We start from the raw sequence: 72,089 nt of genomic DNA on the forward strand, positions 1-72,089 counted from the left end.
AGAAAGGCTGAAAAAGCTGGGCAAACGGTCAAGTACTACAAATACAAGCATTACCAACAGAATACAAGAGATGGAAGAGAGAATCTCAGGTGTTGAAGATACACCTAGGAGAAATGGATTCATCAACCAAAGAAAATCTTAAATCCAAAAAATCCCTAACACAAAACATCCAGGAAATATGGGACACCATGAAAAGACCAAACCAAAGAGTAATAGTTATAGAAGAAGTTGAAGAAAACCACCTCAAAGAGGCAGAAAACATATTCAACAAAACCATAGAAGAAAACCTTCCCAACCTTAAGAAAGACATGCCAATGAAGGTACAAGAAGCTTACAGAACATCAAATAGAGTGGATCACAAAAAAACTCCCCTCGCCACATAATAATCAAGACCCCAAATACACAGAATAAAGAAAGAATATTAAGAGCAGCTAAGGAAAAATGCCAAGTAACATATAAAGGCAAACCTATCAGAATTATACCTGACTTCTCCATGGAAACTCTGAAAGCCAGAAGGTCCTGGATAGATATTCTACCAACACTAAGAGACCATGGATGCCAGCCCAAACTGCTATACCCAGCAAAGCTCTCAATCACTACAGATGGAGAAAGCAAGATATCCCATGACAAAACTAGATTCAAGCAATATGTATCCACTAACCCAGCCCTACAGAAAGTTCTGGAAGGAAAACTCCAACCCAAGGAAGTTAACTATAACCAGAAAAACATAGGCAATAGATAATCCCACTCTACCAACAGCCAAAAGAACAAAGGGGTGGAATTCCACACATAATTCCACCAACAACAACCATTCCAAATCAAGAAGAATGAGCAATCAATGGTCATTAATATCCCTCAATATTAATGGCCTTAACTCACCCATAAAAAGACACAGTCTACTTCTCTTCCACCAACGAGACCAGGAAAATAGTGGGTCCAGGTAAAGAAGGCCCCGCATCCCGACATGCCTTCCAGTGACTGGGGAAGGCCACAGAGCGTCTCATCCCGGTGGAGGCCAAACACACCTGATCCCAGGTCTTCTCTTCCACCAAGGAGACCAGGAGACCAGCTGGTCTGGTGGGACCAGGTAAAACAGGCCCTGCATCAGGGCCTGCATTCTAGTGGCTGGGGATTGCCTGGGAACTGCACAGAGCTTCCAATCCCAGCAGGAGCCAAGCACCCCAGATTCTGGGTCTTCTCTTCCAATAACGAGACCAGGAAACCAGCACATATAGGTAAACTAGGCCCTGCATCCCGGGCATGTCTTCCAGTGACTGGGGATAGCCACAGAGCTTCCCATCCCGGCGGGAGCACCCCAGATCCCAAGTCTTCTCTTCCAGCAAAGGGACCAAGGAACCAGGTGGGAGGCTAAGCACCCCAGATTCCTGGGCTTTTCTCTACCCACAGGACCAGAACTAGGACAAGAAATAGAAGAAATACTAGATTATTGGACTTACTAGCACCCACCTAAGGGAAACTCTGGTCCCCTAACCACCAGACCAGTAAGGGGCTCATTCTGCAACCACTAGAAGAAGAGATGGGAAAGAGACAGTACAAAAACACACTCAGCAACAGAAAAACAAATACGACACCGCCAGATTCTAGAGACTCCACACCAGCAAGACTCCAACATTCAAATGCAAATGAAGCAGAAGAGAATGACCTTAAAAACATCTTCATGAATATGATACAGGCCCTAAAAAGGATATAGGAAAATCCCTAAAAGAAATAGACTAAAAAAACAAACAAAAAATGCAAGAAATGGAAGAAAAAACAAACCAAAAAAGGCAGGAACTGGAAGAAAAAACAAACCAAAAAATACAAGAACTGTAAGAAAAAGCAAACCAAAAAATGCAAGAAATGGAAGAAAAAGAAAACCTAAAAATGCAAGAAATGGAAGAAAGAACAAACCAAAAAAATTCATAAAAATGCAACAAATGGTTGAAAAGATAAACCGAAAATTGCAAGAAACAATTCAAACAGTGTAAGGGTTGAAAACTGAAATAGAGACAATAAAAAAACACAATATGAATAAAGGCTGGAAATAGAAAAGCTGGGCAAACGGTCAGGTACTACTTGTACAAGCATTACCAACAGAATACAAGAGATGGAAGAGAGAATCTCAGGTGTTGAAGATACACTAGGAGAAATGGATTCATCAACCAAAGAAAATCTTAAATCCAGAAAATCCCTAACACAAAACATCCAGGAAATATGGGACACCATGAAAAGACTAAACCTAGGAATAATAGGTATAGAAGAAGGAGAAGAAAACCACCTCAAAGGGGCAGAAAACATATTCAACAAAATCATAGAAGAAAACCTTCCCAACCTTAAGAAAGACATGCCAATGAAGGTACAAGAACCTTACAGAACATCAAATAGAGTGGATCACAAAAAAGTCCCCTCACCACATAATAATCAAGACCCCAAATATCCAAAATAAAGAAAGAATATTAAGAGCAGCTAAGGAAAAATGCCAAGTAACATATAAAGGCAAACCTATCAGAATTATACCTGACTTCTCCATGGAAACTCTGAAAGCCAGAAGGTCCTGGATAGATATTCTACCAACACTAAGAGACCATGGATGCCAGCCCAAACTGCTATACCCAGCAAAGCTCTCAATCACTACAGATGGAGAAAACAAGATATTCCATGACAAAACTAGATTCAAGCAATATGTATCCACTAACCCAGCCCTACAGAAAGTTTTGGGATGCAGGGATGGTTCAACATACAAAAATCTATCAATGTAATCTACCATATAAGAAAACTGAAAAATAAAACCCACATGATTATCTCACTAGATGCTGAAAAATCCTTAGAAAAAAACCCAACACCCCTTCATGTCTTGGAGAGATCTGTGATACCAGGAACATACCTACACATGATAAAGGCACTATACAGCAAGTCTACAGCCAACATCAAACTAAATGGAGAGAAACTCAAGTCAATTCCTCTAAAATAAGGAACAAGAGAAGGTTGTCCACTCTCTCCATATCTCTTCAATATTGTACTTGAAGTTCTAGCTACAGCAATAAAACAACAAAAGAAGATCAAGGAGATACAAATTGGAAAGGAAGAAGTCAAACTGTCACTATTTGCAGATGATATCATAGTTTACATAAGTGACCTGAAAAATCCTACTAGGGAACTCCTACAGCTGATAAAAACCTTCAGCAAAGTGGCAGGATATAAGATTAACTAAAAAAAACAGTAGCCCTACTATATATAGATGATAAATGCACTGAGAAAGAAATCAGAGAAACATCACCCTTTACAATAGCCACAAACAACATAACATACCTTGGGTAACACTACCCGAACAAGTAAAAGACCCGTATGACAAAAACTTTGAGTCTTTAAAGAAAGAAATTAAGAAGATACCAGAAAATGGAAAGATCTTCCATGCTCTTGCATAGGTAGGATCAACATACTAAGAATACCAATCTTATCAAAAGCAATCTACAGATTCAATGCAATCCCCTTCAAAATCCCAGCACAAGCCCTTTCAAGCCCCAAACCCCAGCGAGTCCAGCTTCAGGTGAGATTGGGTCTCCGGTGGGGATGCCCCGCCCAACACCCATCCCCTTGATCTTCCGGGGCCTCTCCTGGCATCCAGAAGACCCGCCCAAACAGGAAAGACATCAGCCCTTCCAAGCCCCACACCCCAGCGAGTCCAGCTTCAGGAAAGACATCAGCCCTTCCAAGCCCCAAACTCCATGTCAGCATCCCCAGCTTCACCTTCAGGAAGAAGGGAGACCAGTGGAGACAGAAAGACCCCACCAGCACCCACTGGAAGAAGAGATGGGAAGAAGACCAAATGAGAGCTCACTCAGCAATAGAAAGACCAACATGACCCCACCAGAATCTAGGGATCCAACACCAGCAAGACCCAAAAAGCACTACATAGATGAAGCAGAGGAGACAGACCTTAAAAATTATTTCATTAAGATGATGGAGACCCTCAAAGAAGAAACGAGGAAACCCCTTAAAGAAATAGAAGAAAAAAACAAACAAAAAAATCCATGAAATGGGGGGAAAATTTTCAAGAAATAAACAAATCTCTCAAAGAATCTAAAGAGCACGAAGAAAAAACAACCAAATGAAGGAAACAACTCAAACAGTTGAAGGATTGAAAGCTGAAATAAAAACGATAAAGAAAACACAGAATGATCCAGGCGTTAGTGGCTCGCGCCTTTAATCCCAACACTTGGGAGGCAGAGGCAGGCAGATCTCTGTGAGTTCGAGGCCAGCCTGGTCTACATAGTGAATTCTAGGACAGCCTCCAAAACAATACAGAGAAACCCTGTCTTGAAAAACCGAAAAAAAAAACAAAAACACAGAATGAAGGGATGCTGGAAATAGAAAAGCTGGGTAAACGAACAGGAACTACAGATGCAAGTATCACCAATAGAATACAAGAGATAGAAGAGAGAATCTCAGGTGTTGAAGACTCATTAGAGGATATAGAGTAGTCAACCAAAGAAAATTTCAAAACCAACACATCCTTAACACAAAATATCCAGGAAATATGGGTCACCGTGAAGAAGCCAAACCTGAGAATAATAGGTATAGAAGAAGACAAAGAAATACAACTCAAAGGTACAGAAAACATATTCAACAAAATCATAGAAGAAAACTTCCCTAACCTAAAGAAAGATATGCCTATGAAAATACAAGAATCTTACAGAACACCAAATAGGCTCGACCAGAAAAAGAAGTCACCTCGCCATATAATAATCAAACATCAAACCTACAGAGTAAAGAGAAAATATTAAGAGCAGCTAAACAAAAAGGCCAAGTAACATACAAAGGCAGACCTATCCAAATTACACCTGACTTCTCAATGGAAATGATGAAAGCCAAAAGATCCTGGACAGATGTCCTACAAACGCTAAGGGAACAAGGATGCCAGCCCAGACTACTATATCCAGCAAAGCTCTCAATTACCATAGATGGAGAAAACAAAATATTCCATGACAAAGCCAGATTTAAACAATACATATCCATGAATCCAGCTCTACAGAAAGTTCTAGAAGGAAAACCTAGATCCAAGGAAGATAACTACATTCACAAAGACACAGGCAAGATATAATCCCACTTTACAAAACACCAAAAGAAAAAAGGAGGAGAAACTACACAACTTCACTAACAATAAATCAAGCACAAACAAGAATCATCAATCAATGGTCATTAATATCCCTCAATGTCAACAGCCTCAACTTGCCTATAAAAAGACACAGACTAGCAGAATGGATACGAAGACAGAACCCTTCCTTCTGCTGCATACAAGAAACACATCTCAACATCAAAGACAGACATTATCTCAGAGTAAAGGATTGGAAAAGATCTTCCAATCAAACGGTCCCAAGAAACAAGCAGGTGTAGCAATCCTAATATCTAACAAACTAGACTTCAAATTAAAATCAATCTAAAGAGATGAAGAAGGACACTTCATATTCATCAAAGGAAAAGTACATCAAGATGAAGTCTCAATTTTAAACATCTACACCCCAAATACAAAGGCACCTACATTCGTGAAAGAAACATTACCAAAGCTCAAAATGCACATAAAATCTCACACACTAATAGTAGGAGACTTCAACATTCCACTCTCCCCACTAGACAGGACCTCCAGACAGAAACTTAACGAAGAAACAAAAGACCTAATAGAAGTTATGATCCAACTGGGTTTAACAGAAATCTATAGAACACTCCACCCAAATACAAAGGGATATACCTTCTTCTCAGCACCATATGGAACCTTCTCTAAAATTGACCACATAATAGGAAACATATCAAATTTCCAAAGATACAAAAAAATTGGAATAACCCCCTGTATCTTATCAGACCACCATGCATTAACATTAGAATTCAACAATAATACAAATAGTGGAAAACCTACAAACTCATGGAGATTGAACAATGCACAATTGCACCATCCCTGGGTAAAGGAAGAAATAAAAAAAGAAATTAAAGACTTCCTCTATTTCATTTTTCTTTTTTTTTTTTTTTGGTTTTTCGAGACAGGGTTTCTCTGTGGCTTTGGAGGCTGTCCTGGAACTCACTTTGTAGACCAGGTTGGCCTCGAACTCACAGAGATCCGCCTGCCTCTGCAACCCGAGTGCTGGGATTAAAGGCGTGCGCCACCAACGCCCGGCGACTTCCTCTATTTCAACGAGAATGAAGACACAACATACACAAATTTATGGGACACTTTGAAAGCAGTGCTGAGAAGCAAGTTTATAGCAATAAGTGCCCACATGAAAAAACTGGAGAACAGTCATACTAGAGAATTAATAGCACAGCTGAATGTTCTAGAACAAAAAGAAGCAAACTCACCCAGGAGGAGCAGACGCCAGGAAATAATCAAATTGAGGGCTGAAATCAATCAAGTAGAAACCAGGAAAACACTGGGAAGAATCAATAAAACAAAAAGTTAGTTCTTTGAGAAAATCAACAAAATAGACAACCTCTGTCCAAACTAACCAAAAGACAGAGAGAGAGCATGCTGATTAACAAAATCAGGAATGAAAAAGGGGACATAACAACGGACTCTGAGGAAATCCAGAGAATCATCAGGGCATACTTTGAAAATCTGTACTCCACAAAATTTGAAAATTTAAAGGAAATGGACAATTTCCTGGATAGATATCACTTGCCAAAACTAAATCAAGAGCAGATAAACAATCTAAACAGACCTATAACCCTTAATGAAATAGAAGCAGTCATCAAAAGTCTCCCAAACAAAAAAGCCCAGGCCCAGATGGCTTCAGTGCAGAATTCTCCCAGAAATTCAAAGAAGAGCTAATTCCAATACTCCTCAAAGTATTCCACACAATAGAAGCAGGAGGCTCACTGCCAAACTCTTTTTACGAGGCTACAATTACCTTGATACCCAAGCCACACAAAGACACAACTAAGAAAGAGAACTATAGACCAATTTCCCTCATGAACATCGATGCAAAAATACTCAATAAAATACTCGCAAACCGGATTCAAGAACACATCAGAAAAATCATCCACCATGATCAAGTAGGCTTCATCCCAGGAATGCAGGGATGGTTGAACATTAGAAAATCTATCAATGTAATCCACCTTATTAACAAACTGCAAAAGAAAACCGACATGATCATCTCACTAGATGCTGAAAAAGCCTTTGACAAAATCCAGCACCCCTTCATGATAAAGGTCCTAGAGAGATCAGGGATAACAGGAACGTACCTGAATATAATAAAAGCAATATACAGTAAACCAACAGCTAACATCAAACTAAATGGAGAGAAACTCAAAGCAATTCCTCTAAAATCAGGAACAAGACAAGGCTGTCCACTCTCTCCATATCTCTTCAATATTGTACTTGAAGTTCTAGCTACAGCAATAAGACAACAAAAGGAGATCAAGGGGATACAAATAGGAAAAGAAAAAGTCAAACTTTCAGTATTTGCAGATGATATGATAGTTTACATAAGTGACCCAAAAAACTCCGCAAGGTTACTCCTAGAGCTGATAAACACCTTCAGCAATGTGGCAGGATACAAGGTAAACTCAAAAAAAATCAGTGGCCCTATTATATACAGATGATGAAGTGACTGAGAAAGAAATCATACAAACATCACCCTTTACAATAGCCAAAAACAGCATCAAATATCTGGGGATAATGTTAACCAAGGAAGTGAAAGACCTGCATATCAAGAACTTTGTGTCTTTAAAGAAAGAAATCAAAGAAGATACCAGAAAATGGAAAGATCTCCCATGCTCTTGGATTGGTAGGATCAACATAATAAAAATGGCAATCTTGCCAAAAGCAGTCTACAGATTCAATGCAATCCCTATCAAAATTCCATCACAATTCTTCAAGGACCTGGAAAGAACATTAATCAACATTATATGGAAAAACAAAAGGCCCAGGATAGCTAAAACATCCCTATACAATAAATGAACTTCAGGAGGCATCACCATACCTGACTTCAAGCTCTATTATAGAGCTATAGTCCTGAAAACAGCTTGGTATTGGCACAAAAATAGGCAGGTAGACCAATGTAACTGAATCGAAAGCTCTAATTTTAACCCACACACCTATGAACACTTGATTTTTGACAAAGAAGCTAAAACTGTACAATGGAAAAAAGAAAGCATCTTCAACAAATGGTGCTGGCATAACTGGGTACTGGTATGCAGAAGACTGCAGATAGATCCATGTTTATCGCCTTGTACAAAACATAAGTCCAAATGGATCAAAGATCTCAACATAAATCCAGCCACACTGAAACTTTTAGAAGAGAAAGTGGGAGATACTCTTCAATGAGTTGGTACAGGAGACCACTTCCTAAACATAACACCAGTGGCACAGACACTGAGATAGACAATTAACAAATGGGACCTCCTGAAACTAAAAAGTTTCTGTAAGGCAAAGGACACAGTCAACAAGACAAAAAGGCAGTCCGCAGAATGGGAAAAGATATTCACTAACCCTACATCTGACAGAGGGCTAATCTCCAAAATTTACAAAGAACTCAAGAAACAAGTCTCCAAAACACCAAAGGATCCAATTAAAAGGTGGGGTACAGAGCTAAATAGAGAATTCTCAATAGAGGAGGCTAAAAATGGCCAAGAGACACTTAAGAAAGTGCTCAACATCCTTAGCCATCAGGGAAATGCAAATCAAAACAACTCTGAGATACCATCATTCCTGTCAGAATGGCTAAAATCAAAAACACCGAAGACAATTTATGCTGGAGAGGATATGGAGAGAGGGGAACACTACTCCACTGCTGGTGGGAGTGCCAACTCGTACAGCCTCTTTGGAAATCAGTATGGAGATTCCTCAGGAAAATGGGAATTAATCTACCACAAGACCCAGCAATTCCACTCCTCGGCATATATCCAAATAAGGCAAATTCATACAACAAGGGCATCTGCTCCACTATGTTCATAGCAGCATTATTTGTAATAGCCAGAACCTGGAAGCAACCTAGATGCCCCTCAACTGAAGAGTGGATAGAGAAAATGTGGTACATTTACACAATGGAGTATTACTCAGCAGAAAAAAACAATGGAATCTTGAAATTCGCAGGTAAATGGATAGCACTGGAAGAAACAATCCTGAGTGAGGTAACCCAGTCGCAAAAAGACAAACATGGTATGTACTCACTCATATATATGTATTTTAGACATGGATCAGGATAGTGCCAGCCTGCACTTCCACTGATAGAGAGTCTGGGAAACAGGAAAGAACCTAAAAGATATGCATATATGCATAGTACTCAAGAGAAGAGGATTGAGACAAGATCCTCTGAATGGATGGGGAACACGGTGAGGGGTGGGGGGGGGGAGTGGGAGCTGGGAAGAAGAGAGGGGGAGAAGAGGAAGAGTAGGTCATGGGGGAACAGGAAGTTGAGTGGGTGGGGGTAGAATAGGGGGAAGAGGGAATCATAGGTTAGAAGACAGATCAGGCACCAGAGTGACCTCTAGTGATCTAAAAGGAAAACACCAATTGGCAAGCTAAGCAATAGTGGAGAGACCACCTCGAATGCCCATTCCTGATAATGAACTTGATGTCTATAACCATCCGGGAGCCTTCATCCAGTGATTAATGAAAGCAGAGGCAAACACACAATTAAGCACTGAACTGAACCCAAGGAACCCAGTGACAGAGAGAGAGGAGTGATGAGCAAATTGGCAAAGAATGGGCTGGCAAAACCAGCAGAGACAGCTTATCTGAACAGGGGAGAGCTCTTGGACCCCAGACCGACAGCGGGGAGGCCAATATGGGACTGATCTGGACCCCCCCCAAAGGTGAGTGTCAGCGAGAAGGCCTGGGCAACCTATGGGGCCCTGAGCAGTGGATCAGTGTCTATCCCTGGAATACAAACAGTTATCGTGTGCCCATAGCACAAAGAGGGATGCTCTCTCAGCCTGGACTCTTAGGGGAGTGCCTGGACCCTACCCTGAGTGAAATGACAGACTCTAGATATCCCCTATGTGGAAGGAATTGGCAATAGGGTGGGAGGCTGGGGGGGGGAAGGGGAGTGCGGGAGGAGGGGAGGGAGAGGGAACTGGGATTGACATGTAAAACAAGCTATTTAAAATTAAAATAAAAAATGATAAAAGAAAAAAATCCCAGCACAATTCTTCACAGACCTTGAAAGAACAACGCCCAACTTTATATGGAAAAACAAAAGGCCTAGGATAGTCGAAACAACCCTATTCATCAAAGCAATGTCCAGAGGTACCACCATCCCTGACTTCAAGCTCTATTATAGAGCTATAGTCCTGAAAACAGCTTGGTACTAGCACAAAAATAGACAGGTAAACCAATGGAATCAAACTGAAAACCCTGATATTAACCCATACACCTTTGAACACCTGATTTTTTGACAAAGCAGCTGAAACTATACAATGGAAAAAAAGAAAGCATCTTCAACAAATGGATGCTGACATGTAGAAGATGGCAGATAGATCCTTATCTATCGCAATGATCCAAATGGATCAAAGATCTCAACATAAATCCAGCCACACTAATCCTCCTAGAAGGGAAAGTGGGAGGTACCCTTGAGTGCATTGGTACAGGAGACCACTTCCTGAACATAACGCCAGTAGCACAGACACTGAGATCGACAATTAATAATGGGACTTCCTAAAACTGAGAAGCTTCTGTAAGGCAAAGCACACAGTCAGCAAGAGAAAATGGCAGCTCACAGAATGGGAAAAGATCTTCACCATCCCCACATCTGACAGAGGGGTGATTTCTAAAATATACAAAGAACTCAAGAAGCTAGTCAACAAAGCACCAAATAATCTCATTAAAAAGTGGTGTACACCAAGATAAGGGGAACAGGACGGGATCTCCTGAGGGGATTGGGAACATGGGGTGAGAGGCGGTGAGAAGAAGCTTGGAGAAAGAGGGGGGGAGAAGAGGAGAGGATAGGAGAAGAAGACATGGGGGAGCAGGAAGTTTGAGTCAAGGAGCCACTATAGGTTTGAGAAGAGATCTGACACTAGGGCGATTTTCAGAGATCTACAAGGATGGCACCAACTTGCAAACTAACCAACAGTGGAAAGGCTACCTTAAATGCCCCCCCCCCCGATAATGAGATTGATGACTACCTTATATACCATCCTAGAGCCTTCATCCAGTAACTGATAGAAACAGAAGCAGAGGCCCACAGCTAAGCACTGAGCAGAACTCCAGGAATCTGGTTGTAGAGAGGGAGGAGTAATGAGCAAAGTGGTCAAAACCATGTTGGGGAAATCCATGGAAACAGCTGACCTGAGCAAGTGGGAGCTCATGGACCCCAGACTGACAGCTGGGGAACCAGCATGAGACTGAATAAGGCCTCCTGAATTTGGGTGACAGTTAGGAGGCTTGGGCATCTATGGGGCCTATTGCAGTGGAACTAGTATTTATTCCTAGTGCACGAATGGACTTTGGGAGTCCATTCCCCATAGAGGGATACTCTCTCAGCCTAGATACATGGGGGGGGATGCTATGGCCTGCCCCAAATGATGTGATAGACATTGATAATCCCCCATGGAAAGCCTCCCCGCTCCCTGAGGAGGGGGAGGGGTGTCAGTGGGGGCACGGGAGGATGGGAGGGAGAGGGAACTGGGATTGGCATGTAAAATAAGATTGTTTCTAATTTAAATTTTAAAAAAAGAAGAAAAAAATCCCTCAGGGATATACCCAGATGATTTGGGTTAATTATAGATGTAGTCAAGTGGACAACCAAGAAAGATCAAAGCATCTCTCAAGCCTCATCAGAGAAGTTCTTCTTGAAGTAGATGGCAATTAACACAGAGACCTTCAAGTGGTCAATATGCAGATACAAAGGGACTGGAGAAATCAGCCTTAAATGGGACATACATACTTATCACATTATACTCCCTGCCCTCAAGCCTCAGGGATCTTGGAGGAAGAGGAAGCAGAAGGATTTTAGCAGCCAGAGAAACTGGATAACATCAAATGAAACAATGTTTCCCAGACACAACAAGCCATTTGCACTTTGATCTCATAGTCATTGTGACAGCATGTGTAAGTCCTGATCAAGCTTAAGCCAGATAAAATTCCAAAATGGAGATGCAGAGGTGGCCACAAAATCCCATCATCAGCTGAGAAGCTATTGGCAATTGCTAGTTGCCAGGAGAGTCAGCTTTGTTTAACTATGTGACCTCTGGTAGGTTGACCACAGTCTCCCAAGACCCCCAACACAAACTGGACTCAATAGAGAGAGGAAAAGAAAAGAAAAGAAGAAATTTCAAAGTTGGGTGCGAAGGGATGGGAGAGTGGAGACTGTGGCCATGGGAAGAAGTTAGGGGACAGGAGATGGAAATGTTCAATATACATTGCATGAAATTCTCAAAAAATTAATTGAAATATTGTTAAGGGTGGAACTGCCCAGGCTCACAAGGGCTTCTCTTCAGCCTCAGCCCCCATACCTCGGTAGCCTTCATGCTCACCGCGGCCCTCCATTTGTACACTGCAGCCACAATCCCCCAAGGCCTCCTCTCACCTTCGCCTCCAGCCCTGATGCTGGTCACATGGGATAGGCAACAAGTTTGTTCCTCAATGAGTGACATACTTCAAAAAGACAGACATAGAAACCTGGGAATTACATAAAGGGATGAATACCCTTGTTGGCTATGATCTGGTTCCTGAGTCTAAAATTATTAATGATGCCTGCAGGTATGCAGACCAGTAAGTGATTTTGCTAGTTTGGTTCATATCCTAGAGGACGTTAAGGACAAAGGAAGACTTAATAAGGAAATCTTGCCCTATGCCATCTAGGAACTTAGACCAACTTTAAATGGACTGGGAATCTCTACTCCAGAGCAACTGGGCCTCAACAAAGTCTAAACTCCCTTTGATGGTCCAAAGGACTTGCTGCTATTGCTACTTGATTTAAACAGTTGCCTGGAAATGTTTTATTTGAACATGTTTTCCTTTAAGTATCAAACTATGTAATAGTAACTGGGATTCTAATAAAGAGAAATGAGTTTGAACTGAAAAAAAATATATATTGTTGAAGGGACTGGAGGTAAGAGCAATAGCTTCTCATTCAGAGGACCAGGTTTGATTCTGGCACCCACATGTGGCTCTTAACCAACTGTAAACCCAGGTACATAGGATCCAGTGTACTCTTCTGGCCTCTTTGGGCACTGCACAGACACACATGCAGGCAAAACAGCCAAACACCTACAACAATAATAAAATAAAAATTACATTTTATTTGTTTATTTATTATGTACACAGTATTGCGTCTGCACATGTCCCTGAAGGTGAGAAGAGGGCACCAGATCTCGTTACCAATGGTTGTGAGCCACCATGTGGTTGCTGGGAATTGAACTCAGGACCTCTGGAAGAGCAGTCAGTGCTCTTAACCTCTGAGCCATCTCTCCAGGCCTAAAAATTACATTTTTAAATTAAATTATTGTTTAAAAGGCCAGGCAGTGGTGGCATATGTTTTTAATCCCAGCATTGTGAGTTCAAAGCCAGCCTGGTCTACAGACCAAGTTCCATGACAGTCAGAGCTACACAAAGGAACTCCTGTCGCAAAAATATGTGTATGTGTATAAAACTATAATATATATATATGTGTGTGTGCATATATGCATATATATAAATATATATATATATATATAAAAGAACTAGAGAGATGGCTCTTCCAGGACTCAGGTTCAACTACCAGCAACCACATAGTAACTCACAACTGTCTGTAACTACCATTCCAGGGGACCCAACACACACTTCTGGTCTCTATAGGCACCAGGAACACAAATAGTACACAAACATACATGCAGGCAAAGCACTCCTACACATAAAATAAATTTAATAATAACAGCATAGGGGGTGGGGAGATGGCTTAGTCATTAAGACCACTTGCTGCTCTTACAGAGGACCAGAGTTCAGTTCCCAGTACAAACTTGATGGTTTATAACCATCCATAAGTCTAGGTCTAAGGATCCACCACCTTGTTCTGACCTCTGGGAGTGCTAGGCACCATGTGCACATGTGCCATACATACATTCAAGCAAGCATACATGCATACACTTAAAATGTTAAAAAAAAACTTTTTAAATGGTCATGATAAAAGCCGGGCGTTGGTGGCGCACGCCTTTAATCTCAGCACTCGGGAGGCAGAGGCAGGAGGATCTCTGTGAGTTCGAGGCCAGCTTGGTCTACAAAGTGAGTTCCAGGACAGCCTCCAAAGCCACAGAGAAACCCTGTCTCGAAAAACAAACAAACAAACAAACAAAAAAAATGGTCATGATAAAAATAAAATCAATTAAAGGAAAGAGAATGGGGGTAGAAAAACAAGAGGAAAAGAAAAACAATAAAGATACAAATAAGTGGAAAGACACCCATGTTCAGGTAGCATGGAAATTAGTATTAAAATGTCCATAGTACCCAAAGTAATCTACAAGTTCAATGTAATCACTATGAAAATTCTAGAAAAAAATCCTAAAATTCAAAACAGTCCTTCATTCATAGATAAATCTACAAGCATCAGACTTCTTAATTTCAGATTATATCACATGCCTAATTTTAAAAAAAAGTCTGGTACTGGCATAGATTCACACATCGAGATCCACTTTGAACAAAATTGACAAGAACCAACAATGAGGAAAAGACCCTGTCCTTGAAAAAATGCTATTTTTTGTCCCAGGAATGAGCTGTTTGCCTGCATCTACTCTCTATTTGCCTAGCAGGGCTTTTCCCACACTCTTCAAATCTCAGTTCCTCCATGACCCCTCTCCTTGCCAAATTAGGCCTCCTGTATCCCAGGCTACGAAGACTCACTGCAGAAACCTCTGCTGTAGCAACAACCTTATTGGTATTTTCACTGTAGACCAAGAGATCCTTGAGGGAACAAAACTTGCCTTTTCATCTTAATGTAACATGCCTAGCTCTATGCTAGGAATATACTCGCTGCTCAATAATTTTGCTGATGAAAAACAAACTTGTCCAAGTATATTAATAATATTTACAATGAAGACATGCCAAATCAAAATCGCAATGGCATATCATATGACATGTTACAGTGTATACTGTAAAAACAGCAAGAGAAGTCAGGCATAGTGGCATACACATGGGATAGGACAGAGGCAGAGGCAGGATTCTTAAAGAGTTTGAGAGCAGCCTGGGCTATATAACAAGATCCTATTTCAAAACCAAGAATGAAAATAAAAAGTAAAACAGCAAGTTTTAGGGAGGATACAGAGATAGAGGAACTCTTATGCAAACTAAGATTTATTCTTATTTTTAAATTTTTGTTGTGTTGGGGGTCCATATGATTGCAGATGCCTGAGGAGGCCAGAAGAGGGCATCAGATCCCCTGGAGCACGAGTGGTCTGTTTCCCAATGGAAGTTCTGGGAATAAAACTCAGGCCCCCTGGAAGAGTAGGAGCTCTTAACTGCAGGACCATTTTTCCAGCCCAAGAGGATCTCTGTTTTATTTTATTTTTTGTTTTGTATTTTGAGACAGGGTTTCTCTGAATTGCTTTGGAGACTGTCTTGGAACTCACTCTGTAGACCAGGCTGACCTTGAACTCACAGAGCTCCACCTGCCTCTGCCTCCTAAGCGCTAGGATTAAAGGTGTGCGCCACCACCACCCAAGCAAAGAGGATCTTTTATACACTATTAATGGGAATATAAATTAGTACTGCCATTACAGAAATATGTTAGTTGCCCCAAAATTAAAAACAGAGCTCTCGTGAGATGACCCAATAACTCTTGAATGGTATATGTCCAAAAGACGTATCATCTCTAAATTCAAAGCCAACTTGGGTTAACATGAGACCCTATCTCAAAAAAGTAAAATAAACCAAAAAGGTACCTTTAAACATGATTTTTATCAATCACACTTTAAATGCTGAAAAACATAGCACTTTAAAAAGGAAATTACAGATTGTATACAGTAACACATGCTTGACTTTAATCCAAGCTCTTAGGAGGAAAAGGCAGGCAGATTACTATGAGTTTGAGGTTAAGACAGGTCTAGTGAGCTCCAGGCAAGCCAAAGCCACATAGGGAGACCCTGTCTCAAAAGAAAAATTTAAAAGAAATTTGCAAACAATATGGACAAACCTTAAAGACATTACATTAAAGTGAATTAAAATAGGCAAGTCACATAAGCACAAATATTGCATGACTCTGCATGTGCGAGGTTATAATTCAGATACACAGAAAAAATAGAATTGTGGTTGCAGGGAAGAAACACAGGACCATTATAATAACAGGCACAGAGTTCTAGGTATATGATATGAAAGTAATTCTAAAATTGACTTGTGATAACTATAATGATATGAACATACAATGCCACTGGAAAATGTACACTTTAAATCATTAAGGCGGTAATTTTTATGTCTATTTTACTACAACTTTTAAACTAAATCTGCCAATAGGGTTTTTCTGAGCTTAATTATATTTGTTTCTATTTTTAAAAACAGTTTATAAAGAAGGAAAAGATTAAGTCACATACTAGAAATTTTTCTTTACAAAGCAGTTATCTGATAATTTGTATCTAGCATAAAATCTTCCAAATACTAAAACAAACACAAGATGTACAAGGTGGGGTATGGTTAATGGTAGAGTACTTGTGCAGCATGCAAGAACACCCTAGCTCTGATGCTGAACATTGCAAACAAATGACTAAACAGCAGATCAGAACACTTTGACATGAATGGAAAATGAATGGATGAATAGGATCAAATCATTAGTTATTAGGAAACACATATCGAAACAATGAGATGCTACTGAATACCTCAGCTGGGGAGGAGCAGCGACCAGCCAAGAGCCAGAGGATGCACGACTGAGTCCTTCATGTCCTTATGGGAGGTGAATGGCGGTGCCACATTGGAAACGGTTTAGCAAAGACACATAGACAATGGAAACAGAATAGAGGATCCAGAAATAAACCCATGCACCTAATCTTTGACAAAGCTGTCAAAATATACATTGGAGAAAAGACAGCCTTTTCAAAATAGGGTACTGATGATAGCCTGTAGAAGAATGAAACAAGACCCACCTCTCTCACCCTGCAAAAACATCAATTCAAAATAGGTCAGAGACTTTAATGTTGGACCTGCCAACGTCTGCTCTGAAGCCAGGTGGGGGTGGCACATGCCTTTAATCCCAGCACTTGAAAGGCAAATGGATCTCTGTGAGCTCGAGGCCAGCCTGGTCTACAGAGCGAATTGCAGCCTATGTAGAGAAACCCTGCCTCAAAAAAACAAATGAAACAAATCTGCTTTGAGAGTCCATCTTACCTGAGTCAGAATGGCCATTATCAGGAAAACAAATGACAATAAACGCTTGTGAGAATGTGGGGAATCCTTGCTGATGGCATCATTAACTGGTGTAGCCACTATGGAAAGCAATGTGGAGACTCCTCGAAGAGCTAAAAATTCAACTATTGGGACCTGAGAGGCAGCTCCATAGTTACAAAGACGTGTTGCTGTTCCAAGGGAGCAGAGTTTGGTTCCTGGCAACTCTAACTCCAGCTCCAAGGAATCTGACGTTCCCTGACTTCCTCAGGCAGCCACACACATATGGCATTCACTCACACACATACTAAACCTTTAAAAAGTACAACTATCATACAAAACAGCTATACTAACTCTTGAATATATACCTGAAGGAATCCAATCAGCATAACACAGGGGTAGCTGCACATCCCTGTTCATTGCTATATTGTTTACAATAGACAAATTAAGGAACCAGCCTAGATGTTCATCAACAAGATGATATTGTGTGTGTTGTGTGTATCAAAAATAAAAACCAAAGAATTTTTGAAGTAAACTTAACATGTACATTAGAGCTCAAAAGATGGCTCAGCAGTTAAGAGTACTTTTGCAGAAGACTCAGGTTCAGTTCCCAGAACCCTCACAGTGGCTCACAACCAAGTGCCCATAATCCAGTTCCATGGAATCTGACTTCCTTTTCTGGCCTCTGTGGGCACCAAGTCATGCATATGGTATACAGATATACATGCAGGCAAAATAGTGTTTTTAATGAACAAACAAGTTAAGCAGTTTCTTAGAATGTTAAACATATGCTTACCATATATTCTAGCAATCCAAGTCCAGGTAGTAATGCCAAAGAAATGAAAACAGTCTCACTCAAGTTCTTATAGCAGCTTTATTCATAATTTTCTCCTCAACTGTAAAGAATGTCTTCCAACTTGAGATTGAATAAGCAGTAGTACATCCACACAATGGAGTATGAAATAGAAATCAGAACTATTGATATACCCAGTGATACTGATCTCAAATCTATAATTCACAGCAGGCTATTCTCAAAAGTTACATACTGTTCAATTCCACTTACAACTCTTTTCAAGAGACAAGGCAGAAAGTGTAAGCATAGGTCAGTGATTGCCATGGGTTAGGTCCAGAGAACTAGATTGCACATCACAGCAGGAGATGGTGGGGGATACTAATAGAATCTTTCTGTTCTTGTGTTCATGGTTACTCATCTTTATCCATTTACCAGGGATTATGCAACTATATTTTACTCGAATATACAATTTCAAAGTACAAAGCTAAAAGCCTAATGGCATAAAACAAGCCACTATGTGACTTAAAATGTCCATGTTAAGGAACAGGAAAAAGATCAGTGCTTGCTAGGATCTGAGGATAGGGACAGGGCTATATTACAAGGAGATATGGTAAGTTTGGGGAGAATATCACAAAAATTCTGTATACTTTTTTGCTGTTATTGTTTTGTTTGTTTTCCAAGACAGGGTTTCTCTGTGTAACAGTTCTGACTGTCTAGGAACTCACTCTGTAGACCAGGCTGGCCTCAAACTCAGAGATCCTCCTGCCTCTACCTCCTGAGTGCTGAGATTAAAGGCATGTGCCACCACTACCTGGCTAAAAATTTTGTATCATGATAATGGTGGCAGACCACCCCTGTTAATAAGTGTCCGAAGTTACGGAACTTAAAATTATAAAGGATGAAATTCACTGTAGAAAAATTACTTTTTAAGAATAAAGATCCAAGAAATTGCTTTAAGAATTAAGACCCAGCCAGGCATGAGGGCAAACTTCTGTAATCCCAGCATTGGGAAGCTATTCAGAAGGCTCAGGAGTTCAAGACTACCCTGGGTTACACACACACCCTTAAGATACATTAGGGTTAGAGTATTATTATTGTTTTGCTTTGAGACAGCCTCTTCCTCTGCAGTCCAGGCTGGACTCAGATTCACAGCCATCCTCCTGCCTCGGCATCCTGAGTGTGAGCCACTAACCTGGTTGGAGTCTGAAATTCTTATCATTCCATGATTATTTTAGTTCTATTCTATTTTGGCTAGATTGTGTTCCCAAGGATCTAGACGCTTTTATTTCTAGTACATTATTATCTACCAAAACTTCAATGACATCAGTGAATTAAGTTGAACATCATTTAAGAGACTTGAAAAGCATAGTTTTCATAAAATGCTGCCAGTTTTTAAAGATGCATTTAGAAGGATTGACAACAGAAAACACCACAGGGTAGGTGCCTGACCAGTGCTCCTGTGTTGAGAAGACGATACATTACAGAACAAAAGGCTAGCATATGATTTTAATTACACTTGTTTTAAACCATGTTGTTGTGAGCACACTCTGTCAACTTTCTGAACCCTACCCCTTCCTGGTAGGGATGGATATATTGAAGGCTGAAGGACATAAGCTGATTCTGAATTTTGTAGTTTGTGCTCAGTCAGTACCTAAATCTGTCTGAACATCCTGCAGCCAATGACTTTCAAACGTCCTATGATACATATACCCCATTCTAGAATCTTCAGCCCTCTTCCCTATCCCGACACTTCCAGAAATATAGAGGACTCACCACTGTGCTTCTCTACTCCTACGATACCCAGATGAAGGCCTACCTATTGAATTGGAAAGCCAAGAGCCTTAGGAATGTCCAGGCACTGAGGTCTTGTGGGGTGACAAAAACAAAGAGGATCACCTGTCCAGGGACAACCCCACCACCACTGCCACCAGATTTCTCAGCAGTGTATCCCTTAGAACATTCACCTGTCCAGGAGGTCAACCCTTATTAGCCTAAACCACAGAGTGGGACACAGGAATTAAGAGTACAGGGTACATTGCTAGCACATGGACTTGGCTTATTTGTATTTTTAACAATTACAATCTTATTTATTTACTTATTGGCTTGTCAGGACAGAGTTTCACTGTGTAGCCCTGGACCAGGTTGACCTAGAACTCAGAGATTTGCCCATCTCTGCTTCCTACGAGCTTAGATTAATGGCATGTGCCACCACTGCCTCAGCTCTACTCACTTGTTCTGGGTTGTTTTGCTGAGAAAGGTCTTGTCAGACAGTCCAGGCTGTCCTACAACTTGCAATCCTCCTAGCTCCAGTCTCTCGAGTGCCAGGATTATAGATGTGTAGCTACCATGCCAAGATACTGCTGGTATTTTATCTTGTAAATCACAGTGGGAGCTGGGAGTGCTGGCAAAAGCCTGTAATCCCACTACTCCAGAGGCTGAGTAAGCAGAACGGGATCCATAGCAAGAATCTTTCTCCAATGATAATGGATGATGGTGATGGTGATGATGATGATGGTGATGATGATAGAGCTTAGTAATAGAATGTTTGTCTAACATGTGTGAGGACCTATTAGGTTTAATCCTTGGCACCACAAAAACAAACAAAAAGTCATTTTCAAAGACAGTAAGAATTAAGTGGAGGGCACTGGGGTTTGGCAGCTCCAGACCTTTGAGACTCTGAACTAGTGACAATGGAGGGCATGGCATGGGAGGTGTTCTTCTACTATGTAGGTACATCAGGGAGAATCGAATGCCTTAGGAATCCCATCCCCATAGGAATCAGTGTTTGCAGTATGAGGGGAAGATCAGCTGATCAGTCACCAGCAGTGTCGTCGCAGTTGCCAGAGAGGTCAAGCATAGACATCATGGAATCAGACAGCTTATTGGCGAGTTTGTCTGTAGATGGAAAAATACAGGCAATATTTGAGTGGTTGGCTTGGCCAAAAGAAGGTCTGTCACAGTCAGCTTATCACTAGCTTGGCCTATACCAATCTTCCAACTGGCTCAGTTACTCATCTAATCATTCAACAAAACCGATGGGTCATTAAAACTGTCAATCAACCTCACAGGTACATCCATTCACTGTGAAGTGTTCACCCCAACATAGTTTCATCTCAGGGTTTCAGACTCACAGGATTCTAAGAATTTTTGTGTCTAAGTACCAAAACAGTAACTTCCTTCTACTGTGTGAACTTAGCACTCCTCCATTACCCCCAGCAGCCCCCAAACAAGCATCCACAGCAAGGAGCGCACAGTAGTATTGGCTTTGAGCCTGAATGCTCAGCACTCGCAGCTCTCGTCCTCCAGATACACTTGTTCCTCAGGGTTCTGAGACTTCTCTAGGAAGCCTCTGCTGATTGCCCTCTCCAAGCTGAGCTAAGCTCCCTCACAATGCTTGCTGTATGTGCCCTCAGAGTGATCATGAGACACTGTCAGTGTCTGTTTTGTCTCCCCTCTACTCCCTAACAAGACTTGGAATTCAAGGGCAATCCATCCGTGGATTCCCAGGACTCAGTGTAGAGCCAAAATAAGACAGTCATAAAATATGTTCAAGTTACAAAGAAAAGACATCACAAAGTCAATCAACCTTACTTACATTTCTATTTTGTTTTTTGTTTTGTTTATTTTTGTTTTGCTTTGAGACAGGGTTTCTATGTGTAACAGCTCTGACTGTCTTGGAACTCACTCTGTAGACCAGGCTGGTCTCGAACTCACTGTCTTTCAAGTGCTGGGATTAAAGGTGTGCACCACCACTGTCTGGATACCACAGATACCAATGAGTGAGCATACTTACCTTTATTAATTCACTGAAAAACTGTTTTGTCACTGCTCAGTATCCACAGGGGATAACAAACCCTCAGCTTTACTAAAAATGATGTAGTATCTTCACATAACCTGCACACATTCCCCTGTATGTAGAGATTTCTTCTATCCAATCCAATACAAATAATACGAAATGGCTGCTATACTGTGTTGCTCAAGAAACAGTGACAAGAAACATAGCCTGCACCTATTTTAACTTTAAAATTTTATTTAGCCAGGCATAGTGGCACAAGCCACTATCTGTAGCAGGGCTACTACAGATGGCAAATACAGATAATATATATATCCTGGAAACCTGAGTCAGGTGCACAAAGGATCACCATTTATACAAAGAGAATAAAGAAGAAATTCTTTTGTGCCCTGATGTGGAGATATTCCTAAGACATAGAATGGAGAAACTGTGAACCAAAAATTGTATGCTCAGTGAACAAGCATCGGTGTGGAAAAGAAAACACAGAATGGAAGACTTCTGCATACATCTCTCTTAAGGGCAAGAAATTACCCAGGCGGTGATGCTGCACGCCTTTGATCCCAGCACTCAGGAGGCAGAGGCAGATGGATCTCTGTGAGTTCGAAGTCAGCCTTGCATCCTCTGGGGTTTCGGATGCACTTCCTACAAATGATAATACGCATTCTACCTAACACCCAGAAAACACCCAAGAAATGTGGGACATGACACACGGCAATGTCAGTGGTCCTAAGAGTGTGAACAGCAGAAATCTGCTTTAATAAACCCTCCAGATGACATCATTGCAAGTTAGATTACTTTTTTTTTGAGATAGGGTTTCTCTATAGCTTTGGAGCTCGTCCTGGAACCCACTTTGTAAACCAGGCTGGCCTCAAAGTCAGAGATTTCCCTGTCCCTGCCTCCCAAGTGCTGGAATTAAAGGTGTAAACCACCACCACCCACCTGCAAGCTAGAATTTTGAGATCCACTTGCCAGTCTGTGAGTTTCCTAACCCCATCCCTCCAAGTATTCCATGAAGGCAAAAACATGTGGAGATGCATATCCAAGAAGACTCGAATCCTGGCCCCAGCCAGGCATTTTCAGAGCACAGGAATGTTCAGGTACCCTTACCTGAACGCTTCTGTGATTTTTTCTTATTTTTAAAGGCAGATGCCAAAGCCTGGCCTTGTTGAAGTGGGTCTGTCTCCAGGATCCTCTGCAACATTGGGCGGCGGTCCACTGAACTGGCATCCACTATGCGATTGTTTTGGGGGCAATGGTGGTCCACATTGCGTTTAGCCCAACCCATCTGTTGACGGTTTGGATTGGTACAATACCCAGTGTGGTTTCCAATCTGGGGAGAAAAAGAATAATGATGGGGTCTTGATCTCTAAACACTCCTACAGTGAAACCAAGAATAGGCTTGAGTTAGAAGGAATCTGCAGCCAGTTAGGGATGGCCCCACCATATCCTAAGTGGTGCTTAGTTAGCCTATGAAACTCAACTGTGCATCTGTCAAACAGGGACGAGCACTGGAGAGTTTGCAAGGTTTTTACAAGAATAATTTGAAAGCCGGGCATTGGTGGTGCACACCTTTAATCCCAGCACTCGGGAGGCAGAGGTAGGCGTATCTCTGTGAGTTTGAGGTCAGCCTGGTCTACAGAGCGAGTTCCAGGACAGCCTCCAAAACAATACAGAGAACCCCTGTCTGGAAACCCCCCCTCCAAAAAAAGAATAATTTGAACAAAGAAAGGAAGCAGCAGTAGCAGTCAAGAGGCTGAGGCAGGATTCCTATAAGCATAAGGTCAGTCTGGACTACATGCTTGAGTTGTAGGTTAGCTGGGTCACAAAGTAAAATTCAGTCTCACAAAACAAAAAAGTAGTTACTTCATTAGACAATTCATATTATAATGATCCCTTGTTGAAATAACCCTTCATGGCCTTACTCAGCTAGCACTTTTTCCAAGACAGACTTTCTCTGCATAGCTCTGGCTGTCCTGGAACTCACTGTGTAGACCAGGGTGGCCTTGAACTGACACAGATCTGCCTGCCTTTGCCTCCCGCATGCTGGGATTAAAGACATGTGCTACCATGACCCCGCTACAGCTAGCATTTTTAACACCTACTTCATGCCCAGCTATGTGGGGCAATCCTGGGAACAAAGAAATGAATCAGACTTGGTTCCACCTTCAGTAAGTAATCAGGCTAAACCTACCTCAGAGCATGATGTCTACGCATGGGGCAGGGTATCTATGTGGCAGGTACACGTGAGCAGTAAAAGCAAATTATTAACAGCGCATTTACTAAGTATATGTACCATGGACTAATCTAACATACGCACCTGCCTAAGGAAATATGTACTCATAACAAACATGATTCAGGCAACAATGGGCCACATATGTGATGGTGGCCTGCCATAAACATCTTCGTTTATGTAAGTACACTCTAGGATATTTGCACACTGAAGATCCTATCAAGGTAAGCATGGTAGCATACTCATAATCTCAGCACTCAGGCAGTAGAGGTAGGGAGAACAGGAGTTCAAAGCCAATCTCAGTGACATTGAGTTTAAAGGTAACTAGGCTCCATAAGACTGTCTGAACAACCCTAAAATACTGTACTCCTTAGAACATAGCCTCTCACTGTTAAGCAGCACTATGTGACTTTCTTAAATCCTTTTGTGTGCATTAACTAATTGAATTCCTGTAAGAATGAACAGGAAGTACATTTATTCCCTTAAATTAATTTCCCTACCTTATACTAGGGAAAAGGTTAAGACAGAGTGAGTTTAAGAAAAGCTACTAAGGTTAGTGACTGAGATGCCATCCATTCACTACACTGTATGCCTGTACAGTATTTCTTGGGAGTTGTGTAACAAGGTGGCTTGTTGAGAGCTCTGGATTGAGTCTGGAACTTGTAGCACAAAAATGGGGGACTACTGTGAGTTTCTAAGAATGTACTATGTCCAGGGGCTTATGGCTCAGTGGAAAATATTCCTTGGGAAGGTAGCCTTAAAAAGACAAGTTCATAGATTTTTTTTTCTTCAGGTAATGGGAAACTTCTAGTACTATGTGAAGATGGGGACAGTGTGATTCCTGCCATTGCACAAGTTCAGACCATACCTTCTACTACATATTGATTAAAGTGGACTTTCCTCCCTGGCTAACCTGAATACCTTTCTTTCTGAATGACTATTCTCATTAGCATGACAAGATATTTTGGTTAATAAATCCTTCCAGATATTCATCACCAAGATAAATAAAGGGCAGCTCTTAAAGTAATCCTGTGACACAATCCCTAAACAAATTTGTAAGTGAAGCAAGCACAGAACAATAGGAAAAGCATCCTCTATTTTAATGAAAATAGTTACTGGATGTAGCTCACTGGAAAAGGGCTTGTCTAGCATATATGCCTTTGCCCAGAAAATTCGGCCTTTAAGATGCAGCTTAACGGTTCCTTGGCCAACTAACTAGTAGTATGGTTTAGGGTCCTTAGATACAGGCTGTTGTCTTATTATCACCTGCCCCAATCACTCCTCCTATGTGTTTGAAATGAAAACTCTGGAAGAACAGAGATGGGTTGACTGGAAAAAAAGAACCTGGGGAGACACCCAGAGTCATATGATGCAGTGATGATCTTGTATAGCAAGCCATGGAAAAGTGTTTTAGCAGAGAAAGTGATGGGGTCAGACTAGACTATTAGGAACCACAGAATAGCCAGGCATGATGATACATGCCTATAATCTCAGCATTGGACAATTGGATGGCAGGAGGATCAGGTGTTCAAAGCCAGCCTTAGCTACATGAAAGCCCGTCACAAACAGCAATAAAAGAAACCATGAAGTAAGTATATCCAGGTAAGTTGAGGACTAGAAGTACACTCTAGGATTACAGGAATCACAGAGATGAGAAATTTTGACCAGGTCTCAAGAAATGAGGAATATCTAAGGGATTTGGCGACTAACAGTGTGTGGGAAAGCTGCTGCTTGAAAGAGCTCCTTAGACATGTCACTATCTGGCAAAGCACACACCAAGCCAAGCATCCACAAGTCCACGGGAAGTGTGTGAGCCACTACCCTAGGAGAGGTATGTAGAAGGAAGCAACAGCTTCCCAGAACCCTGTGCAGGAGACGCTGAATGAGGATGTGGAGAGGTACCTTATATACGGTGGTTTTATTTTCAATGGCATCTGCTATTTTCACCAGCGGAGAGTGGAGCCACTTGACGTCCATTTCTTGTGGGTCCATGTCATCCAACAGCTCATCAGATTCTCCCAAGGCCAAGCCTTTAACACAGACACCACTGTTAGGATCCTGGCTTGCACTTGCTGCCAGCCCTCTGATCAGGCCTCAGCAGAAAGGACGTGAGCGGGGTGGGGAGTAAGGTCTTTTCTGCTGAGAGGCTACATAGCAAAGATTTTAAAAGCAGGAATACTAATCTAGGTGGGGCATGCCTGTATTCCCATCACTTGGGAGGGTAAAACAGGAGGATCAGGAGTTCAAGGCCAGCCTGGGCTATATATCGAGACCTTGTCTCAAAATAAAAACAAAACAAAAGCATGAATATTATAGGACAATCGCCTGCTGGGAGTTAACCTTAAAGCTTCAGCTCCCCCAGGTGAGAAAATGGAATTTCACAACTCTTATTCGTAGGGTTAAGGTAAAATCCATCAGAGGGCACCTACTATACTCTGGCTCAAACGTGAAGAGGAGCCATGAAGATTCCCTTCCTAGGAACAGGTCTCTCTCTTCCCCTTCCCCTCCCCCCAGCCTGTCCCCTGCCTGGAACTGACCCCCACCAAAACCCTCATACATGCCTGAGGCTTTTGTCACACTACCTTCTTATGGCTTCTACCGATTTACCCCACCTACTTTCCTGAATGCCCTAATCCCTACTCACTCTTCAAGGCCCAACACTAGGACCAACTCTTCCAGGTGTTTTTGGTTTGGTTTGGTTTGGTTTTTCAGGACAGAGTTTCAGAGTTTGGAGGTTGTCTTGGAACTCTCTGTAGACTGGACTCGAAATCAGAGATCCTCCTGCCTCTGCCTCCCAAGTGCTGGGATTAAAGGCGTGTGCTACCAACGCCGTGTCCTCCCAATGCTTTTTAGCCCTAACCTCTTCCCCACCCTCATCTCAACCCCCTACAGTGATGACACTCTTCTTGCCTTTACAAATCCAGCCAGGGTCAAGCCTCTTCATTAGAATATGAGTTCAAATTCCTCTCAACTGCCCACTTGACAGAATCAGAAATTAAAGTTCAGCAAGAGGGCTGACTTGCTAGAAGCCATATACATGGAATAAACTAGAAAGTAGGCAAGTCTTCTTGTCCTCATTTGTAATCGAGGACTTTAGAGGACCCAGAGAAGGAAGTGACTGGCCTTCAAGAGAAACAGAAACAAGACTTTAGGGCAAACAGAGCTTTCTCAACGGTTCCCAAGAATACGGCCAGAGAGCCCTGGGCAGAGTACAGGAAGAAGTAGGAACCACAGGTCAGGGCTGCAAATAGTGTCTAAGAGCAGAAACCTACTCACCAGTTTGGAAAGTCACACCTCCATATACCCCAGAGAGGATCTACCAAGCATGATTTACTATACACCAGGCTCTACAGAAAGTCACACCACCTCAGTATACCCCAGAGAGTATCTATCTACAGAGCATGATTTACTATACACCAGGCTCTACAGAAAGTCACACCTCCATATACCCCAGAGAGGATCTATCTACAGAGCATGATTTACTATACACCAGGCTCTACTGCTCTATACCTTTTACTTCTTTTTGGGTGCTGAGGGGCAAACCAGGGTCTTATGAATGCTAAGCATGAGCTGTACCACTGACCTATACCCTTGGTCCTCTTTTACAAATTAAGTAAATTTACTCAATATCCTAATGGTGTGGGTGCTACTGTTCTTATTTCACTGACACAAAGTGAAATGAACAGCCCTGTTCAGTATCATACAGCTAATGATGAACAAAACTACATTCAAATTGACAGCCATACTTCTAACCACCTCCCTACCCTAAGGGATTTAAGACAACAGAACAGGAAAGCTATCGCCAAAGCCAGTGTTGCCTACCATTGTCTATGTGTCCTTGGAACTCACTTAAAGGCATGTTCTACCACACCCAGCAAATACAATGTTTAACTCAGATATCTCACCAGTCAATAGAGATAAGAAAATCTAAGAATGCTGAGAAGATCCTAGGGCAGTCAGGTATAGTGGAATATATCAGTACTCAGGAAACTGATGGGACAGAATTACCTAAAGTTCAAAGCCAGCCTAGGCTATACAGTGAGCACCGCATCAGTCAAGGCTATATAGTAAAATCCTACCTAAAAAAGCCTACGGCAACAGGAAGAAGGGGGATAGGGAGAAGGACCATGGTCCTTTGATTTGGTTGGGATTATGGAAACATACAGAACCAAGAAAGAATTTCTGAGCCTTTAATCTAGCAATCATGAAGGAGGTAGAAATGGTCAGATCTCCAGGTTCATGGCCAGCCTGGTATACATAATGAGTTACAGGCTAGCCAAGGGATACATAGTAAGACCCTGTCTCAAAAACACCCCCACACACACAGACACACACCACACAAAGTGCTTTTTAAAGAAATACTTAAATCCAAAAGAAAGAAATGGAGTCTCATTTCCAAAGAACCTAAAGGAGTACCAGCTAGTCTGGCAATCTACCAAATGTTCACCACCACTACCTTCTCATGGCCCAAACCAGAATTCTCTACCTTGCAGGACATCGAATAAAATGTATTACCAATCCCCAAGTAGGCCCCATAAAGGAGGGCTCAAATGTGTGATCTGACATCAGGTCTGGACTCTATTAGAACAAAACCAGTTGCCCCACCCATCCACGCTTACATTCCATGGTGTCTTCGTTGGCCTGTTCAGTATCTTCAATATCAAAGACCTCAGTCATCTCCTTAACAATCTCAGCACTGAGATGCGTGGGTAGAGTGTGAGTAGGTGGTGGTGGTATATAGAAGCTGATCTTCCCACTGAATTGGGAGAAAAAGGGAGGTCAGTGGTGATGTCACTGAGAATAACCTATCAAAGGAGGATGTAGGACAAGAAAATCCAGACAATGGCTTTCCGAACAACGTGTTCAACTTCTCAATAACCACTAGGTATAGAGTACTGAGAAAGACATGACTAGTTCTTCAGCTGTCCCCTACGTTGGGACTCAGGAAGTCAGGCTGTCCCGCTGTATTCAATGAACACTTCCTCTTACTCAACTCCTTCCTCACCTCACCCAGTCAGCCAGGACAGCTTTGGCAGCCTGCTCTCGACTATATGCACCTCCCTTCTTCTTCTTTCCCAAACGGCGGGCCACTGCAGTCAAAAAGCCCTCGGTAGTCTGGAATCCAGAGACACCATAATAGTTGGAAACCTAACAAAATGAAGGAGAAAAGTCATGAGAACAATGAAGGACTTTTGTAGTAATGGAACAGGGCATCCACTGCGGACTCTGCTCTATACCTCCTCCAGGTTGCAGCGCTGAAGGATGGTCTCCACCGGGGTCACAGGGTCTGCCAGCTTCTGCACATGGATGCAATTACGCAGGATGGTGCCCACCTCTGAATTGGGTCCTGGGACAATGCCTGGAGCATCCAGCAGTCTGATGAACTTGTCTAAGTAAACCTCCTGCATGAATCTGGAGAGAGGAAAACAAGGCCCAGCTGCACCTGATATCTAGTCACAAATGTTGGGTCTGGAGAGGTTGGAAGGAGGTAAAAGAACAGAGGGAAAGGTGTATCTTAGGTGAAGTGGAAAGATGTAGGACGGGGGTGGGGGACCTGAGGTGCTGTAAACCCAGTCTCTTTCACTGGGGTCTTAGCTACAGGATCTCACGCAAGTTTCTGACTCTCTGGGTATCAGTTGCTTCATCTATGGGACAGAGCTATTTGTAGTTGTTATGAAGGACCCAACAGCCCACATCTGGGAGGGGCCAGGTAAATGTGCGCTATTAGTAGAATTCCTAAACCCAGGGCATGAATGAGAGGATGGTCCACAGTTAGCAAAGGGCAGGGGCTGAAGGCACGGGAGCTTTGATGGAATGGTAATGTCAAGGGTGTGTGAAGCAGGGAAGAGGGCAGCTCTTACTTTGTGATACCAGGAACAGCTCCCACACTACACGCACGGCTGCGCTTCAGGCTGTTGATCAGACTGCTCTTCCCCACATTGGGAAGGCCTGCAAAGAGGGGCACAATACTCACGCAAGTGCTCACAGGAATCCAGGACACCCTGATTAAGAAAGGGCCAGGCAGAGGCAGTAACCATGTCACGGACAAACCAAAGGTAGAGCCTGGCCTCCTGGCTGCCCACCCCAGGCCCCAGCCAGGCCTCTGCAGAGTCTTTCTAGGTCTCTCCTCCTTTTGTCATCGTTCTCAGCATACAGGGCCCTCTCCAAATATGCAGTCCTCCCACCACAACCAGCCTGGAGAGCAGCTCCATTTAAGGCCTCACAGGGGTCAAGGGTGGAATGGACCTGTTCTGACATGGAATGCCCCCGGGGAGAAGGGACTACTCTCCAGATGCCCCTCTCTCCCCAGCTGTCTGTGCCTATGGAGTCTCTGTATGTGAGCACCTGTGCACCACTCTCAGCCTGGGGCTGTCTTTGTGAGCTTCTCTCTCCCTGGATGTCATTTTTACCATCCTCTATGTGCACTAAAGTTTAACTGGTGAGTACTGCTCTCACGTGTGTGCCTGGGAAGCTCTGTGGTACTCAGCTGGAAGTCTATACACCCGTGTGACTCTGGGTCATTTTTATTTCAAATGTAACTGCTTTTCCCTTTCACTGGATCTCACTGAATTGCTCTCACAGCGCTATGTCCATGCATCTACAAAGCTCTTTCTCATTCTGGACGCTATCATTTCCGATTTTCTCCACCCCACCAATTCCACTTCTGACAACATGGTTACTATGTTCCTTCTCTCTGCAATTTGTCTACAGAAATGTGCCCATTCATGTTTCACTGTGGCCTTGGTTTTTCTTTGTGTGCCTCCATAACTGTGTCTTTAATTCTCTATACAAACATTTTGTCTCATCACAGGCATGTCTGCTTGTTTCCCCAGGATTTTAGGTTACAGTGTATCCTATGTTCCTGTGGCTTTATTTGCTCTGGGGAAAGAGATAGCATGGGTGTGGAAGAGCTCAGTCTGCACATTTTGCCCGAGCCTGTCTGCCTGTAGATGTGTCCCTTCCAGGCTTGTACGTGACTCCATGCATAGGAATTTACACGTTCCTGAGGATCTGTGTGTGCAGGCCTATGTTCCTCTGTGTCTACATTCCTCTAATGTTCTTTTTTGGATACCCATATCTACACAAGTACACATCCCAAATGTCTGTTCTTTATCATCCCTTCTACATGCCCCTGTACACACTGTACCTGTTTCCTGTTATTTTTAACACCGGGGACTGAACCCAGGGTCTCACATATACTAGGAAAGCCTTCCACCACTGAGCAACACTCTAAGCTTCTTTTATTTTTTTATGAATCAAGGTCTCACTAAGTTACCTAAGTAAGGCTGGCCTTGAACTCAAACTTTCCCACTTTGAAAGCAGCTAGCATTACAAGTCTGGGTCACCAGGTCTGGTCACGTAATTATTTTTAATGTCCCTTTATTTCTTTGCGGTCACAGATCCTTCACTCTCTTATGACAGTCACTTAAATTTGTCTTTCTCATTACCCATAAACGTTGTAGTCTGGCCTCCCTGGTTTATGTCTTGCTGTCTATTCAAGTATGTGCAGTATAGCTACACACTCTCTGTCTAGTTCTCTTCAGTATGTCAGGCTGAGACACTTTCCCTTCTTGGTGATCTTTACCTGCCTCTCAATTTCCCTCTCCCCCTTTCATCCCCTTCTACAGCACTCTGGGCTTCAGAAAGACCCACCTCAGCCCCGCTTTGTTTCCTTTTGTGGCTCTCGGGGTTGTCATCTGTAAGAGGTGGGTGAACCACACTTCCTTCCCATAGCTCTGACAGCCTCTAGTGTTTGGCATCACATTTGGTTTTAATGGTGGTGAATCTGAACATGCCTTCCCATGCCCACTAGCCAAACTGCAAATTGCAGAACCACTCCTGAAGTCCTATCTTCCCCTCAAAACAAAACAAAATTCCAAACCCCTTCCTTCCCTACCCAAGAAAGGATCCTTCCTGCCCTATGCTTTTTTGCACGGCCTTACCTACAACACCCACACGAATGTGGGTACGCACTTCCCCTAGGCGGCAATAGTTCCCCAGGACCCTCATGAGGTTTTCAGCTCCAAAGCAAGCTTTGCTTTTTTGCAACAGAGTCTGAGAAGCCTGGTCCACCGACACTTTACACCGAGTCTGAAAATGAGGTGTATTACAAAATGGGAGAGATTGTAAGGTCAAATTTCCAACCCACAGTGGAATATTCAGAACCGCCCTGAGTTTACTGATCTCATAGGCTTCTCACAGTAACTACATCCCAGTTCTGCCTTGTTTCCAATTGTTGTGGCTTTTTTTGTTTGGTTTTTGAGACAGGGTTTCTCTGTGTAATAGCCCTGGATGTCCTGGAACTCACTCTGTAGACCAGGCTGGCCTCAAACTCACAGAGATCCTCCTGCTTCTGCTTCCCAAGTACCGGGATTAAGTTGTTGTGCTTTTATGTCTATAATTTTCTCTGTTCCTTCTCCTGCCTCCCACAGCAGAAACATGAAGACAACCCAGCGAGAGGCAAGCTGAGTTTCATTTCTAGCTCTCTCACTCACAGGACTATGAAGAAAAGCCTATCTCCCTTTCCAGGGTCTCAGTGTCTCATGTGCATGAAAGGGAAGCCTGACCTCTCCACCTGTGCAGAGGGTACCTGGCCCAAAGCTGATTGCTCATGCAGGACAAGGCCATCCCAACCTTCCTACTTTTATTTTTGATGTGGGGGGAGCCACAAAATTTTAAGTAAAACATAGTATGTTGGCAAGAGTGTAGGGAAAGAGGTCCCCTTCACACATCCAGTTATCCAAGTGGGAGGAGGATTACTTGTCATAGCTATTATAAAGGATAATTAGTCTGTGTCTAAGAAAATATCGAAAGCATAAGGCTTATGTATGACCCAGGCACACAATTGCTCAGTACTTAGCCCACAACATTTGTCTACATGCCAAGGAGATAAGTGTAAGTAGATTAACATAAACACTGCTTAAATAATAAAAACTGGAAAATAGGGACTCAGAAGTAGTGTCTACATAGGCAAGATGCTCTGGGTTCCATTCTCAGCACTGTAAAAAAGAATAGTGCAAAACTGAAAAAACCTATCCCCAATAACCAATTTACCTCCCCCAAAACAACTAACGTTACTGCCATACTTCAGTATTTTATAGGTATTCTATATTGATATCAATAGGAAGTATTATGCCTTCTTTGGGTTTCTTTTTAAACATTTATTTATTTACTAAAGTCGTGGTGGTGGCACATGCATTTAATACCAGCACTCAGCATACGAAGGCAAGAGGATCTCTGAGTTTGAGGCCAGCCTGGTCTACAGAGTGAATTCCAGGACAGTTATATACCTGTCTTGAAAAAAAAACACAAAAAAGCTTCATTTATTTTATGTGTATAAGTGTTTTGTTTGTATGTATGTCTGTGTACCATATCTGGAGAGGTCAGAGGAACTGGAGTTACAGATGGCTGTGAGCCACCATGTAGATGCTGTGTACTGAACCTGGGTCCTCTGGAAGCAGATGCTCTTAACCACTAAGCTCCCATGCCTTGTTTTAAAGAGGGGGAAATGAACAGTATTTTAAAGAACTAACAAGTAGTTAACTCTATTTCCCAGATCGCCTATAGACAATATATATTATTGTATCCTCACAGCCAGAAAAAGCATGCTTTCTGAAAAGCAATAACATAGGAAGAAGTAAAGGAAAATAAAAAACAACAAGTTACCCACTAGAGAAAACACCTCAAAGTGAAAAGCCCAATCCAATTGTAACACTTGCAACCTTGACCCCAAACTTCAATGAAAGAGGCTAGATACTCCTACTCCAGGCTTACCAAGTTTTTGACCTGATGCTGGGTGCTGGCCTTGAAAGCCACAGTTGGCAGCTCATTGCGAAGGTAATCTAGCCACTTTTCCACAATCTCCTTGGGAACCAGGTCTGGAAAAACAGAAACAGATGGGACTTGTACGAACATTACTTCTGTAGCTTCCCCTAAGCCACACACCCATGTCTAGGCCTACCTCCTACTAACAGATCTCTCCTCTTGCCCTAACTGTCCCTGCATGGTCCCCAGGATAGAGTTACAGAGAACAATCTGATCCACAGGACCAGTTGGCCCTCTCTGAGAAGGCTTACCCTATTGAAGAAAATATGTAAAGAAGTAGTTTTGCCCCAGACATCCCCCCCTTCCATGTCAACGTGCCCAAATACCTTATTCCCTTTCCTAATCATTCTAGGCTGGACTAAGTGTCAAGAAACAACATCACCAAGAATAGCTACAATCTGTCAAGAGCTGATTTGTACCAAGCTCTTCATTAATTCTCACAGTAAAGTTGGGAGACTGAGATGGTCATGCCCCTATTTACTGTTGGAGAAATAGAAGTTGTCATGAGCAACATGACCTATCTGATATCAAGAAGAAAATACCAAAGTACAATAAGACTAACACCTCAGTCTTGTGCTCTCTCTTGTCCAAATCTTTGTGTTCCAATTTGTGGGGAGAGGTCTCCAAGAATGACCAGCCATACAACTGGCTCAAAATTGCAAGGAAAGTGAGCTGAAAGGCAAAAAGGCTCATACTCTACCCCGAACCATGCTACATTCTGCATGTTTCTGTGTGTATACCAGACAATATTTCTGGTTTTGGGAATTTGAACAAGAATTCCTATCAATGGCTATTATGAGTGCCGTTGATAGGTCTCAGTGCGTAATCTGAGCTAGTCTAAGCTTAACCTGTTCCCTGCCTTACCCAATCCTTCCAAAACCTACCAATCTTATTCAAGACCAAGACCAGCTTCTTGTTGCCTTCTGCCCGAAGGACAGTCTCCTCCATCTGGAAACAGCGGCAGCCCAATGGGTCTCTAGCATCCAGGACTTCTAGAATCACATCAGAGTACTCTACCACCTGTAGAACAGAAAATACAAAGGAAGAATGCTGAGAACAGGCTGGATAGTAGTCTGTTTCAGTCAGCAATAAACAGAAATGAAGAAATGAAAATACACTGGGGTCTTCACCAAAGGGCTTTAAGAAATGGATACCTGTTACGTATCTCAAGTCTATAATCCCAACAGTTATGAAGATGAGACAAGGGGACTGCAAGTAGTTCAAGGCTGGCTTGGGATACACAGTTAATTCTAGGTTAGCCTAGACTAGACCTTTTCTAAAAACAAAGATAAAGGAAGAAATGAATCCTCCTACCTTACGGAACTCCTTGTAATAGGCCTTCCGTGTGGCCTCATCATCCAACTGAGGAAACATATTCAATTCCTGCAAAACTTCCTCCTAAAGGAGGAGAAAAAAACAAGAGTAATAGTTTAGGGGGGAAAGGGGCAAGCAGATGCAAAAAGGGAAGGAAAAGAAAGAAGAGGAGATAAGGAAGGAGGGAAGATACACCAGCACCAACAAGGCTTTTGAAAACCACAGGAAGAGCCGGGCGTTGGTGGCACACACTTTTAATCCCAGCACTTGGGAGTTCGAGGCCAGCCTGGTTTACAGAGCCAGTTCCAGGACAGAGAAACCCTGTCTCAGAAAAAAAGAAAACCACAGGAAACTGGAGAATACATGTGAGTCCCAGACTATCTAAAAGTAGTATTGAATGGGCCAACTGACTCCATAAAGGTGTTCAGTGACCTACATACATTCTCTCTCTCTCTCTCTCTCTCTCTCTCTCTCTCTCTCTCTCTCTCTCTCTCTCTCTCTCTCTCTCTCTCTCTCTCTCTCTCTCTCTCTCAGTCACACACACACACACACACACACACTGTAATAATGAATAAACTTTAATTTTCTTTAAAGTAGCACTTCCGACAACCAAAAATGCTGGAAAACTAAACAATAGTAGACAGATGCATGGAATCTGTGTGTATTCCTATGTGTGTGTGTGCATTTGAGCACCAGTCAAAGGCCTGCTTGGTCACAAGTGTGTGTGAAAAGCAGGCTAAAAGAGGAAGTTGTGAAACAAATCATCTCCGAGGCAAATGGGACCAGGAAACAAAGCCCTTACTGGAAGTCAGCAAGGGCATCGGAGCTCAAGTGCACAGTGTTTCTGAGACAACAAATGCCACAAAGGGAAAATGACATCCACAAGGAAGGTGAGATGCTCTGCATCCCCCCCTGTCTCTTGGTCTTCCCTTCATAGGCTCCCTCCTGCCACAATCCCCAGTCATACCTGTCCCCGTCCCTAGTCCCACTGCCACTCCATGTTTAGACTCAAGCTTGGGACAGGCATTCGCCAAAGACATGCGGTCACGGGCATGCTGCAAAACAGCCCCCCTTTCTCCCTAACTTTACCTATCTCTCCCAATTGTTTTCCTTCCCTGTACTCATCCCTTTCCTCTGTTGACCTTATACTATCTCTTTCTTTTCCTCTCTTTCTTTCCTTGAGACAAGGTCTCACTATAACCATTTCTTCCCTTACAACAAAACAGCAAGCCACTCCAATACCACCCAGCAGCAAGGGCTTCTCTCTTACCTTGTGTTCAAACTCCTCCTGGCGTTTCAGGACATCCTGACAATAGCTCTCAATGGTCCTGTGTCTTTGTCTCTCTTGCTCCCGGGCAACCTGCTGCTTCTCCCTCATCTCCTCAACCTAACAAGCAAACACACACTGTGACTGGAGCTGAGGAGGTCTGCTGTCCGCAGGAGTGAAGGAGTGGGGATACAGGAAAAGGACAGTTGGGGAACAAGATACTTGAGAAGAAAAAGACAGATAAAGAAGCTAAGGGAAGGAAGGAACGTGGCAGAGAAAAACCGAAAGAAAAGCTGGGTATAGTGGCACACAATTGTAAATCCAGCAACTTGACAGGTGGAGGCAGGAGAATTGCCATCAGGTCAAGGCCAGCCGGGACCACACAGTGAACTCTAGGCCACCAGGTCAGCCAGAGCTAGATAGCCGGACCCCGTATCAATCAAGTCAGTCTCAATAAATAAAAAAGGGGGACTAGCATGGTGGCTCCATGGGTAAAAAGGCTTGCCGTACAAGTCTAAAAAAGTGAGTCCAACCCCTGGAATCTATGGTGGAAGGAGAGACCTGATTGCCAAAAAGTTGTCCTCTGACCTCTACATATCCACCGTGGTGGTGGGAGGGGGCAGGCCTGCACTTGAGCCCCTCCCCCACCACCACAAATAACAAAAGAAAACAATTATGCTTTTTAAATTACTAAAAATTGCAAAGAATAAATAAAGAAAAATAAAAAAGATACCTGGGAAGCAGAGGGAGAAGCATCCCAAAAGGTGAATACTTAAGCCTAAATGAGGACAAGGTCATAGGATGTACCGAGCAGAAGTGAATGCCACACGGGCGCACACCTGCAGCCCAGCTACTCAGGCATTAAGGAGGAAGAATTTCATAAGCCCAAGCATTCAAGACCAGCCTGGGCAACAAAGCAAGACCTGCCTCAAGCAAGCAACAAAACGGGGGGGGGAAGCAACAAGAAACTGCAAAGGTCTAGTCACAGAGGAGGGAGACATCCAAGAATGGGAGGTGACAAAGCCAAAATGGGAGTGCTTTAAGGAAGTATGGTCACACATGTGACACTGGGGTGCAGAGGAGAGGCCAGCAGCAGAGTTTTAGTGGAGCACTGGGAACATTAGGCAGAAGACAGCAAAGAACTGAGCGGGCAGAAGGTGAGCAGATAGAAAACTTAAACCAGGATTGATGCATCCTGCCTCGCTCCCCCAACCACAAAGAGCATCAGGAAGCCCAACACTTACTTACGCACATCAGACATGCAAACCAGGCCATCACTCCCCAAAGGCAAAAGGCTCACCCTTTTCTTCTTTAATTCAGCCTCCCGACTGGCATGATCATTGCCGTGAACAAACTGGGGAGCAGACGATGGTCTGGATGCTACTTTCTTCCCATTCTGCCTTGTAGGCTGGTTACCCAGCAAGAAGAGAAAAAGGAAGCACAGTCAACAAATCCATAGAAAATACCTCACATTCAGAGATGCAGGGGAATATAGTCTGGGTGAGGGTTCTGCCCAGAAATCTGTTTGTCTAGCAAGGGCAAGACCCTTCTCCACTAGCCAGGGAGGGCCTGACAGGAAAGTAGTGTGGACAGGGGTAGCCAGGATGGATTCCCAAGGCCAAAGGGAACCCTTTCCTGACAAATATCATCCAAAGTGAGGTCTTAGGACCCATAGCACCAAGACCTGAGAACTTGTCAAAAATACAAATTTGGAGCCAGGCACTGGTGGCTCACGCCTTTAATCCCAGCACTCGGGAGGCAGAGGCAGGCGGATCACTGTGAGTTCGAGGCCAGGCTGGACCGACAGCCTCCAAAACAATACAGAGAGACCCTGTCTCGTAAAACAAAAAATAAAAAATAAAAACCAATACAAATTTGGGGGCTGAGGATGTGTGGCTCAGTGGTAGAGCCTGGTATGCTCAAGGACCTGAATTTCATACCAAAAATACACAGGGATGACAATCCCTAACAAGTAACCTGAGCACAAAGCAGTACTTAACTTTTGGAAGGAACTTCATGTATGCAGGCAACTGCTGCAGTCATGAGGTGTGGGAAAAAAGCACCTCATTGGGTGTGTTCATCCCAGTGAGGTGCTTTGCCAGAATCACCCAATAACTTTTGACCTAACCCCAATAATGCACATACCTCACCTGAAGGCAAGGCCCACTTACCTTCTTACAGCCTTTGGAACCTTTACCTGGTTTTTTGTTTTCTGCAAAAAGAAAGAGAGGAGAAACAAGAGCTATCACCCACCTACCCAATGTTTGTTAAGCTTTCTTGAATCAGAAGGCCAAGTCAACTAAGAAATTTAGAAGCCTCGGAAGCCATGTCTATTTAGATTCAACAGACGTCAGAGACAGTGCCAGGAGGAAGTAACTAGGCATAATACTTGGAGAATTAGTCAGTAAACTCCATAAATTACTAATGAATGTATACGGAGTAACCCGAATGAGTGTTTGTTACTCCCTCTCCTCACCACTCCCCATATCCTGCTTAGGACACCTGTGAGGCACCTCTGGGAATATCTCTAGGGGTGTTTGCAGAAAGGCTGAGATGTGGGCAGTATCATCCCAGGGACTAGAGTTCCACACTGAATCAAAGGGGAAAAGGCAGAGGCCAGTTGAGCACCAGCATTCATCTCTCTCTGCTTCCTAATCATGGTTGCGATGTAACCACTGCCTCCCCTCCATGACTTCCCTGCCACAATGGAATGCAACCCCTCAAATAATGAGTCAGAATTAACCCTTCATTAAGGGCATTGGAGACAACCACATGGATAGGCTGGAAGACCAAGGGAGAGAGCGTATCTGGAATAAAAATCCAAAGGAAAAAAATACGAGGACAAAACTGGAAAAAGTAGAAAGTAACCTTCAAATAACCTTCAAAGATCTCGATGTAAGGCATTTTCTTAATTAGTGATTGATAGGGAGGGCCCAGTCCATTATGGGTAGTGCCACCCCTAGGCTCATAGTCCTGGGTCAGTAAACTTGACAGAGAAGTCAGTATGGTTGACAGAGAAATCAAAATAGTTAACAGAGAAGTCAGTACAGTTGACAAGAGAAGCCAGGAAGGCTGACAGAGAAGCCAGGGCAGTTGACAGAGAAGGCAGGACAGTTGACGGGTTGAGTATCTTTCATCCAAAGCACTTTCCATCAGAAGTGTCTCAGATTTTGATTTTTCGAGTTTGGAATACTTACATAGAAACAATGAGATATCATGAGGGAAGAGCTAGGGACGTGGCTCAGTTGATGCAGCACTTGCACAAATCCCTGGGTCCTTTAACATCACACAAAAATAAACAGCATGGTGGTGCACATCTGTAATACCAGTGCTCTGGAGGTGGAGGCAGGAGTACTAGAAACACAAAGAACTCCTTGGCTACGTAGTGAGTTCAAGACCTGCCTGGGCTACTCTTAGGGGAAGTGAGCCAAGTAAACTTTGAAATTAATTTATGTTTCACATATACTTTAAACACAAAAGATAAAGTTAATTTTCAATAATTCTGTGCATGTAACAAAATTTCACAGTATAGAATTTTTTACTTGTGACTGCATATGGGCATGTAAAGTTTCAAGGCTAAAGCATTAGATTAGGATGTTTACTAAGTCCTGGGGAAAGGGACTGACTATGCCCCAAGCCAAAGTCCTCTACCTGATCACTCTTATGTAAAAATATTTCCTTTCTGGCAAATCTACTGTCAAAAAATAAAACTTAGGGGCTATGGTAGAAAATGTATTCCACATGTTCAAGACCCAAGAGAAGGTGGGGTAGGAAGAAGAGGAAAAGCGGAGTAGTGGTACAAGATGAAAACCAAAATTAAATCAGAATAAAGGCTGCAAAATAAACAAAATACGGTTAAACAGGAAATCGATTAAAACTTATTAAGGAACAAGCTCAGATCTACGACATCAATTTCAACAAACTCCAAGAATCAAGAGATGGACACTGGAAGCCGGGCGTTGGTGGCGCACGCCTTTAATCCCAGCACTCGGGAGGCAGAGGCAGGCAGATCTCTATGAGCTCGAGGCCAGCCTGGTCTACAGAGTGAGTTCCAGGACAGCCTCCAAAACAATACAGAGAAACCCTGTCTCGAAAAACCAAAAAAAAAAAAAAGAGAGAGAGAGAGAGAGATGGACACTGGAAAAACCAAACACATAAAATGTGCTACAAATTTCGCTCTGAATGGGTAGGATCAAAAAAGTTATTATTTAACTTTGGTAACACTAACACAATAGAGAAAGACAAGTTAGCAAACACCAAAAAAATGGAGTGTAAAAAGAAACAGTAAATGTATAACGAGATGGTAGAAATTTGACCAGAATATAGTTGCCACAACACATGTGAATGTAAAATTTCCCTGGTAGGGGAGAGATGAGAACAGAGTCTCATAATGTAGCCCAGGCTGGTCTTGAACTGGCAGAAATCTTCCTGCTTCAGCCTCCCAAGTGCTGGGAATGCAGGCATGAGCCATCAGGCCCAGCCAATTTCTCTATCTGAAAACAACAAAATAAAACTCAAGTCTCCTTTACTTCCAAAACACTTAGTTGAAACAAAAGGAATGTGATGGCTAGAATGAACCAGGTCTCAGTAATTTTACTCAACAATTTCCATCTCCCTAACTTCCTTGGTGACGGAGCCCTAGCACTGATCCAGGCATACAGCGAAAGAAAAGCATCTACTTCAAAGAGGACAAGGAAGAGTGGGAAGAGAAGTGGGAGAAAGGGACACAGTCAGCACCGCAACACTCAGGATCCTCTGGTCATCAGCTTTACTATAGTTCCTAAGGGAAAACACCTACCACGGCATAGCTGGCAGGTCAGAGTTCTTCTGACTCAACACCTACCTAACTAGACAGTTTTGAGAAACTGTTTTTGTTTTAGGAAGGTGAGTCATACTATTTTATCCAGACTGGTTTGAAACTCTGGCCTAATCAGTCCTCCTGCCTCAGTCTACCCAGTAACTGGAGCTACATGACTAAAAACATTTTTTAAATTGCCTGCATCTACTAACACCTAGGCCTAAAATCATATCAGTATCCAACACCCCTTAATATTCCTTTCATCTTCCATATTCTCAACGTCCACATGTCCCTGGTATACGCAGTGTCACTGGCTTCATGTGTCCCCTCCCTCCTCTTCCCTGGCATCTAACTAACCTTGATATCCTCTGGAACTCCTGGATAGAGGCGATCAGTACTCTCAGATGCCTTCAGCCTCTCCTCAGGAACAACTAACTGACCAACCTCCTGCCCTCAGTATAGGCTCTCCCACCCACAAAGCTTTACTTTTAAGATTTTTTTTCAAAAGATGGACGTTCTTTCTGACACATTAATCTTAAAACCAGAATGTACAGGAGATGTCCCTCAGACTCACCATTGTCAGACTGGAACCAAATGTCCCCTCTTGTTAAAAAGGAAAAAAAATACAATAAAATCCCAGCTGCTTTTCTGGAGTCCCTATCATTCTGCTGTGTCTGTCACTGAAGAGTCCCTTTTCCTCATTTACTGAAATGCATGGCTCCCAGCTTTGTTTTCCAAACAAGTTTAGTCACCATCCACTTGGAGGTCACCAAGTAGTCCCTCCAATACCCCGGGTTTCCCACTTCCTTGATATCCTCACCTCTAAGGAGCTCCACCCCAGCTCAGCCACCCGAGCATCCATTTGGTTGACTACACTGAAGGGGGCACCACCTACAGCGTCCTGGACTCCTGAAAGTGGTCTCAGATACCACTCCCATCTTCAATGTTATGTGTCCAGTCTCCCAGATACACAAACCTCTTATTCATTCCTTATTCATCCAGCCACATCCGGTCCAGCTCCTTTCACTACTGCTCATTAATCAACTGGCCTGTGACCAAGCTGCTTCCAGACTATAAACTTCTGCCACCAATATTCACAATTACAAGCTTTTGGGTTTGGGACTTTTGTGAGATTTTGAGATAGGGTCTCACTTTTTATCCCAGACTGTCCTTGAACTCACAGTAATCCTCCTGTTTCAGTCTCCCAAGTGGTGAGATTATGGATATTAATCGGCACATCCAGCTAATAGTTTGCCTTTTATTTTGCATGTAAGTGTGGGTGTGATGCATGTGCTGCACATGTATGTTTGCATGTACATGGCACAAGTAGGTACAGAGGCACATGTGGCGGGACAGGCCCAAAGTTCACAACACGTGACTTCTTCAAGTGCTCTCATAGGGTCTCTCAATTGAATCCAGAGCTCACTGATTTGGCTAGATTTTCGTAGCCAGCTTGCCCCTGGGGATGGCTATCTCTGCCTCTAGAGTACAGGGATAACAAGAGGCTACTATGCCTGCCCAGCTTTTATGTGGGTCCTGAAGGTTTGAACTCTTAGTCCTTATGCTTACATGGAAGGCACTTTATCCAATAAACCATGTCCCCGGACTAGATTTTCTTGCTTTTTTGAGAAACATCTCAATACGCAGCTCAGGTCGACCTAAAACTTGCAGAAATCCTGCTTCTATCTCCAGCATGCTGGGATTAGAAGTGAGAATCACCATGCCTGATTACTGTAAACTTTAAATTATAAAACACAACTCCCTTTAAATAACCATTCAAAACTGTTCAACTAAAATTGTATGGGGGTAGAGCTCAGTTATAGATCACTCACCTAGTACATACAAGGTCCTAGTTTTTGCTACCCAACACCACAGAAAATGTACCTAAACATTCTGTAAGACTCGCCCAGCAGGGTGTGGTGGCTCACGCCTGTAAATCTCAGCCCTTGGGAGGCAGAGGTAGGAGAACTTCCCCAAGTTCCAGGCTATTCACATTGTGAGTTGGAGCTGCCTGAGCTACAGAGTGAAACCCTACCTCTATAAAAACATTAAGAATTAAAAAAATGAAGCTCGGCAGAGGTGGCCCATGCCTTAAATCCCAGCAGCCAGGGCTACACAGAGAAAACCTGTCTGGAAAAAAATGAGGGAGAGGAGAGGGGCAAGTCCTGAGGGCTAAAAGACCAGCAATTCGTCCAGACATCTGTTTCAGTTAAGAAAAGCCCTGTTGGAGAGATGGCTCAGCAGTTAACAGCACTAGCTGTTCTTCCAGAGAACACTGGTTCAAGCCCAGCACCCACATGGCAGCTCACAACTGTCTGTAACTTGAGTTCCAGCAGATCTAATATATGCAGACAAATACTAATGCACATTAGTGTTTTCTTTTTTAAAAAAGGAAAACCTAACATTCAGAAATCAGAATCAATAGAATCTGAATGTTGGCAGAGTGTTTTGAAACAAGATCTTGCTATATAATCTAAGATGATTGGAATCCCTATGTAGTGAAGATTGGCCTTGAACATAAAACAATTCTACTTCTGTCTCCTGAGTGCTCATAGTATAAGTATGCATGACCATGGCCAATGAGACTGGGAAAATAAACATTTGGTTTTTTGAGAAGGTTTCTCTGTGTAGCCCAGGCTGTCCTGGAACTATACACTAGGCTGGCCTAGAACGCAGAGATCTGTCTCTGCTGGGATTAAAGGTATGTGCCATTATACCTAGCTGAATTTTTTTTTCCGAGACAGGGTTTCTCTGTATTGTTTTAGAGGCTGTCCTGGAACTCGCTCTGTAGACAAGGCTGGCCTCGAACTCAGAGATCCACCTGCCTCTGCCTCCCGAGTGCTGGGATTAAAGGCGTGTGCCACCAACGCCCTGTGTCATACTGATTTTAAAAAGATAACCAAAAGCGCGCAAATGAATAGCTTTTAATCCTATTCTGAGCATGGTTTCATAAACCTGTAACCCTAGGACTAACAAAATGGAAACAGAAAAATTAGAAATTCAATTTTGCTGGGTGGTGGCAGAGCATACCTTTAATCCCAAAATTTGGGAGGTATAAGCAGGTGGATCTCTGATGTATAAAGTGAGTTCCAGGACAGTCTGGGCTGTTCTACAGAGAAACCCTGTCTCAAAAAAACAAACAAAAAGAAGTTCAAGGTCATCCTCAACTACATAGTGAGCTTGAGACCAGCTTGGTCTACATGAGGCATTCACTCAAAAAGAAATTCCTCTTGACAGGTGTGGTGCCTCCTGTCACCTTTAATTCATGGATGGATTCAGGCAGAAAGATGACAAATTCACAGCCAGCATAGGCTACTTGAAAAGACCCTATGTCAAAACAAACAAAATCTCAAAGACATTAATGGCCTGTTATAAAAAAGGAAAGTAGAGTTAAGTAACTTGGCCAAGACTATACAGGTAAAAGATGAGGTTGAAACTCAATGTGGCTCCAACATAAAACCAGTAAAACTTATGGTATCTATCAACTGAAAGATAGATTATAAAGACAGATGCTGGGGCCTATTATGCAGTATCACATAATATTTACTGCTGTTTACCTCAGATTCAGTCACTTAACCTTACTGAGTCTCCATTTTCTCACCTGTAAAATGAGAATGGGAAGAAAGGAAGAACTACCTTACAAGAAATTGTGAGAATACCAAAGGTACCATATATAAAGGACTCAGACTGAGAGAGCAGGGACATACTGAGCAATTTTTAAGTTGTGAGCTGAGCACAGCAACACATCCCTACAACCCCAACACTTGAGAGGCTGACGTAGGATAAGGGAGTTTGAAGCCACAATGCACTACTTAAAGAGCTTGAAGCTAGTCTAAAAAAAAACCACATGTGGTAGAACATGTCTGTAATTCAAGTACTTGGGAGGTACAGGCAGGAGAATCAAGAGTTCAAGACCAGCTAGGAGGTGGTGGCACACGCCTTTAATCCCAGCACTCTGAAGGCAGAGGCAGGCAGATCTCTGTGAGTTCCAGATCAGCCTGGTCTACAAGAGCGAGTCCCAGCACAGCTTCCAAAGCCACAGAGAAACCCTGTCTCGAAAAACAAAACAAAAAACAAGTTTAAGACCAGCCTCAAAATAGCAAAACAGCAAAGTTGTGAAATACTGAATGTACAGGATTGGGAGAGGGCGGCAGTGGCAACTCACTGTGTCTAAGCTTCATCATGATGATCAGACAAGCTTGAAAAGAGAGGTATTCAAGTCTGCCCAATTTCTTCCTGTTGGAATAAAGACAGCAACTTAAAGAGAGACCTAGGGTACACAATTCCCTTTTAGGCTCCTTAAAAGCAAAAGAAAATGTCATGGAACATAATCAGGAAGCCCTACCAATTGAGAAATTAGGAGGACGGCCTATATTGGACCTAGGGCCTATATGGATGAGTACACATATGAGTACTATAATCACTCAAAGAGAGAAGCAGGTCAGAACCTCTATTCTTGGATGGATTCCATGCCTCCAATACACTGAATGGAATACTTATAGTGTCATATCCTTGGTAACAGACTAGTTCTAAACCCCTCCACACTGGGAAGAGGAGATGACTTGCCTTTTCTTGAAGTGGAATAACAATATGTTTTCAAAGGGGGCTTCTGAGTATCATCTAGCCTTAGAAATCCCAGAAGTAGGTTCTCCGAATTCTTACTTACATCTGCATAGGCTGAGGTCAGCGCTCAGTCTCAAGGGGGAGGATCTCGCCTGCATATGTGGCTGGGGTCTACAGTCTGGCAATAGAAAGGATTGGTCATTTGTCCCTCTATTCTTGGGTCACTGACTGAAGAAAACAACACAGTGGCTGCAGGTGTCTCTGCTACATAGCAGGCACTTCTTAACTGTTGGAAAAGGTAGAGCCTAGGTCTCTTATCTGTCAATGAGGAGCAAGGCTGCTATGCTTACTTCCTGAAGCTTTGGATGAGTGGGGTCCTTTGCCTGATGGAGGCTAGTCGGAATCCTTCCATAGGCGGTGGACTGGAATGGCAGGTTTAGACTTCATGTGGGTGAAAGTCAGCAGTGTATATTAGTAGTCAAGGGAGTAGGGCCTCTCACCCTAAGTCTCCTTGAGAGACACAACATCCTCGCAATGGACTAAAGTCTGTTCCTGTGTGTTGTGAGCCAGTTTACAAAGTCAGTAAAACAGCCATTCTTCTTGGGGTCTTCAGTGTGCAGTGGGGGGGGGGGGGATAAATCTGTGTGGCTGCCCATAGGTATAAATCTCCAACCATTTTGATATTCAGGCTGATGAGTTTATTCTGCAGGAGACAGGTGGACACGGGAAGAGCAAGTCTCTACGTCAGGAGCTCTCTTCCTCTAGGTAGTACACAGTTCTGAGCTCCTTTATACCAGTATGGAAGTAGCCAAGGAGAGCTCGATGAAGATTTGTGCCTTTTAACAAGCCAGAAGTCTGTACTGTTCAGCCTAAATTGGAAATTATTTTCTTATAGGGAAGGGATGATGTCATCCCCACCATCCGATGGGATGACACCTGTCTACAATTAGGCAATGCAAATATAAACGTAATAGATCTGCTCCTACACGGAAGGGGGCGTCTGTGTACAGGAGAGTAATGGCAGTAACGCGAAATGTCGACAAATATCCTGAAAGGCGGAAAGCAACGGACATTTTGTCTCACACATAAGGTCTGTGCCTCTCTCTCTAAATGTCCAGGGTGCATCTTTGTAGCAGATAAATATCCTGAAAGGCGGAAGGCAACCGACATTTTGTCTCACACATAAGGTCTGTGCCTCTCTCTCTACATGTCCAAGATGCATCTTTGTATCCTCTCTCTGGGACCACCAGAATGCAGTACAGCACAACTCCACACGTGGAGCTATGTGTATCTTTCTTCCGGGCCCTTCTACACCACTAGCGAACCAGCTGTTCACCTCTCTATTCCAGGATGACGAGCATCTCTGGTTTTACCTTTAAAAAAACGATCCCCACTGCCTCGCTGGCTAGGTGAGCGCTCACCACGAAGAAAAGAGGAGAGTAGGGTCTTACCTATACTTCCGGCAGAGACCTCCAAGAGCTGCTAGAAGCACAACGTCGCCGGACAAACGAGAACCACGCAGCTAGGCTCCGCCCGGACTTCCGGATCCAGCCCAGATAGTTGCTCCGCCTGCTTTACGTACTGCGCGTGGGCGGAGTTTCGAAGTAACTGCTGCTCCGCGCAGTCCCGCCCTGGCTCCCACGCTGGCCCCGCCTCCTGGCTGCCCGCGGGTAAAGAAATAGCGAAAAGGGGGCGATGGTGAGGGCGGGTGTGGGTGTGTGTACTCGTACTCGTTTGGCCACAAACGCTGTTTGTAAAAAGAACTCTTTTGTGCGGCCTCCTGGCTAGGATTAAGATACGTGTTCTCCAGTCTTAGTCACCAAAGTAATCACTGGCGGCATTAGAAGAGGGTAGGGGGCAATCGTTTGTCCTCCTGGAAGATGGCGATGGCCACAAGCCGGGTGCGAGAAAATGGCCGCGGGGATCACGTGTCAGTCTGGATGAGTATTTCTTACCTGAAGTGAGTTAGCTGTTCTCATCAGCCTTCCAGTCTCACAGGGCCCTGAAGCATAGCAAAGATCCCCCTTCCCCCCGAGCAGGAACCGAAACTATTGGGATTTTCATTAACCGGTTTACCCTCTCTTCTCCCTCATGAGTGATTTCTGTGTCTGCAAAAAATAAACATATCTATAAAGCGAGGGTAGGTAAGGATGTCTTTTAAAAGCGCTTCAAGAGACTCCTGACTTGACGGGGGAGTGAGATGGCCCTCAAAAAAAAGCTATTAATTTAAACCTTTCCTGATCATTTAATCGCAGTCCTTCCTCCTCACATCTAAACCTTAGGGGTGGGCTTAGGCTAGGTAAGGCAACACCCTGAAGGAGTGTTTCTTCACTTTCAACCCATCCCTGCTGAAAATAGCCCCTTTTACCCTCCTTCTTACAGTATAGGATTCGCTGCTGTCTTTTACCCTAGACACCAGATTCCGCTGGACCCCCAACGTAGTCACAAAATTTGCCTAACTCCTATTGTTAGATGACGTTTCAGTGCAATTGTTTTTATGACACTTTCCCTGACTCCCAGTTGAGTAAGAATCACAACAGACCTTGCCTTTACCTATCTTGGATTTATCACAATACTACAATATAGTAATTTTTATTAAAGTGTTTTATAGGTTTGTTTTATAGCTGTGTGTGTTTTGCCTTTATGTATGTATGTGCACCACATACATGCCTGATGTCTGAGGAGATAAGAAAGATTTGATCCCCTGAAGCTAGAGTTGCAGATGGTTGTGAGCCACCATATGGATGCTTGCAATCAAACCCAGGTCCTCAGTAAGAACAAGAAGTGCTCCTAACCACTGAGCCATCTCCCCAGTCCCTATACTATAGTTCTTAATGTGGTTTCATCACCACAGGAGAGAGAACTCCTCAGACCAGGGACAGTTTGTCTTTGACCTCTCAAGGAAACACAGTACAACACTGGCTTCAAGCAAATTCGTTAAGTGAAATTAAGACCTGCACCACAAATCAGTGGGGATCGGACAATTTAGTAGACAGCATTGGGAAAACTGGATCAGGATAAAGACAAAAATAAATGTCAGATATGTTAGTGCATAACAGTAATCCCAAAGACCACAGAGTCTAAGGCAGGAGGACCAGGAATTCAAGATCAGCCTGCTTTGCACAGCCAGCATATCTTCAAACAGAAATTCTTGGTTTTGACACAATGTATCATGTAACCCAGGATTGGCCTCAGAATCTGAGTAGCAAGTATGACCTTGAACTCCTGATCCTTCTCCATGCACCTCTGAAGTAATAAGATTATAAACGTGTACCACCACACTAAATTTAAATTCATGCCCTACAGTGCAACCCAATACCTCTTGCATGCTAGGCAAGCACTGTACCATCTGAACTCCATCACCACTTCAATCAAGTACATAGAATGGTTGTCCCTAGGAGGAACGTGAAAGTGCAGAGTACAGATGAAAGTAAGTTTATGATACAACAAAACCTGTACAGTAATACCTGCATCTCAGGCACATGAAAAACACAGAAATGTAAGGATAAAATTTGCAACAAAATCTCATTTTTACCATTAGTAGTTCTCAAAATGTGGTACTTGGACTACCAGAGGACATATTCAGGAACTTGTTGGAAATCAAATTGGTGAGTCAAACCTAATTTTCTTTTTTTTTAAACACTTTATTATATATTTAAATTAGAAACAAGCTTGCCCTCCCAGCCCCCCCCACCCAATCCCCACTCCATTCCCAAGGGAGGGTAAGGCCCTCCATGGGGGATCTCTAGAATCTGTCATTTCATTCCGGGGGAGGGCCCAGGCCCTCCCCCAAGTGTCCAGATTGAGAGAGCATCCCACATTGTGGGATGGGCACTCAAAGTCCATTTGTGTGTCAGGGATAAATACTGATGTACTACCCAAAACCCCATAGATTGCCTAAGCCTCCTCACTGACACCCACATTCAGGGGGTCTAGATCAGTCCCATGCTGGCCTCCCAGCAATCAGTCTGGGGTCCAAGATCTCCCCCTTGTTCAGGTCAGCTGTTTCTCTGGGTTTCACCAACCCAGTCTTGACCCCTTTACTCATCACTCCTCCCTCTCTGTCACTGGGTTCCAGGAGTTCAGTACAGTGTTTAGCTGTGGGTGTCTGCCTCTGCTTCCGTCTGTCATTGGATGGAGGTTCTAGGATAGTATATAAGATAGTCGTCAAGTAAGGAGAGGGAGCTGCCTGGGAAAAGCCTTCTCTGGATCAAACTTAATTTTCTTTTTTTTTCTAAAGATTTATTTATTCTGAATACAACATCCTGCCTCCATGTCTGTCTGCAGGCCAGAAGAGGACACCAGATCTCTTTACAGATGGCTGTGAGCCACCATGTGGTTGCTGGGAATTGAACTCAGGACCTCTGGAAGAGCAGCCAGTGCTCTTAACCTCTGAGCCATCTCTCCAGCCCCCAAACTTAATTTTCTTAAAGTAAATTCTGGCCATGGAGCCTTATAATTAATATTTTAATAAGCCAGCCCAATGACTATGATGCTAGACAAAATTAGAAAGCTATTTGTCTGGGCTGGTTGTTTTATTTTTGTGGAGGGTTTGGTTGGTTGGTTGGTTTGGGGTTTTTGTCAACTTGATACAAACTGGAGTAGTCAGAGAAAAGGGAACCACAGTTGAGGAAACGCCTCTACAAAATTGGCCTGTGGGTGTGCGTGAGGGGGTATTTCTAATTATTGATTGGTGTGGGAGAGCCCAGCCCATTGTGAGTGGTGCCGCCCCTGGACAGGTGATAGCAAGGGTTGCTGGGATGGGGATAATGAGCAAGCAAGCCACGGTGAACAAGCCAGCAAGCAGCACTCGCTCCCCTATGGCCTCTGCCTCAGCTTCTGCCTCCAGGTTCCTGCCCTATTTGAGTTCCTGCCCTGACTTCCCTCAGTGATAGACTGTTACCTGAAAGTATAACCTGAAATAAGCACTTTCTGTTTACAAGTTAGTTTTGGTTATGGTGTTTTATCACAGCAATAGAAACCCTAACCAGCCAGGCAGTAGTGGCCCATGCCTTTAATCCCAGCACTCAGAAGCCAGAGGCAGGTGGATCTCTGAGTTCGAGGTCAGTCTGGTCTACAGAGTGAGTTCTAGGTCAGCCAAGGCTACATAGAGAAACCCTGTCTTGAAACCTCCCCTCCAAAAAAAAACCAATAAGCTACTACTGATATAAATTTAACTATTAATATTTTGTTGTATATCTTTGTCTTTCAGTATTACAAATAAAAATATGAATTATTTATTTTAGGCCAAACCATTGAAAATGTATAGCAAATACCCACATATTTACTATACAGTTTAGAAGATAAAATATACGACAAAAAATCCTCTGTATTTCTAGAAATAACCAACATCCTGTATTTGTTCTCTCCTGATTTTTAAAAACAGGGTCTCACTATGTTTTGGTTAGGGCTACTATGACTATGATGAAACATCATAATTTAAAGCAAGTTGGTTAGGGAAGGAAAGGGTTTATTTGGCTTACACTTCCATATCACAATGTATCACTGAGGAAAGTCAGGACAGGAACTCAAACAGGACAGGATCCCTGGGGCAGGAGCTGGTGCAGAGGCCAGGAGGAGTGCTGCTTACTGCCTTGCTTAACTTGCTTTCTTCTAGAAACCAGGACCACTGGTTCAGGGATGGCACCCCTCCCACAATGGACTGAGCCCTACCCCATCAATCATTAGTTAAGAAAATGACCTAGAGACTTTCCAGCAGCCTGATTTTTTGTTTGCTTTTTTACAAGACATTGTTTCTCTCTGTAGTTTTGTCCTGGAATGGAACTTGCTCAGTAGACCAGGCTGATCTGGAACTCACAGAGATCAGCCTGCCTCTGCCTCCTGAATGCTGAGATTAAAGTTGTGCACCAACACTGCCCACCCCTACAGTTTGATCTTAGGGAGGCTTTTTCTTTTTTTGTCTTGGGTTTTGGTTTTGGTTTTTGGCTTTTGTTTTTTGAGACAGGGTTTAGTAGTTCTTGCTGTCCTGGAATTCTCTCCAGGCTGGCCTAGAACTGAGAAATCAGCCTGCCTCTGCCTCCCAAGCGCTAGGGTTAAAGAGTGTTAGGTTAAAGATATGTGCCACCACACCCGGATTGAGGCATTTTCTTAATTGGGGTTCCCTCCTCTTAGATAGATGACTTCAGCTTATGTCAAGTTGACATAAACTAGTCATCACATATTATGTTGCCCAGGCTGGCCTCTTGCATTGATCACCCTTGACTCAGCCTTTGAGTACTGGGATTGCAGGTAAATGATATGCCTGCCTGGTGGATCTCCTTTAAAGATATTGCTTATATGTTTCCATGTGTGTATATGTATATATGTCTGTACTCATATATGTATAATATGTTCTAATGTTTTCTAGATTTTTACAATATACATTGAGGCACAAAGATTGTCATGAGTTTAAGGCTAGCTCTATAGTGAGTTCCAGATCAGCCTGTGCTACCGTGAGACCTTATTTCCAAACCAGTACTCATATTTCATGTATCCTTTTACAACTTGTACAATTTAATTTTATTATTTTAATTGTTTTGGTTTTCAGGACAGGTTTCTTTATATAACAACCCTGGCTGTCTCATAACTCACTCTGTAGATCAGGCTGGCCTCGAACTCACAGAGATCCGCCTGCCTCTGCCTCCTGAATGCTGGGATCACAGGTGTGCGCCACCACCACCCAGCTTTTTTTTTTTTTTTTTGGTTTTTCGAGACAGGGTTTCTCTGTGGCTTTGGAGGCTGTCCTGGAACTCACTTGGTAGTCCAGGCTGGTCTTGAACTCACAGAGATCCGCCTGCCTCTGCCTCCCGAGTGCTGGGATTAAAGGCGTGCGCCACCAACGCTCGGCTCACCCAGCTTATTTTAATGTTTTTAATTGAAATACAATTATATCACATTCCCTCTTCCTTTCCTCCCTCCAGCCCCTCTCAGCTACCTTGCCTCAAAACTGTCCCATTTTCCCCCACTTTCAAGTTGAGAGCCCCTTTTTTTCTTTGATAATTACTGTTACATGTATGTGTGTATGTATGTATGTATGTATGCATAAATGTAGTCAGCTGAGTTCATTTTTATTGTTTGTGTGTATGTGGTTTCAGGACTGACCAGTGGGAGGGCTGTACCCTAGGAGAGATTAATTCTTCTCCCAGCAGTCATTAGCTGCCTGTTGTTCTTTGTCTAGTGTGGGACCCTGAGAAATTTCCCCCTTCCATGTTAACATGTCCATTTATGAATTCCTGTTATTCTGGTCTTGTTTATGCAAGCATTTCTAGGAGAGACCATCTCACAGCAGACTTGTTGGTAGTTGGCTCTCACAAATTTTATGTCCCTCTTCTGCAATGTCCCTTGAACCATACATGCTAGAGCTGTGTATCCATTGGGTCTAGGTTCTCCACGATCTGTTGATTTCTGCATTGTGCCCAGTTGTGGTTTTCTGTGATGGTCTCCATTTGCTGTGGAAAGATTCTTCTTTGATTAGGGGTGATAGCTACACTTTTCTGTGGTTTTAGGATAGGATTTAAGATGTATTAAGGAATTACAGTGCTAGCAAGGTAGCAGTGGTAGATTCTTTTCTAAGGTCCATGACCTCACTAGCCTGGGATGCTGGCTGTGTTTCCAGTACCACACATGATTTCCTTCCTGTTGAATGGGACTGAACTCCAATTAGACAGCTCTTGGTTGCCACCAACATTTGAGTGCCACTTATGCATGTCTTGCCTTGCTGTTAAGTGTGATACATGCATGCAAAGCTATTCAGCTGTAAAGAAAAATGAAATCATGAAAATTTCAGGTAAATGAACAGATTACAGTAGAAAAGATTATATTTCATGAAGTGGCATAGACCTAGACAAATGACATATTTTTCTTTCTCCGTTGGTTCCTAGCTCCAAAGCCTGAGATGTATACAACATGGAGTAATACAGAAACCAAGAAAGCATAAAAGGGCCATTGGGAGGGGAAAAGCAGGAAGCAGGTGATATAAAGTGAGGAAAGGGAGAAGGGGAAGAGACTGTAACTGGGAGGGAAGAGGGAAGTCAATACAGGAGAGGAAGGACAATGGACAACACCAAGGTTATTTGATAAAGCATCCAGGAGTCATTATTTTATACTTACATAAAATTACATAATATATATGTGATGATATTTATTATATGTTAAAGGAAGTTAACAATGTGATGAAACACCATGACTGAAAGCAAGTTAGGAGAGGAAAGGGTTTATTTGGCTTCCACTTCCGTATCACAGTGTATCACTGAAAGTCAAGACCGGACCTCAAACAGTGCAGGATATAAAACCATAGACTAACACAGAAACCATAGACTAACAAAACCTCAGTGCCAGGCACATGAAACCTACTTTCAAATTATTGGCCAAGGTAGTGAGTCTGAAAAAAATATAGATTGATGATGTAGCTCTGGATTGCCTCTCAAAGCTTGAGGGTAAGCCCCTATGCTGAAGATACTGTATACTTAGGACACACTCATATGATTCGAGCTGGGTCTGGCCTGAAAGCCTCTTTCCTATGGTCTAGCTTCCATGCTTCCAGAAAATGCTAAACAAGCTACCAAGAGGGGAAACAAACAACTCTACCCAGCTGCAACACCTATAAGCCACTATAATTACCAGTATTTTTAATTGTATTTACTTTATTTTTGTGTATAGGTATTTTGCTTTTTCTTTTTTGGGGGGAGGGGGCCTTGGTTTTTCGAGACAGGGTTTCTCTGTGTATCAGCCTGGCTGTCCTAGTACTCGCTCTGTAGACCAGGCTGTCCTCGAACTCACAGAGATCTCCCTGCCTCTGCCTCCCGAGTGCTGGGATTAAAGGTGTGCGCCACCATGCCTGACTGCTTTTCTTTTCTTTCCTTTTCTTTTTTTAGTGGTTTTGCCTTAATGTATGTCTGTGCAGAATGTGTGTGCACAGAGAGGCCAGGAGAGGGGTTCAGATCCCCTAAACTTGAGTTATTCGGTTGTAAGCCACCTTGTGAGTGCTGGAAATTGAACCTGAATCCTCTAAAAAAGCTACCAGTACTCTTAACTGGTGAGCTATGTCTCTGGCCCCTTGAACTATTTTTTAAGTACTAGATTCGAATTTAGACATTAATGCATGTTTACAAGCATTCTATCACTTAGCTAACTTCATCCCTAGTCGTGCAGTCTGAACTACAGAGTGAGTTCAAGACCAGGCTGGGCAACTGAATGACACCCTGTCTCAAATATTAAAAAGTTAAAAAGCAGGCTGATGGTAGAACTCTGTGAAAGAGCACTTGTCTAGCATAGGTAGGTCTAGAGTTCAATCCCTAATACTACAAATAAACCCAATAATTTAATAAAGCAATTAAATATGGTCCAGGGCTGGGGTTGTAGCTCAGTGGCAGAATATTTACCTGACATGCACAAGGTCCTGGATTCCATTCCCAATGTAGCCACCAAAAAGGTTAATGCAAATTCGTGTATAATATCTAATGCATGAATAGATTTTCAGTATACAAATATATGAAATATATGTATGTTACATTCTCAAATTACCCAATTATCCTCCCAATGATTTTGTTGTTGTTATCTTGAATCAGGGTTTCTCTGTGTAGTTTTGGAGTCTGTCCTGGTACTGACTCTGTAGACCAGGCTGATCTGGAACTCACAGAGATCTGCCTGCCTCTGCCTCCCCAGTGCTGGGATTAAAGGCGTACACCACCACCACCACTTAGCTTGAACTCCTGATTCTTCTGCCTGTACCTCCTAACTACTGGAATTACAGACATATCTCACCATGCCCAGTTGTCGTTTTGAATATATTGATAGTTTTGAAGAGTCCAGACTATTTGTCTTACAGAATGTCCCAAGTTCCCATGTTCCCATTCTGTGTGATTATATTAAGATTAAATATTTGCAGCAAGATAGTACATAGGAGCATATAGGGAATATCCTTTGTATTTAACTGCTGTTGGCAACTACAATGAGCCTTCACTGCATTTTCTTAGCAGATTTAGTTTGGAAATTTTTTTTTTTTTTTGGTTTTTTCGAGACAGGGTTTCTCTGTGGCTTTGGAGGCTGTCCTGGATCTCGCTTGGTAGTCCAGGCTGTTCTCGAACTCACAGAGATCCGCCTGCCTCTGCCTCCCGAGTGCTGGAATTTAGTTTGGAAATGTTATTTTAAAAGTAGTTCCCTTGTAGGTTACAAAGGTATTCTCCTTTTTTTCTGTTCACATGGTTTTAATGGTTAAATTTACATTTCTGTGTATGTAGGATCCGCATTTTTGTTTTGAGACAAGGTCTCACTATGTAGTTCTCTGTCTGGAGTGACCTGGAACTCACAGAGATCCACCTGCCTCTACCTATCGAGTCCTAGGATTAAAACCTGTGCTACTTTGCCTGGTATGTTAGAATCCACTCTCCTAAGTAGTAATAGGGATGCAGTTTTCTTCCTTTTCATGTAATGATCCAGATTTCCTGCCATCAAATATAAAATGATTTCTCCTTTTTTCCATTAACTTAGCATGCCACATTTATCATTCATATATACATATATGTTTGCGTGTATGCATATATATGTTTGTATGTATACATTCATATATATTGTGACACACGTATAGAGGTCTATGTTACTATACTAACGTCACTTTGATTTTAAAGTTTTCTGGTGTAACTTAGTTTCTGATAGTGCAGTTCCTTCTTTTTAGTCTCTTTTAAGGTGATATTTTATGTCTTAGCAAATAAATTCCAAAACTCCAGTAGGGATTTTTAGGGAAGTTTTGCTGAATTTATTAATTATTTAAGAGGATTAAAGGCTGGAGAAAGGACTCAGTTGGTTGCTCTGTAAGTGTAAAGACCTGAGTTTGGATCCCTTACTGTGTCTGTAACCCCTCTGGGGCTCACTGGCCAGCCAGTCTAAATGACTTTGTGAGCTCCAGATTCAGTGGAAGATCCGGTCTCAAAAATAATGTGGAAGCCAGGCTGTGGTGGCACACGCCTTTAATCCCATCACTTGGGAAGCAGAGACAGGCAGATCTCTGTGAGTTCAAGGACACTTTGGTCTACAGAGAGTTCCAGGACAGCCTCCAAAGCTATAGAGAAACCCTGTATCAAAAAAATAAAAAAATGAGGTGGGGAAAAATAGAGGAAGTCTCCAGATGTTGACCTCTAGTATACACACACACACACACACACACACACACACACACACACACACACACACACACACACAAGAAAACTAGTTGGCATCATTGTAACAACTAACTCCAACCAAGAGCAATGACTATGAACTGTTCAATACACCTTTAACTGTTATTTATTAGACCTTAACATTTTTCTCTTTATAAATTAGTTCAGCCACTAATTTATATGAAAATCACTGTGGAGCTGGGCATAGTGGTGCACACCCTTTTATTTTCTTTTTGCTTTTTCTAAATGGTGTTTCTCTGTGTAGTTTTGGCTGTCCTGGAATTCAATTTGTAGACCAGATTGGCCTCAAACTCACAGAGATCTGCCTGCTTCTCCCTCTTGAGTGCCACAATTAAAGGAATGTACTACCACCTCCTAGCGTGAGACTGGATAATTTTTAAAGAGGCCATGGAGTCATTTCCTGTACTCCTACTTTTATGTGGGTTTTGGGGACCCTGCTCAAGTCACCAGACTTTCAAGGCAAGTGTCTTTGCCTGCTAAGCTGTCTCACCAGCACCAAATTAGTATTTCTAACAGAATTCCACTAAATTTATGAGTTAATAGACAAGCCACGCTCAGTGGTACATGTTTGTAGTCCCAGCTGATCTGGAGGCTAAGGAGGCATTGCCTGAATCCTGGAGTTTAAGACCAGAGTGGCCAACATAATTAAATTTAAGAAATGAATTTTTATCAGCAATATGACTGGCTAAGCATGAGATGGACAAGGACAACAGTAACAGACATGCCAAAGTGGATGAGAAAAACCACAAGGTCTCAACCCTACACAAAGAAATACAGGCAACTAAGGAATGCTGAGAGCAGGAGAAATAGTCTTCCCCTGGGAAGAGCACATTAATTGGTTGCCTAATACCAAATAGTCAGTCCTGAAAACATGCATGTAACATTACACAGATTAAGCAGTCTGTGTTTAGGATTATATATGTATACACACACACATATATGCATGCAATGACAAAAAGACCACGGGAAAAGGAGCATAATGTATTTCATGTTCATCCAGTGTTTCTAGTAAGGCACCCAGTGAGGCAGGATCTTATTGGGCAGCCCTGGCTGGCCTGATTCTCACTATGTAGTCCAGGGGGGCCTTGAACACACAGTGATTCTCCCCAGAGTATAATTTTAAAATAGCTTTGGTATCTAGAGATGTGTTTTATACATAAAGAACAAAGTGCAACAATGATGAAAACTCTAATGCAATTATAAATCATTATACAAGAGTTTTTTTTTTTGAGACCGGCTTCAGTCTGTAGTCCAAGCTGGCCATGACTATTGCTGCGCTTATATTACATGGATGTGCAGGTATCTCTGTACTGTACCAATTTAGATTCCTTTGGCAGCACTGGTGCAGCCTTTAATCCCAGCACTTGTAAGGCAGAGGCAGGTGGATGTCTGTGAGTTCCAGGCCAGCCTGGTCTACAGAGCAAGTTCCAGGATAGCCAGGGCTATGCACAGAAACCTTGTCTCAAAATAAACAACAACAAAAAGAAAATTGTTTTGGAAATTCATCAAAAAACTAAAACTACAGCTGGGCAGAGAAAGTGCATGCCTTTAATCCCAGTGCTTGGGAGGTAGCAGCAGGCAGTTCTCAGTGAGTTCGAAGCCAACTTGGTCTACCAAGTGAATTCCAGGACAGCCAGGATGGTTGCACAGAAAAATGCAGTCTCAGGGGAAAAAATAGCCAGTTGGGGTTGGTGCATGCCTTTAATCCCAGCACTTGGTGGATTTCTGTGAGTTTGAGGCCAGCATAATCTACAAAGCAAGTTTCAGGAAAGCCAGGGCTGTTACACAGAGAAACCTGTCTTGAAAAAGAAAAAAAAACTAAAAATAAAATTCATCCAAAGCTACACAGAGAAACTGTCTCAAAAAAAAAAGAACCAAAAGTAAAATAAAATTCAACTACAATAAAGTCTAGCTATACCTGGAAATATACTAAAGGTATCAAGTTGTAGCTTTGGAACCTATCCTGGTACTCACTCTGTGGACCAGGTTGGCCTCAAACTCACAGAGATCCACCTGTCTCTGCCTCTGCGGGGATTAAAGGCATGCACCACCAACGCCCATCATAACACACATTTTTAGATACCAAAGCTATTTTAAAATTATACTCTGGGGAGAATCACTGTGTGTTCAAGGCCCCCCTGGACTACATAGTGAGAATCAGGCCAGCCAGGGCTGCCCAATAAGATCCTGCCTCACTGGGTGCCTTACTAGAAACACTGGATGAACATGAAATACATTATGCTCCTTTTCCCGTGGTCTTTTTGTCATTGCATGCATATATGTGTGTGTGTATACATATATAATCCTAAACACAGACTGCTTAATCTGTGTAATGTTACATGCATGTTTTCAGGACTGACTATTTGGTATTAGGCAACCAATTAATGTGCTCTTCCCAGGGGAAGACTATTTCTCCTGCTCTCAGCATTCCTTAGTTGCCTGTATTTCTTTGTGTAGGGTTGAGACCTTGTGGTTTTTCTCATCCACTTTGGCATGTCTGTTACTGTTGTCCTTGTCCATCTCATGCTTAGCCAGTCATATTGCTGATAAAAATTCATTTCTTAAATTTAATTATGTTGGCCACTCTGGTCTTAAACTCCAGGATTCAGGCAATGCCTCCTTAGCCTCCAGATCAGCTGGGACTACAAACATGTACCACTGAGCGTGGCTTGTCTATTAACTCATAAATTTAGTGGAATTCTGTTAGAAATACTAATTTGGTGCTGGTGAGACAGCTTAGCAGGCAAAGACACTTGCCTTGAAAGTCTGGTGACTTGAGCAGGGTCCCCAAAACCCACATAAAAGTAGGAGTACAGGAAATGACTCCACAAATTAGTTCTATGATGACTCACATGACCCATGGCATACACATGCCTGCATTTTCACACACACAAATCATAAATAAAAATCAATAATCCATCTTTAAAAAGAGAGATACCAATCTGTGTTTTTCTGAAAGTACACAAGATAAATTCATATGGGAAACAAGAAAGTGCAGGCAGGATAACTCTGAAAAGAAGTAAAGGCAATTCTTGTCATTATAATATTTTGTAAAAATCTAAAATAAGGGCAGGAAAAATGGCTTAGCAGTTAAGAGTGTATACTATTATTGCAGAAGACCAGACTTCAATTTCCAGCACCCATGAGGTGTCTCAGCAGCTGCCTGTAACTCCATACTCAGGGGATCCAGTCTTTGGCCTCTGCAGGTCCTAGTACTCATGTGCACATACCCCCAAACACAGACCCACACACATACACAATTTTTAAAAAAAAGCTTATAAAAATAAAAGGAAGGGCCGGGCGTTGGTGGCGCACGCCTTTAATCCCAGCACTCGGGAGGCAGAGGCAGGCGGATCTCTGTGAGTTCGAGGCCAGCCTGGTCTACAGAGTGAGTTCCAGGACAGCCTCCAAAGCCACAGAGAAACCTTGTCTCGAAAAACCAAAAAAATAAAAAAATAAAAAATAAAAGGAAGAGCTATGGTGGCACATCTTGAATTCCAGCACTTGGGAGGCAAAGGCAGGTGTCAGGACAACCAGGCTTATATAGAAAAACTCTGTCTCAAATAAATAAGTAAATAAATAATACATGTGAGCTGAAATGAATATTTATGTACCAAACTTAGATTGTGGGTCAGTGAGGAGTTTCTATGATTAGGATCAGGCTCTGTTCATCTCAACTGGGCTAACTCATGTCTGCACTCCATTGGGTGTGCTGGAACTTGGGTCTTGTAGAACACATAAACTGGGATGTCTACACTTATTTCTATAACCCCATAGTGGACTAGCCTGTGTATATCCTCACACCTTTGGCTGATGTCCAAAAGAGAAAGGAAAATAACCAAAAGCTTTTGGAAATTTCTTTTTTTAAGATTTATTTATATATTTTATGTATATGAGTGCCGTACTTGCATGTATGCCTGCATGATAGAAGAGGGCACCAGATCTCATTACAGATGGGTTTGAGCCACCATGTGGTTGCTGGCCATTGACCACAGAACCTCTGGAAGAGCAGCCAATACTCTTAACCACTGAGCCATCTCTCCAGTCCTGAATTTTCTTTGTATATTAAGTTTTCTACTATTATTCCATTGGTATAGCAAATCACATGGCTACACTCAGTCAGTGTGGGAGGGTATTACCAAGCATTGTGAATACACAGATGAATAATGGGGGTCATTCATGAAGACAGAAGAGGGGTTGTCTTAGTTACTTTTACATTTCTTTCTCTTTTTTTGTTTTTTGAGACAGGGTTTCTCTGTACTGCTTTGGAGGCTGTCCTGGAACTCACTCTGTAGACCAGGCTGGCCTCAAACTCACAGAGATCCGCCTGCCTCTGCCTCCCGAGTACTGGGACTAAAGGCGTGCGCCACCACCACCCGACTTGCTTTTCCATATCAATAATCAAGGCAACTTATAAAAGAAAGCATTTATTAGAAGCTAACAGTTCCAGAAAGTGAGTCCATGACCATCATGGCAAAGAGCTTGGCAGCAGGCAAGCAGACATGATGGTAAAGCAATAGTTGAGAGCTTATATCCGGTCCACAAGTATGAAGCATGAAGAGCTAACTGGGAACGGTGTGGCCTTTTTAAAACCTCAAAGCCCACCCCCAGTGACTCACCTCCCACAACACCACACCCCTAATCCATAACAATTCTAAGAACTAGAGAACAAGTGTTCACATATATGAGCCTATGGGGCCATTCTCATTCAAACCACCCACAAGGGGCTACTGGAGAAAGAGAAGGAACTGGCAAGAAGTGGGCAAGGAGCTGGGCAGTGGTGAGGCACACCTTTAATCCTAGTACTAGGGACGCAGACGCAGAGGCAGGTGGATCTCTGTGAAGTCCAAGGCCAGCCTGGTCTACAGAGTGAGTTCCAGGACAACCAGAGCTGTAACACAGAGAAACCGTGTCTCAAAAGAGAGAGGGTGGGGAGAGAGAAGAAAAAAAATGATTGCAAACAGTCATTAGCAAAGAAAAAAATGACAACCAAAAAATATGCGCACCAGTAAGCACAGCATTTGCGAGACAGAGGCAGAAGCGTGCGGAATTCAAAGTTATCCTTAGCTACATAGAAAGTTCTGGGACAGCCTGAGTGCACAAATTCTGCCTCAAAAAATAATACAAAACCAAAGCTGACAACTATTGTCACTGACAAGTGTGTTTTCTTTCTAGATATTTAATAAGGTCCTTAGAAATAAAAGAAAAGCCAATGACTAACAGAATACGGGAGAGAAGATAGTTAATTCAAGTACAAAGACAAGTTCTTTCTGCATTTTTTATTAACAGGTTTTATTCACACAATCTATTTTGATCACATCCTCCCCCACAACTCCTTAAAGGGAGTGTTTGGAGGAGAGAAATTATGCAATTATAATAACAAAAATAAAAGAAATATTCATTTGGCTTTTTTTTTTTTTTTTGGTTTTTGGGTGGGTGGTTTTTTTGTTTGTTTTGTTTTTGAGACAGGATTTCTCTGTAGCTTTGGAGCCTGTCTTGTAACTTACTCTATAGATCAGGCTGGCCTCGAACTCAGAGATCTGTCTGCATCTGCTTCCAGAGTGCAGAGATTAAAGACGTTTGCAGCAGCCAACACCGCCACCGTCACCACCTCCACCTGGATTGTTTGGCATTTTTATAATTTTGAGTCTTCCTGTCTAAGCATACAGGACACCTTTCTGTTTGTTCCTTTGAGGTGTTAAATGAATGTTTCTCATAAAGATTTGGGGCATTTATTTTTAAAGTTGTTTCTAGGTATTTTTTGTTTCTATTCCCATAATAAATGAAGCCTTCTTGTGTGTGTGTGTGTGTGTGTGTGTGTGTGTGTGTGTGTGTGCATGTGAGCGCATGTGATTATATGCACATGGTTATAGGTCCTACAGATGCAGAGCCATGAATTCCCTGGAGCTGGAATTATAGATGGTGGTGAGCAACCTGACATGGATTCAGGAAATCAAACCCAGGTCCTTTGCAAAAGCAACAAATATTCTTAACCAGTGACTCATCTCTTCAGCCCCTCTGTTACAATTTAAAAAATGGAGGGGTGGAGTCATGTCATACAACAGGGCTCACATGGGAGGTTTATTGGAAGAGGAGAGAGAAGGGGGGCAGACAAAGACTGGTCCCTATGGACAAGAGTGGATGGAGGGAGGGAGGGAAGGGAAGGGAAGTCGGCACAGCCCAACGTTTAAAAAGGGAACATAGTGAATGTGCACAGGAGCTGCTCTTAGTGGCTGCAGCTGAGCACATATCCAGTCAGGACCCTAAGAGCAAGTTAGTATGGATGCCTGAATGCTAACATCCCTCCCTTTTGTTTATTATAAAAAGTGAGGATTTAGAAAGGTGTAGCAGGTGAGGCAGGGATGAGGACTTTGTGTTCTCAAGACTGCTTCCTGATAACTTGGGGGACAATGATCATCTTTGGGGGACCTGAGAGTGCTGGCCAAGTCCTGGCGTAGCTGTTTCACTGATGAAGCAGTATGTAGCTGTTAAAGACAAGAGAACGGGGACAGGGGTCAGGAAGGAAGGCATCCCCTTCCATATGGGGTTTCGATCCAGTAGAGTTGAGCATGGCTGCAGGGTGAAGCCTCATTCTTCTGGAACTGGGGACAGGGCAGTTGATCTTGGTGTCCTCTGAAGCTTAAGGGAGCAGGGCCACAGTCAAGGTGACATTCCTGTGACATTTTAACAAGGGCGTTTTTTTAAGGAGCAATTAGTTCGTTCCATCTTTCCTGAGGACTATCTCCGTCTCTGACCCATACATCGCGGCAGATCTAGACATTTAGAGAGGGACAGCAGACAGACACAAACAGGGTTTGGAGCAATAAAAAGGAAAGTGGAGAATTCTTTCTCAGTTCCTTGACTATCTGGCCCAAGGAATACTGAGGTCAGATTTGACTTGAAAGGAGTGGTCAGTGGATTTCCAAAAATTATCCCAATGGGAGCGAGGAGGTATATGTTACAGTTCCCAAGGATGAGGCAGAAGATTGAGTGGGCACATGTAGAGAAAGAAGATCCAAAGGTCTGACTACACTGGCAACCCAGGGATCCAGGGAGGACCAGATTGAGTGGGCACAAGCTGTTGTCACAAAAGAACAGGGGCCAAGGGCTCTGAGACCGAGAGAGGCACAGTCAGTACCAGGACTTTGAGAGAAGCCAGAGAGAGGCAAGGAGAAGACTGTGCTCCAGAAAGGAAGCCTCACATCCAGGGGAATGGTCAGAGGTGGAAAACCCCACTAAAGACCCAATTGTTGGCTTTGAATGGAAGGCAAAGCCGTCATCCAACAAGAAAGCAGATTTGTTGCAGGTGGAAGAGAATGAATGTGTTGAGGGTGGAGCAGGTAGGTAGGTCCCAATGTGAAGTAATTACCTTTTGATGGGTCCGGCCCGTAAGCAAACATGCTGCATGTCGTCATGCAAAGACCAGGGGCCCAGCCCCCAAGAGAGCCGTGGTTCCCTAGTGCCAGGAATTGAGATGCCAAAACCACACTTGAGAGTCCTCACTCTTAGGAAATGGCCAGAGGTGGAGAAAAGGTAGGCTCACTAATCGTGCCAGTGTTGGATGGAGGGGCCCAGCGATCTGTTAGTTGGACAAGCCAGGCTGTCATATGTGAATCGGGTTCCAAGGTCCTGGCATGCTTCAGACTGCCTGCAGGCAGGAAGAAATGCCAGGAGACCACCCAAGTCTCAGTACCAATGTTATAATTTAAAAAATGGTGGGAAAGAGTCACTCCATACAGCAGCGCTCACATGAGAGGTTTATTGGAAGAGAAGAGAGAAAGGGCAGAGATGGGTCTGAGGACAAGAGAGGAGGAGCAGGAGGGCGAGGGGAGGTGAACAGAGACCTCCTTTTATAAGCATGTGTGGTGCTCTTAGTGGCTGCAGCTGAGGATATATCCTGACAGGACCCTAAGGGCAGGCTAGTACAGATGCCTGAATACTAACACCCTCCTAATTTAATTTCTTTTATGTGCATTGGCATGAGAGTGTCAGATGCTCTGGAACTGGAGTTACAGACAGTTGTAAGCTGTCATACGGGTGCTGGGAATTGAACCCGGGTTCTCTGGAAGAGTAGTCAATGTTCTTAACTGATGAACCATCTCTCCAGCCCCTACTTTTGTTTCTTGAGATATGGTCTTATTCTGTAGCCCAGGCTATCCTGTAACTCACCATGTAGCCTAGACTTGCCTCAAAATCCTGGCAATTTCCCTGCATCAGCCTCCCATTAGCACTTGGATTTTAAATTTGACTCACACACCACATATATTTTTGTTTGTGTTTTTGAGGCATGGTCTCTATCTGCCATACAGGATAGCCTGAACTTATGTAGTCCATGTTATCCTTAAACTCATGGTTTTGTTCCTGTCCCAGACCCCCCAAGTACTGAAATTATAGATGTACCATGCCTGACTTCTGACTCTCTCTCTCTCTCTCTCTCTCTCTCTCTCTCTCTCTCTCTCTCTCTCTCTCTCTCTCTCTCTCTCTCCCTCCCTCCCTCCCTCCCTCCCTCCCTCCCTCCCTCTCTCTCTCTCCCTCTCTCTTTCTCTCTCCTTTGTTTTTTCTTTTTGTTTCTCTTTTTTAAGACAGAGTGTCTCTCTGTGTAACAATTGCTGTCCTGGAACTTATTCTGTAGACCAGGCTGGTCTCAAAGAGCTGGCCTCAAAATCACAGAGATCTGCCTGCCTCTGCCTCCTGAGTGCTGAGATTAAAGACATGCACCACCATTGCCTGGCTGATGTCTCTTTTCTAATTTCCAACAATTATTATGGTAAATTATAATGGAGAAAGTAGATATGTTTACTTTGTGATTTTTAACACTAGTGTTGTCTGGTATTTCCTGATTAAATAAAATGTAGAATTTGAACAATCTTTCTATGTAGAGAGAAAGCTTTATATCAAGGCAGAATATATATGTGTGATACACACACACACACACACACACACACACATATATATATATATATATATATATATATATATTCAGTGGTACTCATCTGTAGTCTCAGCTAATCTGGAGGCTGAGACAGGATTGCTTGAATCCTGGAATTCAAGACCAGAATAAGCAAAAACATAGCCCACAGCTATTTCACTCTAAGACATATACTCAGAGAACTACATACCCTACCATAGAGATATTTGTAGCATCATATTTATTGCTGCTTTATTCACTTAGCAAAGAATTGAAATTAACCTACCAACAAATGAATGGACAATGAGAACTATGACTACTCATTTCTAAAGGAAAATGATTTTTTAATTTTTTATTTTTAACTTTAAATTTAAATTAGAAACAAGGTTGCTTCACATGTCAATCCCAGGTCCCTTTCCCTCCCTTCCTCCCACACCCTCCCACCAACCCCCCCAATACCCCCTCATTTCCCCAGGGAGGGTGATGTCCTCCATGGGGGTGTCTATAGTCTGTCATTTCATCCAGGGCAGAGAAAATTTCAGGAAAAGCTGGACAGTGGTGGTGAACACCTTTAATCCCAGCACTCGGGAGGCACAGGTAGGCAGATCTCTATGAGTTCAAGGCCAGCCTGATCTACAGAATAAGTTCCAGGACAGCCAAGACTACTCAGAGTAATCCTGTCTTGAAAAAATTTTTTAATTTCAGGAAAATGGATGGAATTAAAACATATCACTTTAAGTGAAGTTACACAGACTCAGACTCTCTTGTATGTGGAATTTAGCTAATAATAATATATATGTGTGTGTGTGTGTATGTGTGTGTGTGTATGTGTATGTGTGTATGTGTATGTGTGTGTGTGTGTGAGTGTGTGTGTGTGTGTCTGCATGTCTGTTTCTCTGTAAACAAATGTACCTGTAGGTACAGTATAACATAAAAGAGAACAAAAAAAAAAAACTAATCAGTGTATGAGGAAGGCCTGGATGTAGGTAATGGACAACATTATGAAAGATAATATAAGGCTGTTTTTCTAGATTTTTTTTGTTGTTGATTTGGGTTTTCAAGACAAGGTTTCACTATGTAGCCCTGACCATCCTGGAACTCTAAAGACTAGGTTGACTTCCAACTTCCAACTCTGAGATCCTCCTGTCCCTGACTCCCAAGTGCTGGGATTAAAGGTGAGTGCCACCACCACCTGCTGTTTTTCTAGTTCTAATTCTGTTGTGGATTTTGTTTGTTTTAGTAGTAGATTAGTGTGTATAATATATTTGATATTGGAAGTATAAAATTCACATTAGTGAAGCTCCACAGCTTGTTATTCCAAATGCCTATTCTTCTTTAATAATATTTTCATAGTTTCTATGTTTTTTATTTTCATTGGTGTTTTGCTTTATGTATGTCTGTATGAGAGTGTGAGTGGCCCTGGAACTGGAGTTATAGACAGTTGAGAGCTGCTCGTGCTGGGGATTGAACCTGGGTCCTCTGGAAGAGCAGTCAGTGCTCTTAACCTCTGATCTATCTCTCCAGCCCCCTACAAATGCCTATTCTAACTGTATATAAATTCATTGAGTTGTATAGACTTTGGGTCTGATTGTTTGGTATTTTTTTCTATTTTTTAAATTTAAATTAGCAACAAGATGGTTTGCATGTGAATCCCAGCTCCCTCTCCCTCTCCTCCTCCCCTACTCTCCCACCAGCCCCCGCAGCCCCCCCACCCAATCCCCACTCCCCAGGGAGAGTGAGGCCCTCCATGGGGGGGGTCTCCAGAGTCTGTCATTTCCTTCAGGGCAGGGCCTAGGCCCTTCCTCAATTTGTAAGATTTTAATAATACAGTTTTAAAAGGAAGAAACCAACCACACATTCCTTTTTTGTTGAATTTTTCAAGACTTAGTTTTGTTTTATGCATGAGTGTTATACCTGCACGTATGTGTGTGTGCCATGTGCATGCCTGGTGCCAATGGAGGCCAGTAGAGGGGTCAGATCCTTTGGAACTGGAGTTAAGGACGGTTTGTGGGTGCTGGGAACTTAATCCAGCCGCTCTTCAAGAGCAGCGAGAGCTCTTATCCACCCTCACATCTCCCCAATGCCTTTTATTGAGTTTTATTGAATTTTTTGAGACAGGTTTTTTTTTGGTTTTTTATGACAGGGTTTTTCTGTAGGCCAGGCTGGCCTCAAACTCACAGAGATCCTCCTGCTTCTTCCTCCCTGGTGCTGGGATTACAGGCATATACCGCCACCATCCAGCTGAGACAAGGTCTTATTGTGTAACCTACTCCTTCCTTGAACTCCAAACATACACTCAACTTCCCAAGTGGAGGGTTTACATGCTTTTTTGGGTTTTGTCTTCAAATGACTCTTTGTACTCTGGAGGTGAAAATATAATTATTCTATTTGAATTAACTAATATGTTAGATTCTATTAGTAGATTTCCTAGTATTGAAATGATTCTTATATTCCTGGAATAAACTCCACACAATCATGTATTTTATTATTTAGGATTCTGCACCAGTAATCATATGAGGTTAGGTCTACTTTTACTAGTGGGATCTTTGTCAGATTTTTTTGGCGGGGGTGGGGTGGGGTGTGGGGGGGTGGGGGGATGTTCAAGACAGGGTTTCTCTGTATTGTTTTGGAACCTGTCCTGGAACTCACTTGGTAGACCAGGCTGGCCTCGAACTCACAGAGATCCGCCTGCCTCTGCCTCCCGAGTGCTGGAACTAAAGGCATGCGCCACCATCGCCCGGCTTCTTTGTCAGATCTTGTTATCAGTGTTATATTCATGTACTACAGACAAAGGTTTAAAAATTGTGGGCGTATGGCACAAGTCTTTAATCCTAGCACTCAGGGAGACTTAGGCAGGTGGATATCTGTGAGTTCAAGGCCAGCCTGGTCTACCGAGTGAGTTCCAGGACAACCAGACACACACAGTAAGAGATACACAAACAAACAAAAGATTTAAATCTGCCCCTTGGGCTAGGGGTGTGACTTAGTGACAAAGTATTTTCCCAAAATGAATAAGGCCCAGGGCTTGGTCCCTACAGAGCCACATAGAACAAAATCCATTCCTTCTTTAGGCTCAGAAAAATCAAAACAGCATTGGGATTCTCTGCTTTTTGGTGCTAATGTCCCCCCATCCCACCCTCCCACCCTCCCACCCCCTGCTGTGAAAAGATCTTGAACTAGTACTTTGGGAGGCAGACAGCTCCTTATAACATCTCTGTGTCTTCCAAGGACTTTGTTCCATGTGGAATTTGTGTCTTTTTAGGGCCAGTTTTGGTAAGTGACATTTTCCTGTGACATTATCCATTTCTTCCTGGCCTTTAAAACCTTTTGCACAGTGTTATGTAAAGGCGTCTACATTTCTGTAATCCCAGAACTCAGGAGTCCCAGGCTGAAAAGTCTCAGCTTGTTCAAACCTGCTTGGACGACATAGTAAGTTTGAGGCCAGCCATAGGGAGATGCTCTCAAAAAAAAAAAAAAAAAAACAAACCAAAAACAAAAACCTTTATGATGTTCAAAATATCCTCTTATTAAAATAAAACTCCATCCAAACTTTCTATTTCTTTTTCGAGACAGGATTTCTCTGTGGCTTTGGAACCTGTCCTGGCACTCTCTCTGTAGACCGGGCTGGCCTCGAACTCACAAATTTCACCTGCCTCTGCCTCCCAAGAGCTGGGATTAAAGACCTGCACCACCTGTGAGTTCCAGGGCAGCCTCATATACAGAGCAAGTTCCAGGACAACCAGAGCTGTTACACAGAGAAACCCTGTCTGGGGGGAGAAAAAAGAAAGAAAGAAAGAAACTTATACTTTCTTAATCCTTTGTTTCCCTTGAATGTTTTTCCTGTAACATTGTAAGTCTAATATTTGTTCACTGCACTTTTTTCTTTTTATTCAGTACTGGGCAAGCACATTACTTTTGAGTTATAGCTCCAGCATTCCTAAATTTTCTTTCTTTGTTTTGAAACAAGGTCTCACTAAGTTGCCCAGGCTGTCCTTGAATTTGGAATCTTCCTCATGCCTCAGCCTCCCGGGTACTGGGAGTATAGGCCCAAATCGCCAGGCCTGGCTTTCCTGGTTTTGAATTTAAGTGTGTATAGGCTATCCATTTTTTCATTGATCACTTCTTTAGTTGTATCTATCAATTCTGATACTGGTAGTTATATTAATTACTTGTCTGTTGCTGCAGTGAAATACCATGACCAAGGCAACTTAGAGAAGAGAAAGAAGTTATTTGGTCTTATGATTCCAGAAAGATAAGAATCCATCATGGCAGGAAGGCATGGCAACAAGCCACAGGCATGGCAGCAGAGACAGGAAACTGAGAACTTCATTCATTTAAAGCAGAGGGGGCAATCTTGAAAGAGGACGTAGGGAGAGGCTTTTAGCTCTCAAATCCAACCCCTGGTGATGTACTTGCTCCAGCATAGCCATATTTCCTAAACCTCCCAAAACTGTGCCAACTGGGGCCCAAGTATTCAAATACTGTAACCTACGGCAGGGTGATTCTCATTCAAACCACCACAGTACTGTTTCTCTATCATTGTCTAGAAATTCAGCATTGTAGTTGGATTTCTCCTTTGGTTAAAGAATTGAGTTTCTTGCATATTCAAATGTAAGATACATTTAGTATTGATAGCTTGTTTTATCCAGTTGTGAGCAAAGAGAATTGTCAGTCTTAGTGTTGCTTTTTGGAACTCACTGAGATTTTCTTATGGGTTAGTATTGATTTGTGGTTTAGGTTTTCTGTATTGTTGCTGTCATGTGACTTTTCCTGGAGAGACATGAACAATATCTATTGTACACCAGATAGGGCACCATCGAGAAGCCAAAGAAACAATTCCACCCAAGTCTAGCTTAGTGAAGCCGTGAGTTTACTAAGGTTACTTACAGGAACATGGATGGCTCAAAGGCAGCTGCCACTCTGAAAAACTTGTGCCAGCAGTCACACAAATGAGGGCATATTCCCATCCCTCACTGGCAGGCATAGGTCGATTTCTGTGCTTGTCTCATCAGAGCGTCCATCGGTCAAGGCTATCTATAATCAGGATATATTGTCTGTATATTTGGAATCTATCATAGCAGGAAAGGTATGGCATGCTGTCAGGAACAGGAAGCAGGCCCATCACATTTTCATCAACACACAGGAAATGGGGGTGGGGAGTTGGCCGAGGCTCAAACCTGCCCCCAGTGACATCTGTACTTCCTCTAGCAAGACTCAACCTCGCAAAGATTCCAAAGTGTCCTCAAACAGCACCACTAACTGATCAAGTATTTAAACACTGAGTCTATTTGGACCGTTTCTCATTCCAACCACCCCAGCAATCAAGTCCTGTTAGTTCCCCTACTTATACCAGCTGTGTACAAGACAGGAATGTGTCGTGTCCCTTCCAAAATTTTATCAACCTTTGCTATTGGTTCAGTTATTGCAGAGGGCTTGGTGCCTTGATATGACACTGGTCTCTGCACAGTCTGCATGGCATTGATGACAGGACTTGCAGACACCACACATAGATTGCCATAAATATGCATGCCACCTTTGCAGGGTTTAGTTCTGTACCACCTGTCTTAGTGTTACCATTGCTATGATGAAACAGACACCAAAGCCAACTTGGGGAGGAAAGGATTTATTTCACTCACAGTTCTGTATAACAGTTCACCATCAAAAGCAGTGAGGGCAGGAACTCATACAGGGCAGAAACCTGGAGTCAGGAGCTGATGCAGAAGCCATGGATGAGTATTACTTACCAGCTTGCTCCTCACGGCTTGCTCAACTTGCTTTCTTATCAAACCAGGACCACCAACTCAGGGACAGCACCACCCACAATGGGCTAGGCCCTCCCACATCAATCACCAATTGAGAAAATATCTTACAGGCTTGGGTACAGCCTGATCTTACAGAAGCTTTTTTTTTTCAATTAAGGCTCCTTGGTCTCTGATGACTCTAGCTTTTGTCAAGTTGACATAAAACTAGCCAGGACACCACCCCCAGAAAGAGGCTGGACTAAATAGCCTCCAGTGCAACCTTTAATTGGAGGAGCTGTTTTAACTGTTGCAAAGTGGAACCAGTGAGGGATTCCACCTGTTGCAAGTCTCATCCAATGCTAGCAATTGTTGTTCTAAATTTGTAAACTGAGCTTCTGGCCATTTCCACAA

The 72,089-nt window shown here is 42.9% G+C and overlaps 1 protein-coding gene across 1 annotated transcript; it reads right to left on the reverse strand.

Annotated features, from left to right (window-relative positions):
- Positions 1-18,127: 18,127 nt before the first annotated feature.
- Positions 18,128-47,433, reverse strand: Gnl3l (G protein nucleolar 3 like). The gene is made up of 16 exons (XM_005087841.4): positions 47,307-47,433; positions 45,458-45,528; positions 38,666-38,706; positions 37,795-37,902; positions 36,498-36,614; positions 35,228-35,311; positions 34,798-34,933; positions 33,863-33,966; positions 32,032-32,179; positions 29,950-30,037; positions 29,326-29,500; positions 29,094-29,236; positions 28,708-28,844; positions 25,991-26,118; positions 22,966-23,188; positions 18,128-20,960 (listed from the first exon to the last, which is right to left on the reverse strand). Exons 2-16 carry the CDS (start codon positions 45,474-45,476, stop codon positions 20,878-20,880), a joined length of 1,734 nt encoding a protein of 577 aa, XP_005087898.1. The 5' UTR covers positions 45,477-45,528; positions 47,307-47,433; the 3' UTR covers positions 18,128-20,877.
- Positions 47,434-72,089: the final 24,656 nt, after the last annotated feature.

The sequence above is a fragment of the Mesocricetus auratus genome, unplaced genomic scaffold (assembly GCF_017639785.1).
Source record: "Mesocricetus auratus isolate SY011 unplaced genomic scaffold, BCM_Maur_2.0 Super-Scaffold_100003, whole genome shotgun sequence".
Lineage (NCBI taxonomy): Eukaryota > Metazoa > Chordata > Mammalia > Rodentia > Cricetidae > Mesocricetus > Mesocricetus auratus.

What these genes read in the sequence shown, in the direction of transcription:
- Gnl3l (XM_005087841.4), bottom strand. An exon ending in CTGAATTAAAGAAGAAAAGG is followed by an intron (nt 36,615 to 37,794) that starts GTGAGCCTTTTG and finishes TTTGCTTGTTAG; the next exon opens with GTTGAGGAGATGAGGGAGAA. An exon ending in AGGAGGAGTTTGAACACAAG is followed by an intron (nt 35,312 to 36,497) that starts GTAAGAGAGAAG and finishes CTCCTCCTTTAG; the next exon opens with GAGGAAGTTTTGCAGGAATT.